The sequence below is a fragment of the Hibiscus syriacus genome, unplaced genomic scaffold (assembly GCF_006381635.1).
Source record: "Hibiscus syriacus cultivar Baekdansim isolate YM2019G1 unplaced genomic scaffold, ASM638163v2 tig00110330_pilon, whole genome shotgun sequence".
Classification (NCBI taxonomy): domain Eukaryota; kingdom Viridiplantae; phylum Streptophyta; class Magnoliopsida; order Malvales; family Malvaceae; genus Hibiscus; species Hibiscus syriacus.
In genome coordinates this window covers 1129877-1191710 of record NW_024062686.1, presented here as the reverse complement: position 1 = coordinate 1191710, position 61834 = coordinate 1129877, and the positions used below count along the sequence as shown (strand labels likewise).

The 61834-nt window shown below is 34.4% G+C and overlaps 7 protein-coding genes and 3 pseudogenes across 9 annotated transcripts; 6 read left to right on the top strand and 4 right to left on the bottom strand.

The window, feature by feature from the left end:
- Positions 1–3492: 3492 nt before the first annotated feature.
- Positions 3493–6357, bottom strand: LOC120118996. The gene is made up of 3 exons (XM_039138908.1): positions 5681–6357; positions 4850–5037; positions 3493–4333 (listed from the first exon to the last, which is right to left on the bottom strand). The coding sequence occupies exons 1-3, from the start codon at positions 6291–6293 to the stop codon at positions 3647–3649; spliced, it is 1488 nt and encodes a 495-aa protein (XP_038994839.1). The 5' UTR covers positions 6294–6357; the 3' UTR covers positions 3493–3646.
- Positions 6358–12167: 5810 nt separating this feature from the next.
- Positions 12168–12650, top strand: LOC120119083. The gene has a single exon (XM_039138973.1). It carries the CDS (start codon positions 12168–12170, stop codon positions 12648–12650), a length of 483 nt encoding a protein of 160 aa, XP_038994904.1.
- A 15079-nt stretch (positions 12651–27729) lies between these two features.
- LOC120118995 (telomere repeat-binding factor 2-like) lies at positions 27730–31455 on the top strand. 2 transcript variants are annotated; one of them, XM_039138907.1, is made up of 7 exons: positions 27730–27883; positions 28709–28868; positions 29082–29293; positions 29617–29701; positions 29953–30036; positions 30474–30823; positions 31287–31455. In XM_039138907.1, coding segments are annotated over exons 2-7 (882 nt in total). In that variant the 5' UTR covers positions 27730–27883; positions 28709–28718; the 3' UTR covers positions 31288–31455. The 2 variants fall into 2 exon arrangements, with proteins under 2 accessions (XP_038994838.1, XP_038994837.1); XM_039138906.1 differs by lacking the exon at positions 31287–31455 and having other exon boundaries at positions 30474–31272.
- Positions 31456–31889: 434 nt separating this feature from the next.
- Positions 31890–33222, bottom strand: LOC120118918 (ADP-ribosylation factor-like protein 8a). Its single transcript, XM_039138828.1, has 5 exons — positions 33186–33222; positions 33019–33051; positions 32785–32906; positions 32208–32369; positions 31890–32094 (listed from the first exon to the last, which is right to left on the bottom strand). Exons 2-5 carry the CDS (start codon positions 33028–33030, stop codon positions 31977–31979), a joined length of 414 nt encoding a protein of 137 aa, XP_038994759.1. The 5' UTR covers positions 33031–33051; positions 33186–33222; the 3' UTR covers positions 31890–31976.
- Positions 33223–34898: 1676 nt separating this feature from the next.
- On the top strand, positions 34899–37221 carry LOC120119082 (annotated as a pseudogene).
- Positions 37222–39592: 2371 nt separating this feature from the next.
- Positions 39593–41107, bottom strand: LOC120118909 (annotated as a pseudogene).
- A 4726-nt stretch (positions 41108–45833) lies between these two features.
- On the bottom strand, positions 45834–47555 carry LOC120118900 (adenylyl-sulfate kinase 3-like). 2 transcript variants are annotated; one of them, XM_039138813.1, is made up of 7 exons: positions 47316–47555; positions 47111–47251; positions 46874–47023; positions 46659–46777; positions 46501–46585; positions 46376–46422; positions 45834–46256 (listed from the first exon to the last, which is right to left on the bottom strand). In XM_039138813.1, exons 1-7 carry the CDS (start codon positions 47530–47532, stop codon positions 46158–46160), a joined length of 858 nt encoding a protein of 285 aa, XP_038994744.1. In that variant the 5' UTR covers positions 47533–47555; the 3' UTR covers positions 45834–46157. The 2 variants fall into 2 exon arrangements, with proteins under 2 accessions (XP_038994744.1, XP_038994745.1); XM_039138814.1 differs by having other exon boundaries at positions 47340–47555.
- A 2768-nt stretch (positions 47556–50323) lies between these two features.
- Positions 50324–50793, top strand: LOC120118899 (60S ribosomal protein L26-1-like). The gene has a single exon (XM_039138812.1). It carries the CDS (start codon positions 50353–50355, stop codon positions 50791–50793), a length of 441 nt encoding a protein of 146 aa, XP_038994743.1. The 5' UTR covers positions 50324–50352.
- Positions 50794–53808: 3015 nt separating this feature from the next.
- Positions 53809–54751, top strand: LOC120118994 (calcium-transporting ATPase 2, plasma membrane-type-like). Its single transcript, XM_039138905.1, has 3 exons — positions 53809–54010; positions 54239–54293; positions 54372–54751. The coding sequence occupies exons 1-3, from the start codon at positions 53837–53839 to the stop codon at positions 54734–54736; spliced, it is 594 nt and encodes a 197-aa protein (XP_038994836.1). The 5' UTR covers positions 53809–53836; the 3' UTR covers positions 54737–54751.
- Positions 54749–58931, top strand: LOC120118993 (annotated as a pseudogene).
- Positions 58932–61834: the final 2903 nt, after the last annotated feature.

Here is a 61834-nt window from a genome sequence, read left to right as displayed (position 1 = left end):
AAAGCATCCAATAATAACAAAATTGGTAGAAAAAATAATATTTCTGATAATTTTTTTATCGATTTTTTTATTTAAATAATAACAAAACCGGTAGCGCATATTTTAGCCGGATATTAAAGCTGCCGCACATCATTTCCCACTAAAAGAAGAACAAAATGGCTGAATAAATAGTGTGGGAACAAATTCTCAATATAATTCATCTTCGAGATTATTTCTCTATTTAGGATAAATTGTATAATATCAACTTAAATACGTCAGGTGCTCCACGCGTCTTTAAGCTAAATAAGAAGACTCTATTCAGGCAAATGAAGAAAATCCCATAATTACATGACGTCTTCAAACAAATAAATAAAACTACATGAGTACAGTGTGTCTTTAACTAATAAAAAACCCTAGTTCAAAAAATAATATAATAGATATCTTATATGGGAAAATCATTTTTCCAACGATCTTATACAAGCGAGGAAGCCCTAAAAAAGTCCTCAAACTACAACATCATATTTAAATAAGACTATTAAAAATATTTAAATAAGCCCTCATATTTATTTTTTTAGTTGAATAATCCCCTAATACATGGGTTGTACCCATTACAACCCTTAATCTAGTTGGCACTTTTCTATGCTCACGTCGAGCATGAGGTAACAAAATAATAAGGCAAGATAAATTAAATTTTATTTCTTTTATGGATTCACACGTCACAATTTTATTGAATACAAAGATGTAATTTAAGTCATAACTGAACACTAAAATTATGTGATTAAAATCATTACTTCAATCAAAATTATTTAAGAAATCAGTTTTCAGAAAGGATTAGTGAATTATATAGTCAGTTTAAATAAAACTTTCATATTATTAAATATAATACTAAAAAATTGACCAAAATATTTAATAATTAAAATTTAAGTGTACGAATAGAGATATTTGAGTTGTCAATGAATTGTTGTTTTCCTTTAAGATTTTGAATTTGAGCATTATGTAGGCAAAAGATTAAACGTTCATTGTCACGGATTTTAACACCATCTAAGGGTTTTTTTAGATTAAAAGGTGGTATTTATATTAACCATGATCTGTGAAAATTACTGGGTGTGACCCTAGACTTACTATGGTTCACAAAACAGTCTTCCATCTTTAATCTGCATTCAAAATAGTCCTAAATTCCTAATTTCAATACTAGACTTTGAATTCATTTAATTTAGTCCTTAATAATTCTGATTTCAATTCAGTTGAGCTCCCAAACTTTGGAATTTTGACAATTAAGTCTTCTAAAGTTAAAATTACCCTTAAATTAGCAAAATTAACTCCCGAAAATTTCTAACCTCGAAATTAGAGTGTGACAATAATCTTCTAAATTTATGAAAATACTCGTAAAAAGTTCAGCATACCCATATTCGAGCTCAGTCGTATTAAAGTAACATATAGGAGTATTATCCATTAAAATTTCCTTTAATATTTGTGCTGGGAGTGGTAGGGTTCTTGAGTCAATGCCTTTATATGACATATTAAATGATTTTCAAAAAGGACAGTCACATGGCTGTTGTTGTAAAGCAAAACAACAAAACAGTGCATACAATCGATGAACCCTCAAACAAAGAAGTGAAGGTGGACATCGATGGCGAAAAGCATCGACCACAATTATGCTCACCGAGCAAAAGATGATCAGCACTGAAGAAATGGAATATCTTGGATGGAAAATCACAGTGTCCTCCAAAAGCAAGAAATGGGCAAGGGAATTTGATTCGGAAATACTACAAATCAACGATGATTCACTCCCAATGACCACCTGAGAAGGGGAGGCAATCGACATAATAACACAGGAAGATGTCGTTGGAGAGCTTTGTAAGTAAGTTAACCATTTTTGCATCAATAAGATCTCAAAGAAGAAATGCAGGAGATATTTGATGACACAGATCATCGCCATGAACAACTAATGATATCTCCATACATAAAACACAAGCCTAAGGAGGATTTGATTATACATAAAGTACATTAAAATCTTAAGGTTTGACCATTGGAAGGAAGAACTTTGAACTCTATTATCAAGGTCTGTCAATAATAATGACTGCTAAAGTCGGGCAATGTAACTAGTGAATTCGATAACAAACACACTGCAATGCTGCATAGCAGAATACAAAGGATTTCCAAGGTATTGAAATTTCCTGTGGACGTTTATTTCATTATGTAAAAATAGTCAAGTTCAATCCAATAAACCAGGCTGTCTATTTAATAAAATACAATAAACATACCACATAGTTAAACACAATTAGCATCACACGAAGATACACCTTGCATACAAGGATTGCAAAGTCTAATCTAGAGTGTTGGTTGCCCCCGGAATGAACTTGATCGATTTTTGAATTTTATCTACCCAAGTGGATGAATAAAAGGAAATTCTTCATTCCATTATGAAAAGACCCAGGTATTAATATTATAGCCCATCTTTAGAACATTTCATTTATAACAAAAGTTATTTCCCACCATTTGTTGAGAGAATCAAAAGAAGAGACAGTACTGTTTGATCTTGAACTATGAGACTTACAGAAGGAAGTTTGCAAAGTCACAGTCTCCTTGTTGAGCTGTTTCACCAACAAAATTAATGGAGCTCAGCAAAATGGTCAAAGAGGAATTATCGTGTGGGGGAAATAGGACTGCAGGTTTCTGGAAGGAAAACAAAGTTAATGATTAGAAAGTTGACATTTTTCTAGAAGGAACATTCAAAATACACCACAATAATCTTCATGTACTAAACGAATTTGTTCATTATTATCATATTTAGTATGTCGGATTTCTAGTCATTCGTCTCGATAAATTATATATTTGATTTAAAGAAAATTTTAAAATGAATGTCATATATATTGATATGTATTATTAATGTCATATATTGATATATACTATTATTTTCTATATATAATTTAAAATATAATTAATCTTATTTCAAATAAAATTTTAATTATTATAAAATTTTAACTCTCACCCTTTTCATCTATTTTTACAGACAATTTTGGCCATTGGGATCCGTCTTTCTACTAAATTGACTGGTTACCAGCATTTGACATGGATGATAGTTTGAAGACAGATCGTCCGTTTCAAACATTGTAAGGATATTGATATTTTAATCCGTTTTCAAATGACTGATGTGTTACTTTGTTCTTGTTTCAATAAACCCTTCACTAGTAAACTGATAGCTTTAGAACATGTTCTTTAGTTTCACAACAAGGAATCCTTGTAATGTTTTCAGACTGTAGCATACATATGTACAAACTAAATATACATACGTATTCAAAGCCAATGTAACCATAGCTCATAATAATAGTTATGGTTTACATCATAAAACTCCAATCTCTACAGCTGAAAAAAAACAAAGTAATGAAATGGCCATGATCTCTACCCCTATTTAGATGATTGTTCCCAGAGGACCATCACTGTTGACAACATACACTAATGATATATAATTTGATATGATAGACTGTGAATTTACTGGACATGAATGTTATCGCATCAGCACGTATTATCCAATTTCGACATAGTTTTATGTACAAAACACGTAGTTTCCAGAGCTTTAGCTCAAACTGAAGAAATCATACACAATGTATTAACATGAACACAAGGAAGACGGGTCTAGAACACAGATATCGCAAAGCTTATTGGTTCACATGATTTCTTCGATATCAAGCCAATCATTTGATTCCTTGATTTCGGGGTTATGAGCATTTACCTGCTCAGACCCAGAGTGTTCATTACCAACACACTTAACATCTTTAACTGAGTCTGTAGAGCTCCTACCGAGCTGAACCCAATCTCTCGAGTCTTTTGTTGAAGAATCAGAACCAGATGTCATTTTTTTGTAACTTATAGGCACATCATCATCATCATCATCCTCAAGATCACTGAATGAAACTTCCTCATCATTTCCAAGAGGGACTGTGGCAGAACTTGTGCCAAATGCCTCCGAAGTTTCCTCTTTTAACCAGTCATCAGCGTCATCTTCATATTTCTCAATAGAAACTACAGAAGAACCAGATGTCGAATGTTGATGTTCGGCTTCTTTTATTGACACTTCCTCGATCACAGACTTGTCAACAACCTGCACCTCAGTACTCTGAACAAGGTGCTTTTCTGTTGGAATTTCAACAGCTACAGAAGTAGTGGCTACCTCAGTTTCAGATTCCTTGAATAGCATAGGCTTAGATTGAGCGGGAGAAGGCTCAAAAAGAGACTCTTCATGTGGTAAATCAGCCGCTATATTTGCAGTGCCACTTTCATGATGATCTTCTGCAGTCTTAGCCTTTTCTGGGTGCTGCATCCCTTGCATGAGCATTGCTCTTGCTTCAACTATCTGCATGAAGAACAGTTAACAGTTTGAAATGCAGAAAGGTAAAGTGGACGTGAGACGTGAAGGAAGGTGGATCACAGAGAAAAGCACAAACAATCATTCCTTCATTCCATATTAATATTTTCAGGACAAGGGTTAAAAATTGGGTTATATTTTAAGGAAATGACGTGCTTAATGGATAAGAATGTTGGTAGAAAGAGAAACAAGATATCTGAAAAGAAACTGAGATTAGACAAAGATAGCCACTCCGAGAAAATGTCAGGATGATTGTGAGAATTGATGAAAAATGACATTCAAGTCTGAAAAGGCATGCATAGAACTCGATGAGCTTCTATCTCCGGGTGCACTTAAGAATTTTGAGCATTAATTACTTTGTTAATATCAGTTTTATTCTCATTGTCATACCTGTGGCAGATGAAATTCCTTTAGTGAACCCTCAAGAACATAATACCCAACACCTTGGACAGCAATATATTACGGAATAAACAGATGAAAAGGAAAAAAGACCTTCGAACTTACCTGGGGAGTAGAGAGTAGTTCTGCATCATGTTTATTTAGTCGAGGAAGCAGAAGTAAAAAATAGATTTTCCAAAAGCAACCCTCACTCATAAATCCTGGGCAAAATTCAATCCTAAGAGCAGTCAATCTTGGTGCAAGATGTTCAACAGCTAAGGCATGTTCTTCTTGCTCGTCAGACATGTCAAAATCTGACATTTCAAAACAATAGAAGGATGCTAGAAGTTAGCCAGATTTATACTGTGCATATACACACAACATCCCTTTGGGAAAACCAAATGGCAAAGCAGGGATACTCAAATATTCCATTATATGCAGTTTTAGACAATACACCAAAATATTCAAACAGTTTCTCAACAGCCTCATTTTCACAATATGCCTTTTTTGCCATGTATGTCATCCATATGCAAGGAAAAAAAATGTGATTCAACCAATACTTAGATAACTAAAAACTTCACACCTATAAGTTTTTTTGCACTGAACAACAGAAATTTTCAACTTTGACCGAATGAGAAACCACAATGCAAAAAGCAATTGAAAGATCCTTCGAAGCAACCATAAAGGATTAAAACGTAACTTCATTTTATTGTCGACTGATTTCAAAAGATTGATACCATTCCATACTCAATGATCAATTATCAACTATGCATTCAAAATTCAGCAATCATAGTCAATTGAAAAAAATTAAAATTTCAAAAAAAAAATCCAAATAAAAACAAAAACAGAAGGTACCAATGAAGGAATAAGAAATGAGCTTGTTTGAAATGCGACTTGATCTAATTTAATATAATTAAAGCACGATAATTAATTAAAATTAGAAATGAAGTAAACTACCATCAAAATCACCATTATCGGGAATGGGAAAATCAAGCCAAGTTTCTGGATGCATCGCGATATCCCTAGCGAAAGCGATCACTTCATCGGTCACACCGACAGCGTTTACACTGGCGTATTTTCCAAGACCCTCTTCCTCGGATCCAAACTGAAGGAAATTTGAAGCGATCTTAGTGAACTCAGAGACGTTAATATTGCTAGACAGCTGCGATATTCCAGTCTTGAATTTCCCACCAATCTCCGACAAATCACTACGGATTCCAGCTATCAATGCCTCATCGGACAAATCGTCCGGATCATTAGACGGAGACCTGATAGATTTGGCTTCCTCCACCGGATGATCGGGCTGTTGGTCCGGTGAATCAGGAGGAGGCGGAGCGAGGAAGGAAGCGACGCCCCAGAATTGGCGGGATAGGGTTTTGGTGAGCTCGGATAGGTCATCTTTGACGCCACGTGGAGTGTTGGGATCCGATGGTGAATGGGAATTGGAAGGAGAGGCTTGGTTGGGATCTGGATCGAATTCGGATTTCGGATTCACAGCAGGATTGGTGTCATCGTCGACGTCTTCGTCAAGCTTGAGCGAGTTAGCAATCGATCTAGCTAACCACGACATTTGTTTTCTTCGACTTTTTTTTAATGATTTTCTCCTTAAATTTGTGCTGTAATTATATTTGTATACTTGGAATAGTTTATTAAAAGGATGATAATGGGTAGAGATGGGGGAGAGGTAAGCTCCAAACGACAGCGTTCTAGTCCTCTCGCGTATACTGGCAGTTTATCCTGTGCCATTTTTCTAGAAAAATAGTATAATTTGATCGATTTTTTATAATACAGAAAAAGAAATATTGTTTTCTAAATAGTTTTTTTTTGGCACTAAAAGATGAATTAAAATCATTATAATATTTTAAATCTGATATATTTAATCAAAAAAAAATCTGATATAAATTCTTTTTGAAAATTTAAGCATTACTTATTTCATAAATCAATATCTCCGATTGCAATAAATATATATATAAAAAATGTTAGGATCCACTTACACACCTAGTATAAAACTAAAAAAATTATATTCTTCTAGAATCGTTAAATGAGAGAAAATCAAAAGTTGAGATGTTGGATTAAAATCCATAATTATGGGTACGTATTTATAATATATATTCTTATCATAAAATATGACATTAATTAAGTGACCAATTATGTTATAAAGTCATAAAGTATTAGAAGTGTCATGGAAATAAAAGTATAGATACTATTTAAGTTGTATTTATAATTCGATGAGGGACAGAGTTATGAGTACATATAATAATTTATTATTAAATCAACTATATAAAAGGGTTATAGTCCCCAATAAATAGATATTATTGTATTTACTCGTATCCTCGTTAGACAGTTATATGTAAGAGAACTATATCTTCTTGAAAGATCACAACTAAAGAAAGACTCAATGATTTCAACCTATCAATTAATTCAGGTACGTTTCCGCTAATCTAGTAATTATTTTATTCTTGATGATTTAGCATGATTAGATCCTGGTTATGTTCATATTTAATATGATTTAATTCTAACACGAGATTAATTCTTTGTTTTTTTCACTGAATATCTTCTCATTTCTAATTGTTAATTTCATCCTTTGATTTTATCTCATCCAACGATTCCAAAAAGGTGTAAATTTTTTTTAATTTTATATTATATAATTGGATCCTAGCCTTTATATATTTTGACATTATTTTAAAGTAATATGCGGGCTATTACTTTTATTTTCATGCAACAACTACGAAATGGTTAGAGGTTGACGCTAGTGTCACGGACCGCGAGCCCATGACTGAGGTCACCACACAACAAGCAGCCCAAGACTACCTCACCAACGTCCTGGGCTTACCAATTCCATTCAGGCTAGCACGTTCCATGGAGATAAAGAACATCGCACGTTTATGACAAGTAAATCCTTTGTTTAATGCTTGATTCCTTTGGTTTCATTCCATAAACTTTGTAATCTTCTATCTAAGGCAACATTTGACTAGTTTGATATAGTTTTTTTAGATGATGAGATCTTGTAGTTATGATTCCCTTAGATTAGGGAATTGTAAATATTTGGATCATTGGTGTACTTTAATCTCAATCATTTAGTGAGGGGAGCCCCAACTATAAATAGAGGTCAATACTCTTTATTTGTAGTCACTTCTTCATTTAAGAAATATACATAGCATTATCTTATTTCTCTATTTGTCTTTGTGCTAACCATTATTTAAAAAATTCTTTGCTTTCTTTCGAATCCAAGCATTTTTGCTTGGGTTGTTTTTAGGCTTACTTACTTGTGATCACTAAAAAAGCGTCTAAGGTCGCATGTTCGAAACTATAAGATTCTCCAAGAACGTGACAAGAGGTATCAGAGTTAGTTTTTGAAAAATATGGCACCACAAAACCATGTTGAGGTCCTAGTTATTTCTAAGGGTATCGAAACCTATGTTTTTTCTATAAAGAAGCAAGCAAGTTTGAGCAACACCATTGCCTCACATGAGAGGATGATCTCCAGATTTGAAAAGGTTTGACAACTTGATAAGAACAATGTGCAAGAGATCACTAACGAGTTAGGTGAAAAGATAACCCAAGAATATGAATCAGTTAGGGTCAAGGTGTTGGCTCTAAGAAAGGAGTTTGAGAAACTCAAGGATGAGCATATGTTGGTCTTGATGGCCAAGGTGGAAGAGCTCGAGGGCGAGCATTTTCTATACAGGTCCACTATGACTGCATTGAAGGATTGGAAGATTGTGAAGAAGTCCAAACACCATGGAGATATCACGAAGCCAGAGAAGTTCAAGGGGACGAGGTCCGCACAGGATGTGCATAACTTCATTTGGGGCTTGGAGTAGTACTTTTGAGCCATGGGTGTCAAGGATGATATTGTTGGGAAATAAACCAAGTACAAGTAATTTTCCTATTACCAGATTAGTGAGAATACGAAATAAAAGCGGAAAAATTTATGTGTTTGACTAGTCATGGCTTTTAAAGGTTTAAAAATTTTAAGTAAAATGATGTGTTTTATGAAAATTGTTGGTGCATGAACTATAATACTTGTGTAAAACTTTAAAAGATCATAACCTCGTGGTTGAATGTAATATATATCCTATAATCGTTTTTATCTCGAAAAATATTAATTTTTCTTTTAATTTTAATTTTAAAATCTTTTAGGTTTTATCGATAATTTTAAATCTTTAACGTCATTCGTTTAAACATGTCGAGTTTAAAAATTTTATCTTTTATATAACAATACATCATTATGTATAAGAATTTGGTAGTATAATTTACTACAAAATTCCTACTTTTCTTTTTATTTTTAGTGATATAATTTTAAATTTATTTCAATTTAGACACTAGGATAGAAAAGGAAATTGCAATCAAACTAAAATGATTGACAACTGCCACCATGGTTTTCAGAATCGGACCGGTTAGCGAACCGGCCATGTTATCGGTTCAACCGGTTGAACCGGTCTGACCGGTCGGAAGAACCGGACGACGTCATAATTATTTAAAAAATTAAATAAAAATACTAAAAATATTTAATAAAAAATAATTTTTTATATCACAAGTTATATTCAAAGCAAGTCATAACATATATAAATTAAAAACCATAAAATCAAGTGAAACAAAATGATTCAAATTAACTACAACATAATATTTAAGGTAAAACATATTAAATAATAAATATAATTATATAACTATAATTAAAAAATAAATTTGAGGCTAAAAAAATCATAACAAAATGATATTGTTTGGTTTAATTTTTTTTTTAAAAACAATCCCACATGGCTAAGAAACATAGAAGAGCATCTCAAAAGTCTAAAGAGTAAAAATATGAGAACAAAACAATCTCACATTGCTAAGAAACATAGAAGAGCATCACAACTAACTTCTATAAATAATAGAGGTAATTTGGCATTCAAAATCATGGAGCCTTTTGGTGAGCATTGAGTGAACTATTCTTTCACTTCAATCAAGCTCGAAATTTAGGCTTCAATTGAGCTTCTAAATTATTTTTTTTTATTTCAAGTCTTTTTGAGTTCAAGTTTCAATATTATATTTCGAGTTCGAGTTGAACTTGATAATTTTTAACTTGTAAGTTTGAGTGGAGTTGAGTTTACTTTTAAAGTTTTCAAGTTCGAGTCGAGCTTAGCAATACTCGAGTTCGACTTGGCTCGTTTAACAAATGACGTTTGGTTTAATTTTTTTTTTAAAAACAAAATTTCTGGTTTTTCTGGTTTTTTCCGGTTTTCAGCCGGTCCGGTTCGAATGATTCAACGGTTATGACCGGTTCACTAATAACGATTCAACCGATTTAGATTAAACTGGACTAGGCAACGATTTTCGGTTGAACCGATCGGTCCGGTTTTCAAAACAGAGACTGTCACACGACGACTCTCTCTCCCAATTACTGTAGATTTCACCCAAATCCTTAAATGATTTTATACCGTACACATCTCCCTACATTTGTCACAAAGGCACATTAGGTATAATTTTTTACCCCGATATAAAATATTAAAAATAAAAATATTTTAAAAAATAAAAATAATAATTATTTAATTAAATATTAAAAATATTTTTAATATTTTATTTTAATTTTATTCCACAACCTTTGAGTCAACTAAATAAATAGACTTCGTGACAGACTCTTTGGGTCAAGTCAAGAGCCGACGACTTTAAATCATATGTACATATATTAAGCGTAGAGCCATTCAAAATTTCATATCCTCTCTAGGAAAATAGAATAGAGGGTAAATTATATCATTCATTAATGAATTATACTCTCTCTCCTATTTTTATTCATTATATTTTTAATTATTTTAATTTACTTATTGAAATTTTTTAATTATTCTTGTTTTAATTACTCTGAATTATTTTATTATTATTTTTGTATGATATGTCATTTTATTATTATTATTATTTAACATAAAATAAAAATAAAAATAAAAAACAAAAGGTGACCAGACATCAATATCGATCGCCATATATGGTGGTCGTTCGGTCTCAAATTTCATCGGTCGGTTTGCCTCAACAACATGAGTTCGAATTTGACATCCATTTTGTCGAAACTTGCTTCAAAGTCCACAAATTGAGGAAGCCGAAAAAGTTTCAGTCAAGGTTCACGAGTCTTGAGACATTTTCTAGGGAAACAATCACCAAATTCGGACTCAAGGGGTCTACACGAACTAACCCATGAAATTTGAGACTGAACGACCACCATCTAAGATTGTCGACGGTGGCATCCAACCACATTTTATTTTTATTTCATATTTTTAATTATTTTATATTAAATAATAATTAAAAATGTCATGTCATACTAAAATAATAATAAAATAATTTAAAGTGATCAAAACAAGAACAATATCAAAGTTTAATGAGTTCAAACATCGGCAGTTATAGCAGAGTGATTAAGCGTTTACTGTCAAATAATTACAATTATTTAAAACAGATACTAATCACCTTAGCTTAATCAATTTTTTTACATATTTGAGCAGTCGTGGTCGGACGATCTGTATATTTTACAAATACGTTCAAATTAAAATTTTAATAAAAATTGAATTTTTTTCATCAATTTTTTACCGAGAGAATTTTTTATATGAAGACAACTTTTAAAAACATAACAATATTTGAATTTATGCAATTAGCTGACTGGATTTTTTTTGAAATCCATTCTATAATAAAAATGTATATTTATGAGACACTAGATCTCTTAAACAAGATTAAGAGTTTGAATTTTGACAATTACGAATGGAATAAACTGGGTAGGAAGGGTTACATTTGCTTCTATAATACTTAATCCGGATTATTCGATTAATAGATTTGATATCGATAATTATAAAAAAATAATGTATAATTTTGTGCTAATCTTAACGTGTTTGTTTGGGGTAGAAATTAGAATGCAACATTAATTTCTTCCTAGCTTTGAAATCTCACTCAACCTAATTATAATGGACAAAATTTGAGTACGAGTCAAGCATAGAGTGATCATCTTTCAACGTCGACTTAGATCCTTGTTTCGTGGGTTTTAACTTTCAACCAGAAGACCATTTCAATCTTTTCAGATGTACTATTACCTTAGTTCAAAATAATAATAATAATAATAATAATAATAATAATAATAATAATAAGCGTTTATGTAGAAAAAAATGACGTTAATTAGAATAGTTAATTAGATCATTATTTTTTTAATAGCGTAGTATTTAATATTTCAAGTTTTGATTAAAATAATTCTTATTCACATATCACACCACTTAAAATAATATTATGATAATAATTAAATATATGTAAAAATATCATATCAATAATAATTCATGTCAACTGTTGTTCTTCTGATGATAGTGCTCAATCCCCTTGTTTATATATCCTCCTAAACCCACCCTGTTTTTCTTCTACTTTACATTCTCCATCCATCAAATAATCTTTGATTCCATTGTTTCTCAAGTTTTCTTTTTCTGTCCGTGGAAACTGCAACATGAGCAAGAAGGTCACCAGAGAAAGCAAACTAAGCAGATACCTAAAGGCGCCCATCAGGATCCTGATGAAGGCCGGGGATTTATACATAACAAGCATGACAGAATACTCCGAAAGGATTGGATTCGGCACCGTCATGGGCTGCCCCACGGACCAAGTTAATGGCTTGTCGAGGACCTATAGCATCGCCTCGACAAAATCGAGAAACGGCGACGACGACTTGAGGGAACTTATTCGAGCTGCCTCCTCGAGGAGTTTACGCGACAAGGCTCCGATGGACCTTCTTGGAAAACAACCGGGAAGGCGGTCTCCGACGACCGGAGCAAATCGTATGGCTAGAAATCACGGTGTTGGGTTTGGGAGGATTGATGAAGATAAGCCTTGTGACTTCGACGATATTGAAGATCGTATCAATGTTAAGACTGACGTTTTCCCAAGGAGCAGGAGTTATGCTGTTACAAAGAAAAAACCAATTTTCTTCTAAGCTGTTCTATCTCCAAGTGAAATTTGTAAGGGAATTGGAAAAAAAATGGGACCTTTGGTTATTTTATGTATTGAGAAACATAGTGTCGGAAAACAGAAATCCTATATGTATTGTATGTTTCAAATCTTAATGTTGTAATAATCTTAAATGGGTAAACCAGGAGATTGAAATCTAATTGTGCTTGGAAATATGGAATTTTAACCTTTCCATTGGAATTTGGAGTTGGAAGGTGTTAAGGTAATTATATCAACTGCGCATATTATAGATACTATAATGTGTATCATTAGTAATTATATAATTTAGGGGTTGCTAACGCAAATTTTTAACAGAGGGTATTAAAATGAAATGTAAACTAAATGTTAGGTATGATTTAAAAAAATTGAAAGTTTAGATACCAAAACAGATCAAAACTGATAATTTAGGTACTAAATACGTAATTTACCCTCTATTTTATTATAGAATTGATATCAATATTCGATGATCTGTTTGAAAGCCATTAAGAGTTGAGAGTACAAAAACTACTAAAATTTCTTCTCTATCTGATAACGAACTGGAGACTCTCGAGTGTCTCTCTTGGGTAAGAAAACACCCTATTTTGTCTGGTTAAGGAGAACAAGGTTGTTAGACACTTAAACTCTCCCCAGAGATTTTCTTCTATGGTAACTTGACTGTTAAGCTTTCAAGTTCCATGACACACCTTGGAGAAGAAATACCAGAGGATGTAGAAATCAAACTGTCAATAACTGAGTGAAGCAATAGTGTAGTAAGAGTGTCCATCATTCATCATCAACTTACAACCCATTCTCCACTAGTTTCCAGCACCAAGCCCTTAAGAAAGAATAAACCAGCAGTGCAACACATCCACAACAAAGCAGCACGAACAAAATTTGTTTCCAATGGCAGCAAAAACTTGAACTCTCGGTAAACTCTAAACGTAAATAAACCATTCAAAAAGCTCTAGAAAACTAACCCATATTATAATGACAAGATGAACCAAGCCAGCTTGAACTTTTTCCTTCCCAAAGCTATCTGCAGTCCCTTGCACAAAATATTGGCTTTAGCTACAAGATCCCTGTTTTAACCGAACAATCTCTCGCAAACTACCAGAGCCAATAGCCACTATTACCAACAACAATATCCACACATTTGCGGCATTCAGAGAACCTTAAAATGAAAAAAAAGCAACAAAATTGGATTTTTCCTAGTAGAAATTGCATTCTTGGTGAGCTTTGAGATAAGGGATGTATTACAGTAATTTTCCAGCCTATCAAGCTTTAATAAGCAAGTGAATGCAGAACAGGCTCACGATGTAAACTATTTTCAACACCAAATGTCACGACTCAAGAACTCGAGCAAGATTACTTTCTCATGAAATGTTGAAAAGCTGCAGCAGCATCTACGAAGGGTGGAAAGATACAAGTTAAACAAGAACTTCTTATCATAACCACCTAATTAGCTGACACATGGCTTCACCCCAACAGAAAGAAAGTCCCAATAAGTGAAGAGGAAGAACAGTGAAGATGAAAAACAACTCTTGAAAAAAAAAGTAAAGGAAAGTTGAAGAAAGAAGATGTTTTTAGGCGGAAGAGAATTTATCCGGTAAAATTGTTCAACAAGACGGTTGAATTTCAGCTCATTAAGTTTGCGTTCCTTGTTTGTTGAAAATTAAAAGGTTGAAGAAGTAGGTTGAATATTAGAGTGTTAATAGAGTTGGTTACCTTTTGTTATTTTCTAAGTAGTTATAATTCAGTTACTTTGTTAGAGTGTTGTTTATGGGCTATATAAGCCTATCAATGTAATGGACTAAAGTGCGACGTCTTTGTAATTTATTTCTACTCGTTTAGTGAAATATGCCATTTTCTCCATATTTGTTATCTTCACTAAAATAATCACTGGTTCTACTTTCACCGTTCATAGCTGTCGTTCGGTAGCCGCCAGCCACCGTGCTGGAGTTTAAGATTTTCACATGGTATCATTCGCTAAAGATCCAGACGCCTTTGTTTTCTTTCGTTGTTGCGCCATCGATTGACTATTGGGTTCCCTCATCCATTACTACAATTTTTATTTGTTGTAGATCTAAATCAGTTCAACTGTTGTTGCTTCCGCCATCGGATTGTCACTTTCCTCTGTTGCCTGCACCGTCAATTGGAGATTCAGTTCTTTTTTAACGCCTTTGTTACAACAATTGTTTTTCTTTGAATGTTTTCTGATCTGATAGGTACTGTGTTGAATGTTGATCACCATTGCTACAGATTTGGGTTGTAAGATAGTGTTGCTGATCACCGTTTTCTTTTTTAGATTAGAATTTCTGGGGATGCTATTAATCTAAATAGTTGACTTGGAAGTAGGTAAAAAATTGATGGTAGCATGAATTAGCTTTTCAATTGAAACGTTATGGGAGCAAGATTTTAGAGTTGGTGTGGATTTGAGCAGTTAGTTTTATGTGCACTTAGCAATCGATTGTGATAAAGATTTGCATAAAAGATTGCTGCTGGTTTAGATTGATGTTGAAATTCACTGCATATGTTTTTGTCATGGTTGATTTGAGATCCATTGTTCATCACTAGTGTTTATTGTTGATTGTTGACATGGGCTCCTATTCGTATTGCTATAACAAGCTGTTACTGATTTGGTTCTAAATTGATATTGTTGAATGTTGTCCACAAGCACTACATGGTTTTGGTTGGTTGTTCGGTTAAAATTCATTTTGCAATTCTGTTATTTGTTTTCTTCTTCCACAAGATAAACCTGACATTTAGTGAATCAACATTCAGGTGTTCATGGTAGAAAATACCTGGGGAGGGTTAAGAGTTCAACTCCGGCCACCATGCCAGAGTTGCAATATTTCTCACAATTTGCCCGTTGCACATCAAATTATTCCGCTGCTTCCATAATCTCAAACCCGAGATACCGAAAAACCGTCTCTAGTGGAAATCCACCTAATCCCATCCTGCATTATCAAAAAGATTAGAATGAAGCCAATCAAATAGGTTTAAGGAAAATAAATTTATCTTGGATTGGCCGGGAATCATATGTTCCTATACTATGCGCACCGAATGGAAGTCGCGAAGCACATGGGTTATAGTTTCCTCTCCATTGCTATAAATAGGGAAGTTGTGGCCCTTAGTGAGACATCTCCTAGCCCTTTCAGAGTTAGTCATGAGCATCTAGTGAAGAAAGAGCCACAAGAAATATTTCACCCATTGGGGACCATCATACTTCCAGGCGAGATTCCAAATTTATTGTAAATATTCCAATTATCCTATTGTAAATGAATGTAAGATGACTTACAGTACATTCCCCAATTTACTCCCATCTCCACATCGATGATCCTATCTCACCTCATCATTAGGGGGAGGTGCGGCAATTACCCACTGATGGGTCTCCTCATCAAGGGAGTTCATGAGGCGTTGAACGTTCCAATGGGCATTGTTAGTAGCGTAGTCCCAGACGGTGCCTTAGGGGTCAAAGATTTGAGCCGAGTTAGTAGTGTTCATGAACAGGTTCCAACTAGGAATCCATGCGTCGTGTCAAAAGTTAGTATCCCTCCCGTCACCAATGGACATACTACCATGAGCTTTGTATTTAGATAGAAGTACCTTCACCAATAAATCGTCAGATCGCGTGAGAAAGTTGTAGCCCGATTCGATAAGAAACGCTTCATTTTAGGGCCGAAGAGATCGAATACCGAGGCTACCATGAATGAGAGGCTGACAATAATTCTTCCAATTAACAAGGGCAGGTTTTGGAGCGTTGCTAGACCCACCCCATATAAATCGAGGAACAAATATGTTTAATTTGATCACACCAACCTAACGGTTGGGCACAGTCAGTATGAAGTAATTCGATATAGCCAAAAGAGTAGCTTTAGCAAGGATCTCTCGACCAACCGAGGATAGTTTGGTTGCCACCCAATTGTTCAGCTTATTGCGAACTTTGTTCATAATAAATTGGAAAGTGCTCTTGGTGACTTTGTTTTGGAAAAGAGGCATGCCCAAGTAGTTACCGAGGTTGTTCGAACATTGAAACCCAAAAAAAGCACAAATACTGTCAGCCGTACTATCTATCATCAGTATTGGAAGAGAAAAAGGTTCTGGTTTTGTTCGAGTTGAATTTATGGCCATAAAACATGTTGAATTGGTCGAGAATGTCCCTAAGAAAATTAGCTTGGCTTTTCGAAGCCTTGCACAGAAGAATTAAATCATCAAGAAAGAAAGATGGGACAAACTAAGCCCACCCCGTGATAGAATCATTAGTTCCTATAAGTCGAAATCCATAGCATAAAGTATGATATGAGCTAATATCTCCATACAGAGAATAACAAGTAGGGCAATAATGAACAACCTTTACAGATTGCCCGAGATGGCTTGAATTCCTCCGATAGAGAACCGTTCCAAAGGATTTGGGTAGTGGATGAAGAGACGACCTCCATGATGATATGATGGATATTATCCGAACAACTCATTCCCTTAATAGAATCAAAGAGGAAACCATATTTGATCTGATCATAGGCTTTCTCTAAATCAACTTTCACCTTCATTCATTGGGTCTTCCCTTTTTCCTTTGCATCTAGTGAACAATTTCTTGAGCAATGATGATTTTTCCGTGATATTCCGCCCTGCTATAAATCTGGCTTGGTTAGGAGCAATGATTTTAGGAAAAATGCACTTGAACCTATTGGCAATGATTTTCATCACAAGCTTATATAAAACGGTGCACAGACTGATTAGCCGAAATTCTGTAAAGGTTTCGGGGTTGGCCATTTTAGGTATGAGGACCAAGAGAGTTTTGTTGAGTTTCGGCTCAATGGAATTACCTTCGAAGATACCTCTAACCAAAGAACAAACAGAACTACCCACGATATACCATTGGCTCCAGAAAAAAGAGAGCATGCAAGCCATCCTTTTAGGGCGACTTGAGTGTATTCACGTCAAACATCATGCTTTTGATCTCCTCGTCCGAGACACTCGAGTTGAGGTGATCAATGCTCTTGAATTCGGGATGCTTAACTCAACCCGCGAGGAATCAAAAGGGTCTTTGAATCTTAGAATGGGGAATCTTGGCAGTTTGAATCATGATCGACCAATGATCAGACTTGACTCAGAAGAGGTGATAAATGGTCGAATTTGAGGCAAGGGCGAGCCATTTCATCATTAGCCACCACGCGGTCGAGACGCTCAAAGAAACCAACTTGCGTTCAAGTAAACAGACCTTTGAAACCCATATCAGTGAGATTATGACTATCCAAAAAATCATGGAAATAGTTACATCCGATTTCTTTCCATATTCCACCCATTTTTCATCACTAGCGAGGATCGTGTTAAAGTCTTCCGTAATAATCCAAGGGTTCTTGCTATTAAACTGAATATTGCTAAGGTTCCTCCATAACGCCTAGCGTTTGCTCCTCTTCTGATTTCCATAAACAGTAGTAACAAGAAACGGTGGACAAGAACCTTTAATCACTTTCTAGAGGACAAACTGCGGATGCACTGCAAGGATCTCGACCGTAGTAGAGTCACTAGAATGATTTTAACAATTCCAACCTTTCAGAACCGGAGATGGTCGCTAGCCAACCTCAACTGCAAGGGGTTAAGGTAAATTGAACTGAATTAATACTAGTGACCAATATCCATTTCCAAGCTCTGAGATCAGAGATTAAGAATCCAGTTCAACACTCGAATTCACCAGTGTATCATGTATGTAATACCCCAAAAATTTCAACAAGTGATTAAAATATAAATTTTAAAAGTTGGTGGCTAAAGTATAAAATTAGAAAAGTTCAGGACTTAAAGTGTAATTTTAAAAAAAGTTATATATTTTGGTCCATAAATGGATAGTTTACCTTAAAAGAAGGATTTTTATGTCCGTCAGATTTTTTATCAGAAATTTGTAGAAAACGCTATTAATCGTAAAGTGGTAAAAATAATCGGATATCAGAATATAATAAAAAAATTATAAAAATTTGAAGGATGGTAGTATGAGTTTAAAAATGTTGTTTTAGTATTTTTTTAGTGTGAAGAATTTGAAGTGGATAAGTCAAACTAAAAGAATTTACCCTGTTTTAGTGAAACAGTGAATTTAATGACTACATTGGATTTTTGGAAAATTGAAAGGGCAAAGAGAAAAATTAGGAGATGAGATTTTTATAGTTATTTATTAACATTAAAATGGAGATGAAGGACAAGGAGTGGCATGGAAGTAAATACTCGAATTCATTAATGGCAATTTAGGTTTTAGGCCCAAAATGAATAAAAAATTCATTTTTAATTTATTTTAAACTTGAATTTGGGAGATTTTTTTCAAGGAAAACTCACGAAAACTCTCTCTTCTTCTCCAGCTGCCGGACATCCTCCATAGCTAAGGTAAGCAAAGCTTTGTTTTCAATTTTGGAGCCATTTTAATTAGAATTAGGACTTAAGTGTGAAATAAGAAATCGTTCACTGAATTCTCTACAAATGGTATAAGTATTGCCTTGTTTCATGTTGAAATGTGAAAATGGTTTTTTACGGTGGATGAAGGGGAAGTGAGAAATCAATGAAATAAGATTGGATTTTGATGTTGGGAGTGTTATGGAAGCATAAACAAGCATAAAAGTTGATTAAAAATCATTAACGGACTAAGTTGAAAGCATTCGGTCATGGTGGGTTTGAAGGAAGAAATGTTGATTTTGATTTGTTTTTGTTATGTGAATGATTAGAATGAATGGAAATGAGTTGTACGTGATGAAACCAAGCAATCAAAGTTGGAAACCATCACGGAAAGTATCCAAAACTTTCAGCCATTGAGAAAAAATTAGGAAAATTTGTATAAAAAATTCTTTTGGGTTTAAATTAGATAGAAGGATGATTTCTTAAAGTTTGAATTAAGTTTTGGATCAATTTGGATCAATGTTAAGCTTAGAGGATCTTTTTGCAAGTTTTGAGAAATTGGAGGATTGTAAAGTAAAAGTTGAAAATTTAAGGTACTATGCTGGAAATTATAGTTGGAATGATGAAATGTTGAATTTGGTTGATTTGGAAGTTGAGTAATTCCTAGGGATTAAATTACAAGTTTTGGAAAGTTAGTGGTGAAATTGCAAAAGTGCAAGATTAATGTACTAATTTGGAAATATAATGAAATTATTTGAGTGTGATGGTTGTTAGGGATTAAAGTGAATAGTAAGGACCAATTTGACAAGTTTCGAAATATGGGGGTTTGATTTGAAGAAATGTGTAATTGTGGGTTAAATGTTAAATTGTGAAAAGTTAAGTGATTTAAGGTCGAGAATTATTATTTTCAAGGACTACGAAGGTTATTTTTGCAAGAGTTGAGTAGAATTGATTTAGTTATAGAAATTAGCATTGAATATTTATTTATCGTATTTTATCAGATTGCATACTGATACATGTTTAACAAGTTGGTTAGATACTAACATATGTTCGAAATTGCTTATGCAAAATAATTAATTTTTAGGTAGATCGTGACTAGAATCGAGAACAAAACGAGCAAAAAGAAAAAGGAACAGAGTTCAAGAGTGAATTTGGTTAAGGTTGATTCCGATTTCGGGGTAGAAATTAGTATCGAATGTTCCTTAGTCGAATTTTTAGAATTACGATTCAAATTTAAATTTATTATAATAGTACGAGTATTAATGTATGTGAATCGTTTATATGTTGAAAATCGATGATCGAGTAGTTCGTGATTATAATAGAGATCAAAATGAAATGGATACGAGGGTTATAAAGGTGATCATAGGATAAGCTGGTGAGGCACCAGGTGAGTGCAACTTACTTATTTTATATTCGATATGAGGACGGCTTGCGATAAGCTAACCTAGAAGGTTTTTGATTGAAACAATTTAATTATTTTATGAAATATCTTTATATTGTTTACTAAATGGTTTTTATATGATTTTGGGTTTGAATAACCTCAATTGTTTTATTCAGTATTTTATTTCATAGCATATGAATATTTTTGGTTATGAACCACTCATATCTGATTTTATATGCAAATTAGTAATTGATTTAGAACAAAACCTATTGTATGAAAATGAGGGTTAGTGGTACAATGACATGCCATAAGGTGGAGTGAATATGAATATGTTTTTGATATAGCACCAATGTTGATCATTCGTGGTTTGACTCGATGTACCTTACTGGTGCACGAGGTAGAGTGACTTGGTGCAATATGTTCTGACAATAAATTTGGTATATAGCGCACTCACTAATTATCTAACTCGCGTACCACGTATTATCATGATAATACAGTGGACAAATGTATAATATGAATAAGAAAAGTATGGATTTAAAATGATCTGATTTCGAAAAAAGTACAGTTTTACAATAATATGAACTGAAATAGAAAAATACAGATATAAAATGGTATAGTATAGTATGAATTACAAATTTTTATAATAAATTCTTATTACGAGTTAACATCTTATTTTATACATATTTTATTTTATTAATGTTTTTATACGATACATATATTATTTGTTTTATACGTTAAATATTTTATTTTATTTTACTTGATTGTCTCAATAAGTGAAAATTTAGTGTGTGAGTGTGTCAGACGTAAGTGCAAGCTAGAAGGAGAAAATAGGGAGCGCATCAGTATCATTTTCGAGAAATCATTTCTGTCACCATAATCAGTATGTAAGGACATCATGTCTATTAATTTATTTGGTAGTGGTATGAAAGTTTCTAGCTGCTCTGATTCGAGTTACTTTAAGATATTTTTGTTTAAGTTATGAAGGTTTGGTTTTACAAATGACATTATTAATTATGAATATTGGTTTATTAAATCATTATTAAATTGTAATTTTTTTACTGATTTTTAAATAGTAAGTGTTTTCTATTATTGATGTGACATATTTAACTCTACGGGTATGTATATGGGTTAAGAGTGTTACAGTATCATTTTAGATTCAATGAAGATTTCCAATGGCCACCGCCCTTGCAATCCACCGAAGAACAATGACATGGTTATACCCGACTCCGATTTAAGGAATCCTCCACCCCCTGCTAAGTTGATCTCCTTTGCAACACCGGATACAATAAATTTAAGGCAGCCATAAGACAGAGTGCTGCAATTAGACAAGGCGAAGTCGAGCTTTGTATACACGCTATTCCTGGGATGATCCCACCACATAGCATCCATTATCCGGGGGTCATCGTTATATGCTTCAAATCCATGTCAAAGCTCGAAGCTTCGGCTAAAAAAGAAGGTCCTCCATGCTAGTAGATTTGTCGTTGAATATCTTGTCCTTCCTACCCAACCAAATGGCACCAGCCATCGAAATTAACCGAAGGCAACGGATTTAACCTTTTAAAGAAACATTAAAAAAAAAGTTAAAAGAGCTCACAGGGAACTTTCCAATCCACACCCCACCATTAGCATAATTTGGACCAAGAACAGCACATGAAACTGCAGAAGTTAAAAGTTAAGCAGCCTGTTGTTCTCCTTATTGCTTGGTAATGTAATGTCTTGGTTGATTTTCCATGAATGTCGATTTGATTGAATTTTAACAAATATTCAATACTATTCTCGACCTAATACCCTTTGGCGTTTACATATTACGTCCATAAATAATTATGTTAATTTAATAGGGAAATAATATGTATATATATTTCCTTAAATATGTATAATTGAATTAAATTTAAAATTTCATGCATAAATTAGAATAAATTAGAACCACAAATAAAGTTTCAGGTATATAGTTGTACCAAATCAAAATTTATGTATTAAATTATACATCGGAACAAAAATCATTTGTAAATTTAATATTTTATAACTACAAATAATAAAATTTAATAATAATAAGTAGAACCATCCAAGCAATCCTACTATAACTCAATTTAATAATAAAACTTAAAGATACAATTAGAATAGGATTAGTGTGTTTGCTTTTGTGATGGACAGTGACTTATACGTACACCACTGTATAAATAAGCCACTCAAGTTCGTCTTGTTTAGTAGCTATTCTCCTCCTCCAAGTCAAAACAAAAGCACGGCAAGTTTGGTTTCCTCGTCTCTTCTACTCCTCTTCTTCCTTCCCATCGTCATGTCCATGCCTCTGTCGACGAATTCACGTTGGATTGTTGGCAAGGGAGGGCGACGCGTCAAACTGGCGTGCGTTAACTGGTCGTCTCACTCAGAACTGGTGCTTGCCGAAGGGCTTAGCAAGCAGCCTATGGATACGATCGTCAAACAGATTGTGTCAATGGGGTTCAACTGCGTTAGGTACACTTGGCCAGTGTATCTGATCACCAATGACACATTGGCATCCCGCACCGTTAGACAATAGTTTCAGCAACTCGGCTTCGTTAAATCCATCGCCGGAATCCAAGCCAACAACCCTTCCATCATCGATATCCCCTCATCAAAGCTTACCAGGTATGACAGATATTTCATGTCCTTGTTTTCTCCGATTAGATCTGAACAAACAGAACGTCTCAAACTTAACTTTAATGCATTGATTTATTGATTTGTATTAACATTTCAGGCAGTGGTGTCAAGCTTAGGGGAAAACAATTTGATGGTCATACTTGACAATCACATAAGCAAACCCGGTTGGTGCTGCAATATTTAGACGACAATGGTTTCTTTGGCGACAAGTACTTCAACCCGGATCAATGGATCACCGGGCTGACTCGGATGGCTACCTTATTCAGCGGTGTCACCAACTTGGTCGGCAATCGGCATGAGCTTGAGGAACGAGCTAAGAGGCCCAAAACAGAACGTAAACGACTAGTACAAGTACATGCAGAAAGGAGCCGAAGCAGTGCACTCGGCAAACCCGGATGTTCTCGTTATACTCTCATAAATATGCGGAGCTTCACGCAACTCTTACAATAAGTCAAAATTTATAAATTTATATTTGAAAACTACACGATTTCTATTAGTTTGCATAAACAATTTACAATATTTTCTGTAATATTTTTACAGGCTTCATTGACGCCAAGAGAGTCCAAAACAAAAGTATGTCCCTCCAGAACATCAACAAATAATAAAAACCAATGATAATCAACTTCATCATACGAAGACACATATACTTACAAAATCATGTGAGGTAAAAAACACAGTCAACCACATACAAGAAAATAATAAATTTTAAATATAAATATACATGTTCAACATGACTATTATCATTAGGCATAAAGTCCTCTATCCAGCGGGTATGAAATTTGAAAAAGGTTAATATTTCTTCTCGTCTTCTGAGTATGTGTGACATATTCGGTAAGGATACTTCGAGACAAGCATTAAATATAAGTGTCAAGAAATCATAAAATTTAAATTATTTGATCTTTATCCCATAAATTAATTTTTACCTAAAAGGACAGAGGCAAATATAACTTCTTTCGCGTAGGCGCTTCTCTCAAGTGCAAATCGTACACCTAAATATCGATAAACTATTAAATATTTGAAAACAATATAAACAATTTGTTGAATACATTTTTGTGTTTCGATATAACAAATTAAGTTTAAATGAATTTTAAGATTTTACAAATGATTTTCTAAGTATATTCGATTTAATTAATCGAATATCAAATTATTACTCCAAGTCTTTCAAGTTCAAATTCAAACCTTACTAAATGTGTAAAATTGTGTTTTATACTTAAACTATTTTTGAAACAATTTTCATAAAGTATTTTGAACCAAAATCAAGCCTAAAATCAATTTATCAAAGTGATGCACCGATGCACCAATCCATGCATCGATGCACCATGAATTAAATTGAACATCAAATGCATTTCATGCATCGATGCACATACCATGCATCGATGCACTGAGGATTTTATGAAAACATCGAATGCACTTGATGCATCGGTGCACTAAAAGTGCACCGATGCACTAAGGGTCCAACAGTCAAAATATTTGAATTTTACACTGATGCACCGATGCACCATGGGTATGCATCGATACACTGACGCTCCCAACTGAATTTATTAATTGTTTTCACACTTGAACGGCTCTATTGACTCCACTAAGCATCTCCAACGTTCAGAATCATTTGAAGGTGTATTTAAACAAGCTTAGAAGTCATTGATCAAAAACAAGAAACAACAATCAACAAGAATCAAAGAGAAAGCGTCGAACCTCAACTTTGAACATTTCAAGCCTATTTTTTCATTCAATATTCATTTTGCTTTCAAGAACACTACTTGTACTCAATTGTCTTAATTTTTGAGTGTTCTTTTCTTTGTTCTAGAATTGTGCAAACAATCTACCTTGTGAGGATTTCCTTATAAGTTTGCAAATTTGTAATCTTCTCTTTGAGAAAGAGTGTTCTCAAGAATTGGGGTATATTCTTGAGGGAGTTGTAAGGTTATCTCTTTGGCCTCAAAAGAAAGAACAAATTAGTGAATTTGTTGGAAAATCCTTAGTGTGGATAGCTAAGGTAGTAGACGTAGACTTTGATTGAGAAAGTCGAATCACTCTAAATCGCTGTGCAATTACTTTCAATTTTCTTCAAAAGCTTCCACCAAAATTTTAATTGCCAATTCACCCCCTCTTGGCCGATTCCGTCGATCGATTAACTCAACACAATTGAATTAAAATCAGACAAAATAATGAATATTGATCATGTATAGTAACAATAAAAATTTTAAATTGTAATATCCAATCATATAACCATTTTTTTGGAAAAATAGTACGAGCATTGCTGACGTCCAAATGATTACTCTTGGCCATGTAAACAGTGTTGGATGTATGCTTCCAAGTAGAAACATTCGTACAAATTTTGCGTTCTTCAAGCGTTAAAAACTCCAAATATTGCATATATGCATCACTTATCGTCGCGGTTTTTTTAGAACGTTCTGCTGACAAATCACATGGCTTATATATATTTATACTGCATGAAAGACATATCTCTTACAAACATTTTTACAACATTAAACTCAAACTTTAACATGAAATATATACAAAAAGAATGATTACACACCTTGGTATTCGCTTTAGATGTTCTAGCTCTTTTTTTCGATGCCACATCTTTCGATTTTGGATCATCAGTAAAATCTAATCGTGCGATCGAACACCTTATATTTTTTCTCTGTTGAGACCCATTCATCTTTGTAAAAGTCGTATGACCGTTAGACATTTTAGGACTAACTTTTTTAACCACTGGAGTTTCCTTCAACGTAAATAATTGACTAGGAAATCGATTGAGACTAAATTGAAAGTTAAAAATCTCCACTGAAATTTTTGGAAAACATTCACTATCAGTCTTGTTGTTGTCTTCAGAGTTAACATCAAGTTTCCTTTTGCCACTACAATCTAATGAGGGAGAAGGATAATTACAATCACAATTAATAAATGGAGACAAACTCTATTTTTTAAAACCACTATCTATTTGATCCTTCAATGGTGCGACACTTAATCCTTCTTCCATGTCTAATTTATTTTTAAAACTCTTATATTTCAATGGAATGTAATGCAAATTCGTCACTTCTGATCTATTATTTAAAGCATCCTCCTTTAATGATTGACTACACATACGTTCTCCATTTACTGAATCACCATAATATATTGAACTTTTAAAATTACTAGGTGTTAATATGCTTATTAATTTCCCAAATTGGTCATTTAATATTTCAAATTGTCTTTTTAAATTTTCAAACTGGCCATGCATTATAGCAAATTCCTTTTCAATTTTTTGCACCAAATGAATGAGTCTCGAACTTATGATCACTCAGACAAGAAATTCTAATTTTTTTCTCATGAACAACTTTAGGGTTTCCTATTTGTATATAAAACATATAAAAAATAAAACAATGATCTTAAAAAAAATACACCGAAAAAACAAATGCAATGTAATATTAAAAATTCAGTTACTTATAATGAATGTACCTCGTTATTGGTCTTCTTTGAACTCATGTCGATACGACGCTTATACTTCATCATCTTAACTTGTTTTGAGGGTGTTAAGTTTAGATCCATCATCTACGGTTACAAAATAAATTATAAGTCAAATCATTTGAATCATATGTACTGTACCGTACCGATACACAGCCTGAGTGTATTGGTACACGACGTTTAATTTAAAAATAGCTCATAATTAAGGTACCGATACATACAAGGTACCGATACTCTGTCGCCCGAGTACCGTTATACATTGTCGGTGTACAGTACGCGCTACACAAATTTCAAATTGGGAATTGGATTGAAATAAATCGGTTTCAACGAGAAAATGAAGGATTAATTGTTCAAATTGGGGTTTTATAAAGGGAAGTTTGGAAATCAATTAAGGAATTTAGGTTATATAATGGGAGGAATTTTAAAATTAGGGTTAGGGTTAGGGTTTAGGAAATATGGGATTGGGGGAAAATAATTAGAGAGGGAAGTCTTACACCGACAACTACGACCACTGTCGGTGAAGGCGTCGACAGCCGGTCAGCCACCACCCTCCGGTAACGGCTTGGGCGAAAAAATTTAAATCAAAATAAAAGTAATCTAGCTTACCTTAACGGGTTGTTTGCGCAAACAACGGTGACGACAACGATTCAATCGAAGGAGGAAGATGAAACCGATGGCGGCGATGATGACAACGCTGTGGGCGGCTGCGATGAGAGAATCAAAGCTTATTTTTAAAAAAATAAGATTTTCTAAATTGGGGTTACTATCTGAACTAATTATAAAAAAATATTTTAAAAAATAATTAAATTAAAATTATGATTTATTTAAAATTACGATTACCTTTTAAAATAAAATATAATTATACGTTGAGTAACTTATATTTTTAACGTTTTACAATTTAATTTATTGATGTTCGTCGTTATTGATGCTCATCACCGCTTGTTGAGTGCACAAGAATCATCCGATATGAATATATATATATATATTAAACTTCATACAAAATAAATGACTAGTTTTTAAAAGTTAATAACTTAATATAAATATATAGTACTTTAATAAAATTAATAAAAAAATATGAGAAAAGTAAACACTATATAAAAGCAGGAGTTGTAAAGTCAAAACTAGAATAATAAAGCTGCAGTAGATTTCAGAAAGCCAAATTTGCAAATAAAATAAAATAAATACTCCCCATAAAATAGAAATAATAAATAGCATTAAGTAGAAGTGAAAAAAAAAACATTTCCATTTAAATATTCTTGCGGACATAAAATTAAAGCAATCTCTCTTACATTTTTTTCTTCTTCTTATTCACTCCCTTGTTTTGTAAGAAATAATTTCGTAACAAAAATCCGATACTCCGCGCGTGATCTCTTCCTCCCTTCCTGCGTTTCTCCGATCAGGTACTCCATTTTTAATCTTCAATTTCCTCGTAAATTATTCGCTTTAACTTTGTAGAATTCAGTGCTTGATGTAAAAAGTTTTTTTTTTTTTTATCTTTTTCGGAATTCTCAAGAAAAATCGATCCTTGATGAATTTCATCAAATTATGAGCTCGTGATGAAAATGCTCAATCTGATTTCTTTCTGCTTCGTTTTTGTTGACGTTGTTCTCGTAGAGACGAAACAAAAGGAATGCAATCTATGGGAATTTTAAACATTCACAATTTGTATATTTCAGGATATGCTTTTTATTGGAGGTTGCCGGGAAGTTAAAGATTTTGAGTGTGCTATCGTTTATTAGCTGTGATTACATGCTGTGATGGGTTGAGTCTAAATTCATGTATAATTTGAGTTAAGAGAAATGGAAACTTGGAACTTTTGTTTTATGCTTAAGAACGAGTTTAATTTTGTAAATTTTTGTCTAGATTTTTCAAACTTGATTGTATTTAGGATATTTTCTGTTTTTGCTTCTGATTTTCTGTATTTTACCTCTCTTTTTGGTAAAATTCTGAAATTTGCAACATATGAATTTCAGAATGGTTGAGAATTGCAGTCTGAGATCAATTTATAGCAAAATGTCAGCAAAAATATCTTTCTAGGAATGTCTAGGTGTCGTGTTAATGAGAGATTGCGGCCTCAAACGGTTACATACATTTTTTAGCACCTATCTTTTGTTCGATTCAAAAACTTTATGAATAGGCACGAAAGCATATACAATTGATTTGTATTGGTGATTGATCTTTTCAGTTTGAAATGTTTATATATTTTCATATATTGGGGGTTTCAGGAATTTGTTGATGGGTGCCCCTAAGCAGAAATGGACAGCAGAAGAGGAAGCCGCCCTCAAGGCAGGAGTTCTCAAACATGGAACTGGAAAATGGCGCAATATACTTTCAGATCCTGAGTTTAGTTCGGTCCTGCGTTCGCGCTCAAATGTGGATCTCAAGGTATGTAGCTGAGATTCGAGTAGGATTCATCAATCATCATCACAATAAAAGTTTTGATGTTTTCTGGTTTAATGACCTAAATTTGCTGTGTTTGGACAGTGCCTTTATTAATTGCATCTGAAACTTCCGAACATGAGTTGAATGCACATTTTATTTGCCATTGTTCTGTAACGAATAGAGGTGAAATAATGTGTAAAGTGTTAATATGACCAGGACAAATGGAGAAATATAAATGCCACGGCCGTATGGGGGTCAAGGCAGAAGGCCAAGCTTGCTCTTAAAAGAAATCAGATGGCTGCTAAACATGATGATAACCACATGGCGCTTATTACTGTACCTCCGAGTGAAGAAATTGTTGATCCTAAGCCCCTTGCCATTTCTAGTGGAACACCAAGGGCAACTGGCTCCAGAAAATCAATTTCAAGGTTATTTTTATGTATTCTCTTATATCAATATAAACATACTTCTACTTAAACGCCAGTATTTGAGTTCCTGTCTGCCAGATATTAGAACATGAAAAGAAGCAGAAGGTAAGACATTTCCAAGGTTGATTCAGTTCAAAATGGCTCTAAATGCAAATATTTGATTAGTTCCTTATATTAGGATTTAGATCAGTTATTTTTAGCTGTTGAAAACTAAAATTATACGACCTTTGGTCATTGATGGTCAAAACAATCTTGTGTTGAGAGCCTTACTTTTCTGATTTGTACATACATAACGAATCCTGCTGTCCTCTCAATGCTTGTAGGTTGGAAAACATTTTATTAGAGGCTATCACTAGTTTGAGGGAGCCTGGTGGTTCTGACAGAGCTTCAATTGCTTCATACATCGAGGTACTTCTCTTTCTTGGATCGGTGTAAATCCTAAATACTTGAACAAGGCCTTTTCTATTTTTAATGGCTTTATGTGACAACAATTTTCTTTATGCCTTGTTCTCAAGTGAGTGTGGAACTTGGGGTTTCTGTTTCTCCTTATTTATTGGACATTCTATTTTCAATCATTTAAACATGAATCTCAGCTCAGAAATTGTTGCAAAAGACTTCACTAAAACGAAATTGAGTTTGTTTTTTTTTTGACATTTTAGGAGAAATATGCTGCACAGTCAAACCTCAAGAAGCTTTTGGTTACAAAACTAAAGCTGCTGGTAGCAAATGGGACATTGACAAAGGTAGTTACACTGTTAATTGTTTGTGTGACTATTTTATAATAGTATTATCTTCCATATATATATAATATTTAGCCTATGATGTAGCTTGATGCCAGAAAAGTTAAATTCCACATTAGTGTTCTAGGGTCTATAAAAGTCTTTATATTAGGTAATAATTTAAAGCCGTTAATGTTTCCGAAAATGATATTGAGTCTACTTGTGTCACACGGAACTCTTGCAATATTGGATTTAAAGAAAGAAACGTAGAAAGGTTGCATACTAGTTGCATAATGGATACAATGGCATCAATACTTTTCTTCTTTATGAATTGTGTGAAATATTATGTTGGTTTTCCTGATGTACTTTTGGAGAGTTATTAGCATGTTTGTAAAGAAGGTTTAAGTTGAATGTTCATAAGTTGGGAGTGATTCATCTTTATGATGTGCATATATTGATAGGTAAAGCATAAGTATAGGATTGCACCACATTCAACTATTTCTGAAGCAAGAAGAACTCCTCTGCTTGCTTTGGAAGGAAGGCAGAAGGATTCTACAAAAGCAGAGAAGAAAGGCATCAACAACATTCTTACTAAAACCCAAGTTGATGCAGAGTTATCAAAAATGAAGAGCATGACTGCAGAAGAGGCTGCTGCAGCTGCCGCAAGAGCAGTTGCAGAGGCAGAAGTTGCTATTGCCGAGGCTGAAAAGGCAGCAAGAGAGGCAGAGGCCGCAGAAGCTGAAGCTGAAGCAGCAAAAATCTTTGCTAAAGCGGCAGCTAAAGCATTGAAGTCTAGGATGCTGGTTACCTGGTAAATCCTTGTTCTTATATATTCTTTCATTGAACAATGTACATAGATCTGGTAACACAGGGTTTCTCAGAGGATGCTCGTGTTGGTTGTTTTAGAGGGCTGGATCTTAACCAAGAGTACAGCTAGTCATACTCGTGATATTTACGCCCTGAAACTGCAGATCTGTCAATCAACAAAGCTTTACCACAGCAACTTGACATCAGCTAAACAAATTTTATTTTACTTATATTTATGAGACTACTTTAATCTTTTCTTCTCCTCCATGGTTGAAAAGTTTCTGAAACAACAATTTAGGAAAGATAGCTATTCACAACTACAATGCATTACTTTTTTTGGGTGAGTTTTGTCTTTGGTCTCAAATAATACAGCTCTATTGTGACATGTAATTGTTTAGGATTTATGCCCCTCTAGTGGTTTTTTTTTGCTTTTTTATCTTATTGATATCAGTCGCAAACTTGTGCAGATGGTGTAGAAGGACACCATTTCGTCTTAGCTCGTTGCTGGAACCTTGCATCAGACTTGACATCTTACTGGCCTGGTATATCAACTATGAATCATGTCTATTACTGTAAATATATTAGGCTTGTAAAGAAGAAAATGTGAGATCAATCCATGAAGTTGTGCTTCTTTTTGGACGAACATTTTCTGAGAAGCTTAGCGGTTTTTGTGATTCTATAGCTTTATCTTGAAGTAGAGGGTATATAGATATGGCAAAAGAAATAGAGATGGCATTGTGATGGCACTTTTGAGATATTATCTGTTATTTTATTGAAAGTCCATCTGAATAAATTGAACTACAGTTTTGCACGTTTGTGTTTCTGGCAATGTTGTGTTATTGTTGGCTAATGGCCACCTCAATGAACTTCTCACACTGCCTCTTACTTGTTCAAAGAATGGAGTTGGAATCAATTTGATAAACTTTTGTTCAACTCGTTCAATCGCTATGAATTACGAGAGAGATAATCTTACTTGAATTACACATGTGATGATCGAATGTACAGTACACGTTGAGAAGACAATAATTCAACAGCCGGAAGATCAAGTTAGGGGAAACCCAAAAGCCAAAATTCTCAAACATGAATTTTATCCCTTTCGGAAACACAAATTATAAAACACAGGTTCATCACAAGATAAATCAAAGAGAACCCTCTTTTCAGTTCTTAGATTTTGAATGCTTTACAAGCCAATCAATAACCGAGTCAATGTTGGTTGAATTCTTGCAAGATATCATGAAGCAGCAAACTTCTCTATTGGTAATTGACTTGAGGCCCCTGCAATAGAAATGTCACATGTTAGGAGAAAGTTTTTTTTACTTTTTAAGCAAAGCAGAAATACTTGCAATTCTGTAATGTCTAGTTAATCAAGCAAATTGAATGACACTTACATTTCTTCAGTTAAAGCCGGTCTTGATAGAGCTCCTGGCTTGTCAATTTTGTTGCCTAGCACCAGAAGAGGTATGCCACTAAGCGAGGGTTTGCTTAACAAATCATGAAGCTCACTTCTTGAGATGCTCAGGTTATCGGGATCAGCAGCATCCACTACATAACTGCGACAAAATCAGGTTTATTCTAGTAGATATACAAAACAGTGGATGCAATTCTATGACTAAGGGCGGTATTCGGTTTCACGATTTGAGAAGCAGAAAGTACAATGGTAAGCGGCTGAAGGCCAATCAAATACTGCAAAAACTATATATGATAATTCTTGCACATATCTCTAGGCTATATAACCTTTTTGCATCAAGTATAAACCTTTCTAATACCAAGTAGAATAGATGCCTTCAGTTCGTTAGCTACGGTTTTCAAAGACATTGCCCTAAACAGACATGGACTAGTCTTTTTGGATAAAATTAACAAGACAGCTTTGAAATACTCACTACCAATGCAGATATGGCCCGGAATTATCAAAAAGAAAGTTATTGCATAGGACGAGTCTATGAAAATGAAGTAGTCGTTTCTTACACAATTGCAGATACTGCACGGCAGTATCGTTCCCACATGCTACGAAACCTAGGTTGGCCTCCAAGATCCCATAACTTTATGGTAACATTTCCTTTTGTCACTTTCCTCATGTTGAATCCAACCTGAAAAGAAGCCATTCGGATGACGGAGAGAAAAGGACTACAAAAGCATTGGAATGTAACAGCATTGCAGTTCACAAAATTAACAAAAATCCACTTAGATTATACGACTCACCGTAGGGATCATGTCTTCACTATATCCACCAGTCTGGGGAAAAAGGGCAAGCAACCAACTTAAAGTCAATTCAGAGAATACGATAAAGAAACATGTGCTTAGATAGCTAGTAATGGACCCTGCATACGTTGCGACCGCATTTACAAGTGAGATTTTAATTTACTTACCGCGACAACATTTACTAATGAGGTTTTTCCAGCATTCTGAAGTAGAGTTATTATAAAAAAAAACTACCAAACAATCGATAAAAAAAAAACATGACAAAAGATAGTGAGAAGCATGCCATAGAGACAAAGAAAAAAATATATTATAAAAGTAGAGTTATTAAAAAATAAAAATAAATAAAAAGCATAAATACGATATAAAAATAAAAAAAGTAAATAAAACTGATAATCAACAACCACCACTAAATTAATATCGTTGTCTACCAATAAAACCAAAAATGACAAGAAGGAAAACATCGTTAAAGGGGAAAATGAGAAAGAGAGAACGACATCAGACATCCATTTTCTCTTATGTAGTATTATTTAATTTTTTTTATAAATCTGGAGTGAATACAATTTTACAATATAATAATTATTCAAAATTTGGACAATAAATGTCTTATCTTTGTATATGATACTTAATTCCAAATCGTCAAGAGAAAATAACAAAATTTTCAACCATTAAATTTTTTAATTTATACAATATTATTTGAATTTTATTTTAGTAAAAATATTTAAAATAATAACATTTCATAAATAAAGCAAAATTAAACAGCTTCTAGATCTTAGCCTCTAAAATCTTCAAAGTTTTCAATTTTTGTTGTGTCATTTGAGGTGTTATGGGGTGCGGTACCCTAATATAAGATTAAGGAAAGACGTGATCTAAAATATTATAAAAACGTGATCTAAAATATTATAAACAATATAATATTTTAAATTGCTCGAATCTAAAAGATCATATTTTTTTTATATTTTAGATTACAACTTAAAATATGTTTACAACCGAAAAAAAGTAAGAAAAAAATAATATTTTATAATATTTTAAGTCATATGTTATATTAGCCTTATAATAAATAAGTGGTTGTACCGTAAAATTCTTCGTGTCATTGAATGCATAGAGATCTTAACAATTATAAAATAGTAAAGGTTCTAATTGCATGCAAGAGTCTAAAGAATGACAACTTAAGAAACGATAGATTATAAGTGTAACAAAAAAATGTTATAAAAATATGATTTTTTTTTGTTGGACTTAATTTAAAATGTTGATCTTTTTCTTACATTTTCAGTTATATAAAAAAATAGTACATTCTTTATAATAATTTCGGTTTAAAAAAATTAAAAAAATTAATATTTTAGATTGTAATCAACTAAAAATAATTTTATTTTTTTAATATTTTTAATTACGTTTATTTTCTGTATCTTGTTCTTAAACCAGGTTGCGATACAACAAAACTACCGCTCATTACATATAAAAAAAAGCATGTCTCATTCTTATTATTACTTGAAAGGTAGATATGAAAACATATAATCAAATCCACACAACCAATAAAATAGAGATGCCATATCTGGGACTGGGAATCTTCCAAGACTTTTTTCAGGTCAGTTTTCTTCTTTGTCTGGGTATTAAAATTTCTCTGCTAAGTTCATTTTTTTTGCGTGTTCTGTGGATCTGCTTTGGGTTTTGGAGCTTATATTTGAAGTTGATTATTTGAAAGTTTAATAATTTCTGAGCTGATAACGATGTAATAGTCTTGTGTTGTGTGCATTGATATTTGATACCAAACTTAAATATGTTGCTTGTCTATTTTGTCAAACAGTATCAATGGTGTTTTAAGATTAGTGTATGGTGCATGTTGAAAGGATGGTAAACGTGATGCTAATGTACACATGTTATTTCAAGTTGATGCCGTTTCTTTTCGGATTAGGAGTTGATAATTGTCTATTCCAATCCTAAAGGATTGCGTTTTGACAATGTTCTGCACTCGGCTGCTGTTGATTCTCAATCTATTCTAGCCAATCGATAGTATTGTTTTGGAGTTTGTTGTACTTTTTGATGGATTAAAGAGATAAGGGAAGATGAGTATGGTTGTAATTCATATTTGGTCCAAATGTTTTGGATCTCTGTGTGTTGCATTTTTCGTAATTGCTGCATTATCTGGGAGATGAAAGAAAGGGAATATGGGGGGTGAGGAACAAAACAAATACAGGAAACCAATTGCTTTCCTTTGCGATGCTGGGTACAGATGCTCGAAGTCTGCTGTGGTGTTGAGCTTGGTGGGGTTCCTTTTTATGCTCCAACTCTACTCTCTTGCTACTCACAGAGGTGCAGTGAAAGGGGATATTCAATTGCGTGTGAGTCGTCATCCACTAGTCCGGGAACTTGAACAGGTGGAAGAGGAGAATATTCAAGTCCCCCCTCCTAGGAAGAAACGATCTCCACCTGCGTCTAAATGGAGACACAAGCGAAATACTGCCCTGGTTAATGAATTCCTTGATGAGAATTCCCAGCTTCGGCATGTATTCTTTCCGGATATGAAAACTGCTATAGATCCTGTGAAGGCAGCAGGAAATGAAAGCCACTACTACCATCCAGGGAAATTTTGGTTGGATACCGAAGGCAATCCTTTTCAAGCTCATGGAGGTGGTATACTATATGATGAAAGATCCGCTACATACTATTGGTATGGAGAATATAAAGATGGACCCACCTACCGTGCACATAAGAAGGGTGCAGCACGAGTAAGTTTATTGTTTAGATTAAATAATCCAAATCTATTATATTGTCTCTCTCAGTAAAGAATATATTATTGCTTGTATTCATAAAACAAAGAGAAAAAAGATGTAAGATTTGTTTTGTGAGAATAAGTACTTTGAGGATTTTAGTGATTATGAAAGGGCGAGACAGATCCAGTAGAAGAAAACTCTGAGAAAAAGATGGTGAATTACATAAATGATTTATAATTTCACTTATAAAGGCCACCTAAAATGTGAAGGGTATATTGGCCTTGGTTGGCTTGTATAAATTCTGTTTTAGAAATTAGAGGTACTAAACTCCTAGGGACAGCCTAAATGCAAGTTGTAAAACTATGAAGTGCTTTGTATTTAGAATGATAGGCATCCGATTCAATTGCTTTTCGTGGGCGTTTGATCAGTTTCTTGGTTGATGATGCCACTCCATTGTCTCTAACTGAACTTAAAGCATGAATTGTGAGGCAGCATAGCTGTCGTCTTTATCAATCTCTTTGTAAGTTGAAGTGATGCTTGAGATACATGACATTTGATTGCATATCTAACTCATTTTTAGCACCTATCTCATCCTTCAGGCTTGAAATTTGACTGCATGCCTAAATCTTTAGTTATAAGAAGTGCCCTTTGAATTTTTTTTAATCAGGTTGACGTTATAGGAGTTGGTTGCTGTTCTTCCAAGGATTTGTGGAAGTGGAAAAACCAAGGTATTGTGTTGGCTGCAGAACAGACAAATGAAGCCCATGATCTCCACAAATCCAATGTGTTGGAGCGGCCGAAAGTTGTTTGCAATGAGAGGACAGGTAAGTATGTAATGTGGATGCATATTGACGATGCCAACTACACTAAAGCTGCTGTCGGCATTGCTTTCAGCGATCACCCAACAGGTCCTTTTGAGTATCTCCGCAGCCAAAGGCCCCATGGATTTGACAGCAGGGACATGACCTTATTCAAGGACGACGATGGTGTAGCATATCTAATTTATTCATCTCAGAACAGTAGTGAACTTCACATTGGACCTGATTATCTAGATGTGCAACCTAAAATGTAGAGGATTATGGTTGGACAACGCCGGGAAGCCCCAGCTCTTTTTAAGTACCAAGGGACTTACTATATGTTCACATCGGGTTGCTCTGGATGGGCACCGAATGAAGCACTGGCGCATGCAGCTGAGTCGATCATGGGGACATGGGAGACAATAGGAAACCCGTGCATTGGAGGGAACAAAATGTTTCGACTCGCAACTTTTTTGGCACAGAGTACATTTGTGATTCCTCTGCCGGGCATCCCAGGTTCGTATATTTTTATGGCGGATCGGTGGAATCCAGCTGAGTTGAGGGACTCGAGGTACGTGTGGCTACCTTTAATAGTTGGCGGCCTTCCTGATCGGCCCCTTGAGTTCAACTTAGGATTTCCATCATGGCCAAGGGTATCGATTTACTGGCATCGGAAGTGGAGGCTTCCCTTGACTTGAGCTGGAGGGTATCGAAATGAGTTGCTTATTTTTCGTCCATTCTAATGCATGATTCTAGTGTATTGTATGTCAAAGCTCTTCACCTATTCTTTCACTGGTTCGAATCCTTGTGTCGTGAATTTTTAGCTTAGGCACCTCAATAATTCAGTGTACATTGTCAATCTCTTGCACTTTTCAGTTCAATTACAAATTTTCGAAATATGTTCATATTAGCTATGTCCATATTACTATTCTTAAAAGAAAACCCTAAACTACTACGTTGAAATATTTATATGATGAATTTAAAAAATATAAGTTATTTTAAATGTATTTTAGAAAGGGGTCTGTTGATTTTTTTTTATTTAAAATAAGACTTTTTTTAAGCCTATTATTTATAATAATCAAAGGGCCGAAGACAACTAAAGTTCCAAAGAAATTTGTTAGAATAATATTTTTGAACATTAATTAATTGCCTTTCAACTTCAACTTAGCCTCCCAACCAATCAATACATATTGAGGCCCAATATAGATTAGTTAGCTGATCATTTGTCAATGACATAAAACAAACTTTCAAATCATAAATTAAGCTTAATGAACAAACATATATGGACCGACTTTAAAAGAAAAATAAAGTATGGGAAAAAGATATTTAACCGACTGAAATTTGTTGAAGTGGTAAGTAGCTTAATATCGCTTAGGCAATGCTTCGAGTTCGAGTCTTTGTGTATTCAGAAAATACTTGCCGGGAGAATCACTCACCAAAATCAGGTGTGTGACGCGAGTCGTTCCGGATTAGTCAAGATAAAAACTTGGAACCGAATGAAAAAAAAGAGGAAATTTAGGATAAGATGAATTGTAAAAAGAAATACGAGAGGGACTCGTAAGCTCTACCACTATACAAGCTTATTTTCGTTTGCTTCTTTTTGGGGGGCCTTTAGCAAAACATTTTAACGTTACCACACCACCATGAATGCATTTTTTGTGTGTGTAGATTATATGTTAAAAAACAAACAAAGCTTTCCCATTGTTAGGGTTGAGAGTGAAAAGGAGAGATATAATTGGTTTAATTGGTTTTTATAATTGTATTAAATAAATTTAGTTCAATTAATACCACAACACGTTTTTATAAAATATCCCATAATTGGAATCCAAAATGACCGTCCTATGACTCTTAGGTCCCCCTCAAAATGACCGTCCTATGACTCTTAGGTCCCCCTCAAAAAAACTAACCAGATGAAGTCATTCTTTTAGATGGATCATTTATAGAGTGAACTATATAGACAGACGGTCACTCAACTTTTATAAAATGATAATAAAGTCTCCATATAAGACTCCCATCATACCCAATTTAGCGAGTGACTAGATTGACAATAAAGTATATGGTGAGTGATTAAAATGATAATAAAAACTAAGGTGTGTGACTAAAAAAAATTAAAAGGAGTGACTAAAATGAAAATAAAGTGTAAGATGGTGACTAATTTATAATTTGTTGTTTTTAGTGACCAAAATAAAAGTTCATGAAAACTAAGTGACTACCTGTGAAATTATTCTAGTTTATAATTTTAAACACTTTTTTTGTTATTAAAATAGTTAATTTCCGCTTTTACACCAAATACCAACCCCATTTCAAATGTGGACCTATTTGCTAACTATTGTTTATAAAAAAAGATTGCTTATCTAATGTTATTTATTTATTTAGTCCAACACCAACCTTATTTTTAGACTAAGATTTTTTTATTCTCTTTTTTTTTTTAAAAAAAAAAGAAAATTGCTTCGTCTTAGGGACAATTTCAGCAGGCCAAAAAGGGTTAAATTGAGGTTTTTTAACCACTTTATTCGATTAATTGATCGATTAATCCGAATCGGGTACTGCAAAGGTAAGGACGATTGTCCTAACCCAGTTTGTTTTATTCGCAATCGTCAGAATTCGAATCTCTAACATTACTTAAAGGATCTAGTGTCTCATCCATTAAATCAACCGATTTCTGGTAAATTAAGTTTTGTTTGTTAATAGAAAAATTCATTATCAACTATCCTAAGCATGCACCATTATGTATTCAAGTCAATTAAACGAAAATATTAAATGATTATAAGAACCCAATAACCTTAATTTTATATATAATAAAAATAATCACAAATTAAGAGAAAAAAACATGATTAATTATAATTTGTGAAATCAATTTAATTACTCCCAATCCTATTGAAAATCAAACGCAAATTCTTAGTAACTCTCCCACGGCCCCACCCTCTTATCTCCTCCCTTTTTTTCTCATCCAAAAAAAAACACACAAATTAATATGTATCCGACAACACCGTATAAAATATGCCATTGCACGTACACACGTGTGAGCCACCATCCCATGCACTAAAAAGAAAACGCCTAGGGCCGTCGTCAAGGCCGCCATGCACTGGCCCAACCACCACCTGATCCTTCCAAGACAAGAATATTCCGGCGTCGGGGCATTGTGCCATTGACCAACCTTCTTTGTACCTTCTCAACAAGGCGAGTACGTCGCCGCACACTTCATCAGTCAAAACCATGGGGCTGAACCCACTTGCATGGAACCGTCTTGACCAGTGCGTGGCGGGTTCGCGTCTCTCGATGGACTCGGACGGCGGACATGCCACCAAGTCAACGATAGCTCTCCCGGCCGCTCGTTCAAGCATCAACTTTTCGTTGGACGTTCTATTGAAACTCTCACCCAAGGCTTCAAAGTAAACTCTAAACCATCTTAAACACTCTTGGAAACCCTTAACGAAATCAACCCCAACATCAAGGTCAACTTCTTCTTCAACCACCGTGATTATCCTCGGCTGCAATCTCCAGAAATTCGATATCACGATATCTCTACGATTATCGACGGCTGTGATTGAATGTAACGTGCCAACACAGTTGATAGCCAAGGCTTCATCTTCCTTGATACCAAGCTCTAATAAATCTAAGTCATATAAATCGCCAGTATGATGTTTGGCATTGAATTCAAAGGGAACTCCCATAAGCCTAGCGAATTTTTCCATTCTTTTCCCAATTGCTTTCATTACCTTTTGGACGGCGGCTAAGCCCTGTGATGAGCCTGAAATGCCACCGTTTTTGCTAGTGACGATCGTGGTTAGCCTCAGATTCGGGGTTTCATCGCTACGGGTGGCTATGGCTTCAAGCAAAGTAGGCCATTGAGTGCAATAAGTGTTGCTAATATCAATTATATGCAATTTGTTTTCACCTTCCAAAGCTTCCATGATTGCACCATTACAAGCAACGTGACCAAAAGTAGTCCAAGGGCTTACCTCTTGGAACTTCAATACCATCTTCCTCGTCGACTCGAAAGAACATGTTTTCTCAGAGACGGAGGCTAACGTCCGACAGCAATGCCCTCCGGAGTCAGTCATGCGGCTGAACAAAGCTTGAAGAAAATAAGAAGCCAATTTTTGATCAGTGTCCCCGTAAGGTGATCCAAGCTCGTTAAGCATCCATATCAGCTGTTGAACCCGTCCGCTGTTCCGATCGGCAATAGCGGCCGCCGTCTCAAGGAGAACATCGGACGCCCACTTTCCGGAGAAATCGAAGTTGTTCATGTCACGAGCGGGGGGAAAAGTAGTGGTGGAGTAATCAGACGAGTCAATAGCATGGTGAGTGGTGGTGGTGGCGGCGGGGGTGGAGGTGTTTGTGGAAGTGGCGACGGTCGTGGTGGGAGGGTGGGAGTGATGTTGTTGATGATAATGATAATAAGGGTAGTAGTTTTTGGTAGAAGACGAAGAGAAGTTCTTCATCCATGAAAACGTTGAAGCATTCTTCGTCTTCTTGTTGGTAGTGATTATTGTTTTGTTTGGATGATCTAGAGCTGCTCGATGTTCTACTGGAGTTGAAGGATTGGTCCGATGATTGAAGACTCACAAGTCTTGTATCCATCTAAATCCAACAACAAACAGACCCACATTAATGAACTTTTGATGTCTGAAGAGATGGGGTGAGCAACACTATACTACGACATGATTGAAGGGATGGAGACCTCAAAAATATGTTTTTCTTTTTGTGTAATCGATGAAAAGAAAATGGAGATGGCCGGTTAGTGGCCGACGCTTCTTTTCTAGCATAGCTTATTCTCTTTAGGGTATTCTTTCTATTTTCATTTTCATTTTCATTTTCATTTTTTTATAAAAAAATCAATGATGAATTGACTAATATAGGCTTTTTCTATTAACACTTGGTTAGTTGAATAGGTATATAATCATATATAATATATATATAAGTTACTATAGAACTATCAGGTTATATATTTTATTGAGAGAGAAAGCGAATGAAAAATGGAATAGAGGGTAGGCGTGCGAAATGGGTTAGAAAGGAGGAGAGATGCCGGCGTGCATGGGCAGCACCAAGCCCACTATAATCAACCCAATACGTTCGCATCCTTTGCCTCCTAATCCCTCGCAAAACCCTGCCAAAATTCCTACTTCCCCCCCTTTTCTATACTATATACACTATATCCCATACTATCAATTTGTCATTATAATATTCCATTACCATAATCTGACCTTCCCTAGGGCAATGACATGCACCTTACCTTTCCTTCCCTCCGGTGGCGGAGCCGCAGCTTGGTGATTTGAGCATGTGTCTTTCTTTAAATTTGAATCTTCTTCAATTAGTTACTTATTTTATTATTGGTGTCTATCATAAAATTTTTCGTACATACCTTAAAATATGAGTTTTATTTGATTAGTTATTTATTTTATTGAATGTGTCCACCCTAAAATTTTATTTGTACTCACCCCATTTAAAAATTTTATTCCGTTAGCATACGTGTATCAACCCTAAAAAAATATTTCTAGATCATTGCTGGTTGCATTCAAACACTCTTATATCATCCAATAGTTCATACATATTGAATTATGTTCCCATAGAATTCAAGTGGTAAATATTTTAATATCATTTAAATAAGGTCTCAGGTTTGAATATTTGTGTACATAAAAAATCTCTACTAAGAGATTTATCCACCAAAATCATATATGCAATCCGAGTCGATATAAATTAATAAGGACAAAACCCTAAAACTTGAGGACAACAATAAAAAAAAACCCACCAACGAAACGCATCTCGTGTTATGAAAACGAAGCCACCAACATAAAGATTGACAACTCTTATAGGAGTTATATTTGATACAGACCAGATAGAGCTGAAAAAGGTCAAATACGGAAAATTAGGGCTTCAATTTTAAAGTAAAAATAATATTGAAAAAAAATTAATGACCTAAATTATAGTAAAAAGTAGGATTGAACATGAACTAAGCGATCTCGATGATAAATAAATTGTTGTTATTCTTTGAGGTAATGAGTTTGAGCACCAAGAATGCCAGAGATGTGAGCTTTAAATGTAAATGGTGGAGAGGTATTTATAAACATATATTGTCTTGTACTTACCCCAAATTAATAAATAAAAAGTGCGACTCAAAAAATTTAGGGCTTCAATTATAAAAGTAAAAAGTTAGATTAAAAATTTAGGAGATTAATTATAAAGGTACAAAGTGAGATTGAAAAGCTTAGGGTCATTAATTATAAATGTAAAAAAGTGAGATTAAAAAATAAAAGGCCTCCAATATAAAGATAAAAAAATAAGATCATAAAAATTAGAGATCTCAATTATAAAGATAGAAAATAAAATTAAAAAAATTAACAGCTTTGATTATAAAAATAAAATATATAATAAAAAATTAAAGACTCTATAAAAGGTAAGGGTCTAAATACTATTTTACATATAACCCATTATTATAATAGATAAGTTACATGAAAAAGATTAAAAAATAAGATTTTTTAACATGAATTTTTCACTTTATTTTTTAGCGATAAACCAATAAATGAGTAATCCTTTTCGCATAACTTAGAAAAGGATTATTAGAAAATATTTTTTTGACATTGATTTTAAAATTTGTTTCCTCTATTTGAGTAAAATGAAATTCATGTTAGAAATGTTTTTTATATAATTTTTTATCATTTTTCAATCTATTTGTCAATTAATCCGGATGGAATATTACAGTGACGAGAACGATTCTCTCAATTTAGTTTGTGAATGCTAAGAGTTTATCTCCTGACCATGTTTAAAGAATTTAATGTATCATCTCACTAAACCAATTAATTATTGGTAGATTTTATATATTTTTAAAATTATATATCACATTATTGGTGTAATTTTTATTATTATTTTTAAATTATATGTCACTCATTTATTGATTCATCTGATCAAATCACTCATCCATAACGACCATAAATGATATATAAAACAATCAAATAATTGAGAAGTTAAATTGACAAAATAAATATCACATTATTAAATAAAGAATATTTAAAGTATTAAATTGATAAAAAAAATTCGTAAAATGCCATATTATTTTATAAAGGTACAGTTGAGTAGCCAACTTAATAAAAAAATTATTGAAATGTTGAGTAAGATATAACTGAGTGATCAAGTCACTATCCAATCCTTTTATTTATGCCATTCGATTATTGTAATATTGTAAGCATGGATCATGCTTTTGAATAAATCGGACATGAATGATTAATATTGTGTTTGTTTGTTTATAAATGTGCTTATTTTTGTCTCAAGTTTGTTAAATTTTTAATATCGTGTTTGTGTTCAGTTTATTGAGCGTTTACGAATATTTTTGTTTAGAGTTTGCCCAAAAAAGTAAAATTCCTTAAACTTCACAACTTGAACTCTTAAGTTCATCCTTTGTTGAATTTATTTTCTACTATCACCATTATTTAAAATGTAATAAATTAAGTAATAGGAAAAGGAGAACCGGATTAATAAGCTTATAAACGAGTTGAGGAACGAAATTATTTGTGAACATAATCAGACCGAACACACCTATGTTTGTGTTTGTTTGTATATTAAATGAACATAATTTCTTTTGTTCACACTCCTTTATTTATCTTAATAAACGAATATAAACAAACGGTTTACGAGCAATTCATAGAACCATTTATTCATTTACACTCCTACTGCTATATGATAAAAAACTGACCTGTTTTCGTTGAAAACTCTGGTGCCGGTGGTCCACCAATTGTGTGTTGTCTTCCATCTAGCTGCCATATAATCGTATTGTCTTCTCCCGTTCTTGATGCAGATCAATTAGCAACTATTTTAGAGAGGACAGCGAAATGGAGAAAACACAAGTCTTTGAAAATGCACAAACCTCAAGCTCTGATAGATTTTAGAATGATCTGATCCCGCTGTGTTTTTATGTCAGTTTGGGGTTCAACAAAGGTCTGAACTCGTTCCACGTGTTCAGATACATGGTGTTAATGAAAGCTGCAGCAGTATGAGATTCAATCATATTCTCAAGGACAATCCATAGATGTGCAGATACACTGACATATATACAACCTTATACTTGAACAGTCACGCTTGCCTGACATCTGAACCAGTTAAGAAGCAGTCAAAACCGATGAGTAGCAAGCATGCATGCCGGTTACCAAAAGTTGTCACTTCTCTATCAATGAACTGAGAATGAGCATTCATGGACGACCACTTTGCTTCTCACTTGATTGCTCAGGTAATTGTATGAATGAAGGATTCCAGTTTTTTACTTCCTCTTATTTTTACCATCTTATTTCACAATGCTGGTTTACACCATCTCTACCAGCATATCCATTGTCTCCAAGGATGGTTATTACAGAGATTGAATGAAAGTGTTTGGGCAGTTGGGCTTACTACTTACTAGTTCATATATGCATAACATATATTATGCATTATGTTAAATTCCGTAGGTATCTTTCATACTCATATTTAAAATAAATAACTTGATATTTTATACGAATAACTTGACGTCTTTACAAAGGCATGTAATAAAAGACCTTGAACCTTTGATTATTTAATCAAGTTTTACCAATCTCATACATGTTTGTTTTAGTTCACATCAGGGTTTTAAATAACGGTGCGCTAGTGGTAGCGTTGCCTTCCAATATTCTCGTTATACCTGCAATAGCGCCCGCTATGATCGCAATTGCGGTAAACGAGACATGACCGAAAACGTGACTGCGATTTGAATCTCTGATTCACATTAATTAAGTCACTCGAGAATACGTGATTCTGATACATGCTTAAGGTGCTAAAGGTATTAGTTATGCTACACAAAATGAAGCATATAACATTGTCTCTCACACAATAAATGACCTTCACCTCATACACGTACAAGAAGTCTATAGGAGATACAAGTATCTCTCTTGAGCATGTAAGTTTTATTTAGATTTCGGATTCGAGCATCACATATATATTGGTGTATGAACGTTCAATTTAAGCTTAAAGATCAATTTCTCGTTTCTAAATACTCAGTTAACTTATTCGGAAAAGTTGTAACAAGTATAATTCTCCTAATATAATTGATTGAAACCAAGCATTTAAATCAAAATTTACCATCATATAAGTAATTGAGAAAAAATAATTTAAATCGTAATATTATTTCATTTCAAATATGATTAAATATATTTGATTCAATTTAATTTTTATTGATAGGTTAAATGATTATAATTATCAGATCAAAACTGAAAATACTTGACTATTAAATTGATATAAAATATTTTATTTTCTAATTAACTAAAAAAATATTTAAAATGTTATTGAAAAATATACAAACTTAAACCATTACAACACCATATGATACAAATCGAAGCACCAATAGCTTGCAACTCAATCCATGGCCAATTACTCCCCATCGCAAGGCTTTAAGGAGGCCTAACAAAGGACACGCATTCTAATCGTCTAATCCATAACATAAACTACATATACAGGAAACAAGAAGTTTCCTTGATGCCAGAAACAGGATTACATGGATATATGAAACCATAAGTTCTTCTAAATGCAGGAAACGAGAAATTTCCATGATTTAGAAAAGAATCGATTTTCATCGGTCCAATCGACTATGTTACAGTCGATTACGGAAACCGGGAATCACTCGGTTCGTACCTTCTTAGGCCTGCAGGTACCCCTTCTCCTCTAGGTAAGATATCACAGTTTCGGCCATTTCAGATGGGGAAGCACAGCTGTTTCCCTTTGGTGGCAATGCTAACTGTAAATGGAAATGGCCATTTCAAGACACATGTGAGCTGAAAATTTTCATGTTCAGAGCATGAAAGATACTTGTAAGTTGCAACCATTTAAACAAGAATGTTACTCCAATATACATACCTCACAGTTCAGAGGTGGTTCATAGGGGTCATCGACACCGGTAAAACCTACAGAGAACATAGGTAAGCAACTCTTTTAATGTGAGTTTATACCAATCTTCGAGATGCAAAATTCAGGGCGGACACCTTTAATTTTTCCAGCTCTTGCGAGTTTATACAGGCCCTTTGGGTCCCTTGCCTCGCATATTTCGATCGGCACATCGAGGAACACCTGTGATAGCAGGTTTATAAAGCAGTAAAGAAGCTCTTTCTCTGATTTAAAAGCTATTTCGCCTATGGATTACCTCAATGAAATCTCCTTGTGGCAACAGTGCACGACATGCATCCCTGTCTTTTCGGTAGGGAGATATCACACTGACAATGCAGATGATTCCGGCGTCGACAAAGATCTTGGCTACCTCTCCTGTTTGTGAATCATAATAAGTCGCAACTTTAAACCACGAGAGAGTGAATGGACAAAGGAAAGGACTACGACGAGAAATCGATCAGCGGCATTTACCGATCCTTCGAATGTTTTCCGCACGATCTTCGGCTTTAAAAGTAAGGTCGCGGTTTAACCCGTGACGAACGTTGTCACCGTCAAGGATGTAAGTCAACTTTCCAGTGGAATACAAGGCTTGGCACAGAGCACATGCCAAAGTGCTCTTTCCTAGGTTCATATGGCACAAGAACTAAAGCTCATAGCAACAAAAGATGAGCACTAATGTGGAAGCTCATGTAAAATACTTGAACTAACCTGAGCCACTGAGACCCGTAATCCATATGACACAGCCCTTTTGCTGAAGCAACTCTTGCCGATGAACTTTACCGACTGACCTTGGGTGCCATACGATGTTTCCCGCCTTTCCATTAGTAACCATCTGGGGTGGATCTTCACCTGGTTACACGTTTGAAATTAAGCATTTGCCACCAATTAAAATTAAGAAAAACAAAAAAATGAACGAAAACAACAGCAGCGGCACGACCATTCGTCACGGCGACTGTAGATTCCTCCGTCGCCTGAATCAAGCTCAACCCACCATGGTTACCACCATTCAACCCGAAAGAAAGCGACGGCAACTTCACGAAACCGATCATTGGAACCGGAACTGACGGTCCACTCTTGGAACCGGAAGAAGAACAAGAAATCGGTGGATGAACCGGCTTGAGTGCAATCATCTTTGTTTAAAATTTCGTTTTTATTCCCAAAGAAAAGATTGATGGAAGTTGAAGCAGAACGAGCCAGTCACTATAAATAAATGCCATGGTTGTATGTTTCTCCATTATTGTGTTTCAATAATTAAAATATTATATAAATCAATCGGTTAACAGTTAAGTTAGTGGCATTAATTTGATAAAATAAAATAAAAAATGTAAAATTATAAAATATATATTTACATCTTTTATCACTTTTAATTAAAAAAAATATTCTAAAAACTATTCAAATCATTTTCAATTACTATCTTCTAATTACATAATAGATTATCTCTCATTTTGAGTATTTTTTTCTCATAGAGAAGTTGTGTTAACTCCAATATGTTACAAATAATTTGATAAAATGGGTTATTTAGATTGAAATGTTTTTATTATTTTTTTTGAAATTTAATTATTTTTTATTTTCGAATCTAATTCTTTCTGAAAAAAATATTTGATTCCATCTGTATTCCAATGTATAATTATTTTAAACAGAGAAAGAGAGACGAATATGGGCAATGGATGGGGAATGGGATCCCACTTTCCCGCAACTTAATTTGGTATGGTTTTGTTTTATATCTTCAAATTACTTGTGTCATAAATTAAAAGAATTCTAAGAAGAAACATAAAAGAAATAAACCAAAGAAAGACAAGTAAATATGGTTGTTAACGTAAATAAATGAGTTACGACAGTTATAATCGGTTTATTCTTTTTTATTTGGAAGAAAAATTTTACTCGGTGATTAGATGATCATTGATCGATATCGAAGTATTTTATCTTTATTGGATGGTAGAAAAGAGAGGAATAAGGGTGAAATAATTCCATCTCTTTTCTGTCTTGTTCAAAAAAATTTATAATAATTTTTAGTGCAAGTATCAGTGTAAGGCTACTATAACTACTCGTAGAGTAGCAAACTAGATTTTAATACCCTTAAACCATTTGCACTATGAGAAAGGCCTAAGCTTCTTGATGTTGTAGAAGTATATTACAGAATATCTAATAGAAGGATTACGGGTGACAATATATCCATTTTTGTAGAACGTCGCAAGTTTAATTTCTAATACCTTCAAAAATATATTAATTTTTCAATCGATAGAATTTACGACATGTTAACAAAATAATTACAATAAAATAATAGAGATAATTTGAAAATTGATATAAAATATTTTACAATTTAAAGATAAATTTAAAATAAAATCATTATTTGAATATTGATATATAATATTTTAAACTCTACAGCTAATTTAATAATTGAGTCATTTGCACGAACCAAGTGACCTCTATAGTAAAGGAATTGTTGTTATTTCTGAAGACCCGGGTTCGAGCATCATATATGTTAGGGGTGTTAGCGATCAATGTAAAAAAATTAAAAATTTATCTTTGAACAGATAATGTCTTGTACTTACCCTTATTAATTAAAATAATAATAATAATCGAGTCATTTGGGAATGGGGCCTTTTACAGCTAATTTAGTGGATTATGGCGTGGGTTGGTAAAATGCGTGGTACGTTGGCTTGTCGATCATTAGCCTACTCAACCTACCCATTTTATTTGGTGTGTTTAGCCTTTTTCAGCCACATGGACATTCCGTTAGGGATGGGCACTAAATTCGAACCCGACGGGTTTTAACCCGACTCGATTAGGTCAGATTTTTTTTAGAAAATTTGGGTTCGGGTTGGGATTTTTAAAATGAGATATTCGAGTCGGGTCGGTTCGTGTTTAGGGTGAAAAATACCCGATCCGACCCAAAAAATATATAATTTTACCTTATATATTTAGAAATAATTACAATAATATCCCTCTATATATACTTTTTTTTCAATTAAGTCACTATTTTTATTGAATAAAAATATTTTTCTATTATTTCGGATCGGATCAGATGAAACTTTATTTTGATCGGGTCGGATTGGGTCTCGGATAGAGGCTTCCTTTTTCTCGGGTCGGGTTGGGTGAACCAAAAACCCGACCCGACCAACCCATGCCCATCCCTACATTCCATACATCTTTTTCCACTTTTGAGTTTATAAAATATTAAAAAAATGCAGGTTTTAGGTGTATTTTGGTTTATCAAAATTTTTATTTGAATTTTACTAAATATTTTTTTTAAAAGAAGCTCTAATCTCATTTTAATTGATGTGTATGATCTTATTATAAAATAAAAAAATTGAAAATATCATATTATTTATTTTTAACATATATTTATATTTTATAATGTTAAAATCATTTACATAATTTTATATATTTAGTAATATTCACCCTTTCAATGATTAGTATAAGATGGAAAGAACTTGTAGTGCCTTTAGAAAATAATGCAGAAAAAATTGCCAACCTATTCAAAAAGATAAATATGAGCCAAAGTATAATGGTAATTTTGGCCCAAAACCATAGGCACTAGATTTTTTTTTGGTTTTGGGAACTATTGCATTTGCTATAGTGATTTGACATGATGAGTTTGAATAAAATATATTATTTGGACAAACTCGTCATGGGCGTGACGAGTTTTTCATGCACTGTAACACTTGTCGTACCCCAAATTAATTTTAGAGATGACATAATAAGATAATTTTTTTTACCCACCTCACTTATTGGGCTAATTTTACCAAGTATAATATGTAACTTTTATCTTATTTAAACACTAATAATAAAGTTGGGTCACAAAGACTGAAGCCCACTTAAAATAAACTATCTAGATCCATATAAAGCCCAAATGACAACAATATCAAATTAACCCTAATTCTCCAGGCCACTCTTTAACACCATATATATTTTCCTCCATTGGTCGTCGAAGAGGAACCACCAAGAAAATGAAGTACAACCCACGAGTCTCCTCGTCTCGCCGTAAGAGCCGCAAGGCCCATTTCACGGCGCCGTCTTCCGTCCGCCGCGTTTTGATGAGCGCGCCGCTCTCGTCCGATCTGAGGTCCAAGTACAACGTCAGGTCTATGCCGGTCCGCAAGGACGACGAGGTCCAAGTGGTTCGCGGTACCTATAAAGGCCGCGAAGGGAAAGTTGTACAAGTGTACCGTCGCAAATGGGTGATTCACGTCGAGCGCATCACGCGTGAGAAAGTGAACGGTTCCACCGTTAACGTCGGGATCAACCCGTCGAAGTGTGTTATCACCAAGCTGAGGCTGGACAAGGATCGGAAGTCGTTGCTGGATCGTAAGGCTAAGGGGCGTGCCGCTGCTGACAAGGATAAGGGTGAAAAGTTTTCTGCTGAGTATATCATGCAGAGTGTCGATTAAGGTTATCCTTTTTTCTTCTTTCTTCATGTTTTGTTATGTTATCATTTAGGGAATTTGCAGCTCACGAACTTCAATTTTATGCCTCTTTTTATTGATACTAGAATGCAATGATGAATCTGGGAATTTTTTGACTTAGTGAGATATGTTGCTATTCTTGCTTATGTTTCCTTTTTTCTCATGGGTTTTTTTTCAGCATATTTGTGATTTCCCTCTGCAGTAGTCTGGATCTTTTAATGCATTATTTACTGATCACTTGTTAACAAACTATGACTAATTAAGATTATCATTTGGTCATTTACAATTGAAAATACATAATTAGCACAAACAGATTATAAAGTTGTTGCTGAGTTCAGCCTAGTAAATAGGGTACTGTAGAAAATCTTTACATAATTATGGAAGCACATGAATCTTGTAATAATGGTTGTGCCAATGTTTATTCTGACATCAACCCTGGTGTCTGATTCAAGCCAACTTCTGTTGTAAATGTTCCATGGTCAAGGAAATGCCGAATCTCCAAGTGTTAACAAAACTAGGTCAATAATTGTTATAAACAGTATGCCACAAAGGCGTTACTTCATTTTATTTTATGGCTGGCATCTTCGACAGAGAATTTTCTTAACCTGGATTCATCGCTTTCGACGATACAAAAGGAAACGTCTCTAATGGCTGTCTTACCTGAATTCCATTGCTCAAGTTTGAAGCTCGTTCATCGAAACAATGAACAAAAACTTCCAGACTTCTTGAACCATGATTCTCCATCATATGTTCTTCCTCTTACTAACAATTGCCTCTCTATCATTCGGACCGGTGAATGGAGTCCCCAATTTGAGAAATCTAAAACTAAAAAATGAGTATTCTTTTTTTATTAATCGAGAGATTGTTATGTGACAGATGTATTAGGGGGGGGGGGAAGAACCACTGCCTTTACCAAATATGATGCCGGGTGTTGTTTTCGACGTAAAGTCATTCTTGCGAAAATCTATCACCGCGTAAGAATATCAAAAGGGTAAATTATGTGTTTACTGGCTAAATTATCAAATTTGATCTGTTAGTACTTAAACTTTCAATTCTTTTAAAATCATACCTAATTTAATTTTTGTTTCATTTTAGTACCCACCGTTAGAAATTTTAGTTTTTGTTTCATTTTAGTACTCAGTTCAAAATTTAACGTTAAGTTTTAGAAAAAATTAAAAGTTTAGGTATTAAAATATGTCAAAATTGATAGTTTAGATATTAAACACGATAAGTGTTTAACGGAGAGATACTAAAATGGAATGAAAACAATATATTAAATATGATTTTGAAAAAAAATTAAAGTTTAGATAAAAAATGGACTAAGATTGATAGTTTAAATATCAAATTGCATAGTTTACCCATTTCAAAATAAAGCAATGGAGGTCCTATTTTCCTGCATTTAAACAAAAGCTGCACTGTAGGTAAAAAAGAAAAGCCACTTTCAAATCAGTTTCATCTTACTTCAGTCAAAAAGTAAATTGAACCCCACATTTCGCCGATTGACACAGATTAACTGTTTGAGGCGTGTAGTGTAAACTGTAAATTAAAAGGAAACAAAGTCAAATGAAATTCCTTTTACTATTTATTTCCAAAATATTAGAACCAAAATCATTCAAAGCTCTATATCTATAGCAAGTACTTGCGTGCTCGTAAGCTAACTACAGTTCTGATAAAAAAAATTAATTTAATCAGTATTAAAATAATTTAAATTAATAAAAATAGAGTTCTCTAATCTACGGTCTTAATAACTCATTTTTATTAGATTAAATAATTTTATTTTTAATTTAAATCTATTTTAGTGTTTAGATATAAACTTCAACACGAGTTAAGTGACCTTCGTAGTAAATGAATATTTACTTTTTCTTGAGTATTAAGGTTTAAACACCGAGAATGTAACGGTGTGAGCATATAATGTGGAGAGTTTAAGAGATATCTTTAAACATATAATGTTTTGTATTTATCTAATAAATATAAAATTCAGGTGATTGAGACTAGGGGTGAGCGTTCGATTGAAGTCAAAAAAATTTGATTTTTCGAATGGATGAGTCATATTTTACAACTCGGAGTTGACTTGAATTTTTTTTGAGTCAAATTGAATTTTCGAATTTGTGTTTAAATTTAATTATCAATATTTATAATATTATGATATTATTTGATTTCAATTTAAATGATTTTTATGAGCATATACAATATATATATATATATATATATCTTTCATATGTGATATACATATATCATATATAATTGAGTGACTTGACTCAAACTTGAAAATTCAACCACTAATTACTAAAAATCTTGAGTTATTCGAGTTATATTTTACAACTAAGATTGAAATTGACATTTTTTCGAGTCGAGTTTATGAAATTATAACTTGAAGTTATTTCGAATCTATTTTTTTAATTGAGTCAAGTAGAAAAAATTAATTTTTCAAACCGAATTTTGCTCACTCGTGATTGAGATAGCTAAACACGGGTAAATCAAAACCTTTTTTATTTTTCTCTTCATATTTTTATTGTGCTTCTTATACCCTCTTTGATTATTTTATTTGAGGAAAACTACCTAAACGATCACTAACCTTTTAGAAATTGAACATTTTGGTTAAAAATATATTTTCAATTTAATCACTCAACTTTTAGAATCTAACATTTTCATCATAAAAATGTTTTTTAATTTAGTCAGTCGACTTTTAGATGCTAACATTTTGGTCACCAAAAAACCCTTTCAGTTTAGCCAGTCAAGTTTTAGGCACTAATATTTTGGCAATTATTCAGTTACTCAAAAGAAACCCTGAATGATTTGAAAAATAAATTACAGCTGAAATAGATGAGATATAAATACGAGTAAGTTAGTGTCTACAAGAGCTCAGTGACTAAATTGAAATAATTGTTTTAGTTGGGTACCATGTGTCGGAAACTTCCACGTTATTGGTGAAAGTATTTCCGGAGACGCTTTCTATATATTTGAATGAAGCAGACGGTCAACTTTAGGAACGAAAGCGATTTGAAATGCATTGAAAAGAAAAAAGGGAATGGTGAATTTTTTGAACGAGAGCTTCGATTTGAAGCCCAAGCACTCGTCGGAGGAAGCTTTGGAAAGATGGAGGAAAGTTTGTGGTTTCGTCAAGAATCCGAAACGCCGGTTTCGATTCACTGCCAACCTCTCCAAACGCTACGAAGCTGCTGCTATGCGCCGATCCTATAAGGTGCGTTGGATTTTTAATTCTACTTTCTGATCTAAGATTAAACTGCTAAATATATCATGGTTTGATTTTATTTTTATTTTCTATACTTACGAGATTATGTTTCTTTTTCTGCGGTTGAAAATTGAACAAAAATTGCCCCCTATATGCTAAGCTCCTTTTATGAATAGGATCGTGAGTGTGAAATTTAGCATTGTATAGCTTATTTATTTTTGATCTGAAAAATTGCAGGAAAAACTGAGAATCTCTGTACTGGTTTCGAAAACTGCCTTCCAGTTTATCTCGGGTGAGATTTTTGGAGCAAAACTGCATTTTATTTTGAAGGAAAGCTGGCTTTCAACTTAACTGAATTTTATTTTTTCAGGTGTCGAAACAAGTGAAAGTGATTATGTTGTGCCTGAAGAAGTCAAAGCTGCTGGTTTTCAACTTTGTGCGGATGAGTTAGGATCCATTGTGGAAGGCCATGATTTGAAGAAACTAAAGATTCATGGTGGAGTGGATAGTATCGCTGAAAAACTCTCCACATCAACCACCAATGGGCTAACTTCTGACACCGATCTGTTGAATAAAAGACAACAGGTCTATGGAATCAATAAGTTTGCTGAGGCTGAAGCTAAAGGGTTCTTGATATTTGTTTGGGAAGCTCTTCAGGACATGACCCTTATGATCCTTGGGGTGTGTGCTTTTGTGTCATTGATAGTCGGGATAGAAGCAGACGGTCAACTTTAGGAACGAAAGCGATTTGAAATGCATTGAAAAGAAAAAAGGGAATGGTGAATTTTTTGAACGAGAGCTTCGATTTGAAGCCCAAGCACTCGTCGGAGGAAGCTTTGGAAAGATGGAGGAAAGTTTGTGGTTTCGTCAAGAATCCGAAACGCCGGTTTCGATTCACTGCCAACCTCTCCAAACGCTACGAAGCTGCTGCTATGCGCCGATCCTATAAGGTGCGTTGGATTTTTAATTCTACTTTCTGATCTAAGATTAAACTGCTAAATATATCATGGTTTGATTTTATTTTTATTTTCTATACTTACGAGATTATGTTTCTTTTTCTGCGGTTGAAAATTGAACAAAAATTGCCCCCTATATGCTAAGCTCCTTTTATGAATAGGATCGTGAGTGTGAAATTTAGCATTGTATAGCTTATTTATTTTTGATCTGAAAAATTGCAGGAAAAACTGAGAATCTCTGTACTGGTTTCGAAAACTGCCTTCCAGTTTATCTCGGGTGAGATTTTTGGAGCAAAACTGCATTTTATTTTGAAGGAAAGCTGGCTTTCAACTTAACTGAATTTTATTTTTTCAGGTGTCGAAACAAGTGAAAGTGATTATGTTGTGCCTGAAGAAGTCAAAGCTGCTGGTTTTCAACTTTGTGCGGATGAGTTAGGATCCATTGTGGAAGGCCATGATTTGAAGAAACTAAAGATTCATGGTGGAGTGGATAGTATCGCTGAAAAACTCTCCACATCAACCACCAATGGGCTAACTTCTGACACCGATCTGTTGAATAAAAGACAACAGGTCTATGGAATCAATAAGTTTGCTGAGGCTGAAGCTAAAGGGTTCTTGATATTTGTTTGGGAAGCTCTTCAGGACATGACCCTTATGATCCTTGGGGTGTGTGCTTTTGTGTCATTGATAGTCGGGATAGCGATGTAAGGATGGCCAAAGGGAGCTCATGATGGACTTGGGATAGTTGCAAGTATCTTATTGGTGGTGTTTGTCACAGCTACAAGTGACTATCGCCAATCTTTACAGTTCAAGGATTTGGACAAGGAGAAAAAGAAAATAATAGTTCAGGTAACAAGAAATGCATGTAGGCAGAGAATGTCTATATACGATTTGCTTCCCGGTGATATTGTACCCCTCAATATTGGTGACTAAGTCCCTGCTGACGGCCTTTTTGTCTCGGGATTCTGTGATAATTGATGAATCGAGCTTAACAGGGGAAAGCGAGCCTGTAATGGTGAATGCTGACAACCCTTTTATGCTTTCTGGTACTAAGCTTCAAGATGGATCATGCAAGATGCTGGTTACTTCTGTTGGGATGAGAACACAATGGGGTAAATTGATGGCAACCCTGAGTGAAGTGGGTGATTATGAGACCCCACTGCAAGTGAAATTGAATGGAGTAGCAACCATTATTGGGAAGGTAGGCCTGTTTTTTGCTGTCATAACTTTTACTGTATTGGTGCAAGGACTGTTCATGAATAAACTGCAAGGAGGGACAATCTGGAGTTGGTATGGCGATGAGGCATTGAAAATGCTGGAATTCTTTGCTGTTGCTGTTACAATTGTTGTTGTTGCAGTTCCCGAGGGTCTACCATTGGCTGTGACTCTGAGCCTTGCTTTTGCCATGAAGAAGATGATGAATGATAAAGCACTAGTTCGACAACTTGCAGCTTGTGAGACTATGGGGTCAGCAACAAGTATTTGTAGCGATAAAACTGGGACACTAACCACTAATCACATGACGGTTGTGAAATCATGCATTGGCATGGGTGTCAGGGAAGTAGATAACAACAGTAAAGCTTCTCTCTACTCTGAGATTCCAGAATCTGCCGTGAAACTCCTGCTACAATCCATTTTCACCAACACTGGGGGTGAAATTGTTTTTAACAAAGATGGAAAACGTGAGATATTGGGAACACCCACTGAGACTGCTTTGTTAGAATTTGGCTTGTCTCTGGGTGGAGATTTCCAAGCAGAACGACTGACATCAAAACTTGTTAAGGTCGAGCCATTTAACTCTACAAAGAAACGAATGAGAGTAGTCCTGGAGCTTCCTGAAGGAGGCCTACGAGCACAAATTAAAGGTGCTTCAGAGATAGTTTTGGCTGGATGTGACAAGGTGATTAATTCAAATGGGGAAGTTGTTCCTCTGGATGAAGAATCCATTAATCACCTCAATGCTACAATTAACCAGTTCGCTAATGAGGCTCTTCGAACCCTGTGTCTTGCATATATGGAACTGGAAAATTGTTTCTCCCCTGACAATGCCATTCTACTTTCTGGGTATACTTGTATAGGAATTGTGGGTATTAAAGATCCAGTTCGCCCTGGTGTCAGAATCTGTTGCTATTTGCCGTTCTGCTGGGATTACTGTACGAATGGTCACAGGAGACAACATAAACACTGCAAAGGCTATAGCCAGGGAATGTGGAATTCTTACAGATGATGGTATAGCCATTGAAGGACCAGATTTCAGAGAAAAGAGCCAAAAGGAAATGCTTACTTTAATTCCAAAGATTCAGGTACCCTCCGCATTTTTATTCCTTGCTTCAAAACCTTACCCAATCAGGTACTTTTAAGAAGGATGAATCATGTAGTCACACCTTGATTTTCCTTTCTATTGCAGGTGATGGCTCGATCCTCTCCAATGGACAAACATACTCTTGTAAGGCAATTGCGAAGTACATTTGATGAAGTTGTTGCTGTGACAGGTGATGGAACAAATGATGCTCCAGCTCTGCATGAAGCAGATATCGGACTAGCAATGGGCATTGCTGGAACTGAGGTATTCAACGCATTAATATTTTCGTACTCTGCATGCATCTTGTAGCAATCAAATGATTTTGTAAGCAAAATTAAAATTATGCTCGAATAAGTACTGATTCAATACCATGAGATTGAGTCAGATAGCGATGCATGTTCTCGATGGAGTGCTATATGTAGTAAGCTATATAAAATAAAGGACATAGCCTTGAGTTCTTTTGAGAAGAAGGGATCTAGACAAGGCCCCATCAGTACAGTAGGGAAGCCATTATGATAGTTTTGATGCAATATACGCTGCTTAATTTTGGATTACAACCACCTTTCATGCTAGTCAAATATTTTACTTAAATATATGAAGAAATGCCAGATGCTAACAGTACTGAAATTCAACTAATCTCAATTCTCAATTTCAGGTGGCCAAGGAGAGTGCTGATGTCATAATTCTGGATGACAATTTCTCAACAATTGTGACAGTAGCCAAATGGGGTCGTTCAGTATACATTCAAAAATTTGTACAGTTTCAACTGACAGTCAACATCGTTGCACTGATTGTTAACTTCTCCTCTGCATGTTTGACTGGTAAGAAAGGGATATGTTTTGTCTACATCTATTTTAAAGTCATATTCTAGCTTTCGTTGCAAAATGAATACGATGTTATCATATTTGCTTATGCTTTTTGCACCAAACCATTATGCAGGGAGAGCTCCTCTCACAGCTGTTCAGCTATTGTGGGTCAATATGATTATGGATACTCTAGGAGCACTTGCGCTTGCAACCGAGCCTCCAACTGATGAACTAATGAAGCGTTCACCGGTTGGAAAGAAAGGGAATTTTATCAGTAATGTGATGTGGAGGAATATCTTAGGGCAATCCTTTTACCAGTTTATGGTTATATGGTACCTTCAGGTGAAAGGAAAAGCAATGTTTAGTCTCGACGGCCCTGATTCTGACCTGACATTGAACACGGTTATTTTCAATTCACTCGTCTTCTGCCAGGTAACCTTTTATTATGAGCTGCTCCATATTTTTCCATAAACACACATTTTTGAGTCCATGATTTACCTTACAAAGTCTGCTGGGTGATTTCCACAGGTTTTCAATGAGATCAGCTCACGTAACATGGAGGAAATAAACGTTTTCAAGGGTATATTGGATAACTACGATTTTGTGGCTGTCCTTGGTTGCACTGCTGTCTTCCAAGTCATCATCATTGAATTCTTGGGCACATTTGCCAGTACAATTCCACTCACTTGCTCACAATGGTTCGTAAGCGTGTTCATTGGATTCTTAGGCATGCCGATCGCTGCTGCCTTAAAGACGATACCGTTATGAACTACAATAAGCTCAGATGCTGTTTTCCGAATGAACAGCATTCGTGCCATTATGTTACTCTTTCCGGCGTAGATTCATTAGTGACAACAAAGATTTGCCTGCTTTATTGACACGTTTGATTGCAATTAGAGAAGGTAAATAGAGATTTCATTTTGGAACATTTTGTGGATTAATTTTTTTTTTTTTATAGTTGAAGCTCTAGGTTGCTCAATTCTCTTGGTTCTTAATTTCGTTCTCTAATTGACATGTAAGGCATGTAAGCTCTTTTCTACTAATTGAAATATATACTCTTTTTCATCAAAATAATCAAATCAATAAACCCAAATCTTATCACTAAAAGACCCATCAAACTCCAATGCATTATGGCCGGCGTATTTTCTTTGCCAGGCTATTTTGATCAGACATATTGAACGCAAGTTTCCACTTGGTGCCATCTCCATGACTGATATCTGAAACACTCTCAACTACTACATTATGTAATGAACAATAATTTGAGGTTATTACAAACTTTGGTGTCTTAGATTCCCTCGTCTATATTTCAACCATCTTACTATAGCACCAATATATATCTTCCTGTTTCATCCAATGTAACATTCATATCACTAATCTGGGACGGACCCATGAATTTATGTTAGAAGAATACACGAGTATTTAAAATTTTCAGGATTAACTGTCTCTTCCGCCCCCATTGGTCCATCCCTGTTAGATAACACTTCAAGTATATTAATACACTGTTAGAATAAGAAAGCTCACACTCTGTAAAGATCCCCGCAATGAAATGAAATCAATCTTGACCTCCATTGCTTTTATTGTTATCCCACTGTTTGAAGAAGCAAACACTGCAGCTGCAGCGATGATCGACGGTCGACGATCCACCAAATCGGTTTCTTTATCGAAAACATGCTATGTATCAGATGGATCCGGCTGCAACTAACTGAAGTGGAATATTGATGTTTCAACGTTGAAATGCATCATTTCTTTAGATTCTATAAACTTAAAACTTGAATCAACTAATCATGCTTTGTTTTGGTGATGAAATGAAGGTCCTACAGTGCCAACAAATACATTTATAGTTTGATAACAGCACTCAAAGTGGACCACAGGCACTGCCAAAGCCTGGATCACTAGATCTCTGCTTATTTATATATTCATCAAACAACGTCTTTCATTTGTATATAGTTTATGTGGGTGGTGATGCTCAAACCGATCTCTTTTCTTTCATTCATTAAATTTCAACTCATTACTTTACACGGTTGTTTCTTCTATATGCTACTACCACTCATTAGCCGATAAAGCAAGATGCGTGCTTTTACAACACCCACTACGGTATAAGTTTAAACCGTACTAAGCTTCAGCAGAGAACGTGTCGTGGTGTAGTTGGTTATCACGTCAGTCTAACACGCTGAAGGTCTCCGCTTCGAGTCCGTGCGACGGCATTTTTCTATAGTTTTTTCCCAACATTTTCGTATGAAACCTAAAGAATTGTTGTTATAATTCTAAAAAGCATTCCCATAATCCTATCCCATATAGCAAAGTAATAGTTAATAGTAGTTTGGAAAAACTATGATCCATATGGTCCCTGTTTCTGGTAATCATATGGTCACTTGCTCACAATGGTTTGTAAGCGTGTTCATCGGATTCTTAGGGATGCCAATGGCTGCCGCCTTAAAGACGATAGCGGTATGAGCTACAATAAACCAAAATCTTATCACTTTGTTAAAGATGAAATCAATCTTGACCTCCATTGCTTTTCTTGTTAATCCACTGTCTGAATCAGCTGGCACTGCAGCCGCAGCAATACTCGACGGTGGACAATCCTCCGAATTGATTTCCGCAATGAAAACAGAGAGTTTAAGTTCATAGTTTCACTGGAAATTGCAAACTTTTCCGATGAAGCACCGTTGATGATAGCTGTGATTAGTTCAAAAGCTCTGGAGATCAATCCTCTGGGGTTGGATTCACCATGAAATCTTCTGATGAAGTAATGCAGATAAGAGAAAGGTGCAACGGGATTCATCTTCCATTCCAACGTGCTGAGTGAGTTCCAATAACTCTATTCTTTGAATCACTTTCTTCTCAAATTATCTTTTGTATGGAACTCTGATAAAACAGGTACTGTGCATTCTTCCATTTTTGCTGCCAATGATAAGCAAGCTATCCACAACAATTGAAAACCCTTATTTCAAACAAAAACAACAAACCACGTTGTTCGTTGTTTAGATGATTATGAGTTAACCATTTATATGATCTCATTAAATCAAATTCGAAATCCTTTAACCGAGTTAACGCAGTCCTTGTTCTTGGGTACACCATGGCCCATGCAATAAGAGTACGTATCAACTTTCTATGCAAAAATGGATCTTTTTAGGACCTTTTAAATACAAAATGTCAAATTTACATAAATATTCCTTATTTTTCATTTAACTGAATTAATAATGACATCAAAACCAAAGCAAAAGCTTTAGTGTCATTATAGATACAAATGCCGCTGGTATTACTCAAAAGCAAATATAATGTCTTCTTCAAAAGGCTTCGTTCTCCTTCCCATTCATAGAACCAATATGCCTGTTTTTCATATGAAGCATAGATATTTGTTGTTATAGTTTTAAAACAACATTCCCAGAATCCCATCCCATATAGCAAAATAGTGCTTAATAGCATAGAAAAAATATGATCCATTTTTTAAAGAGAAAATCGCCTCAGTGACCAAAAATGTCTTATAATATACGATTTTAACCAACTTTTTTTGGATTTGCCAAAATGACCAACAAAATCGCAACTCGATTTAGAAAATCGCAACGCTGAAAAGAAAATCGCAACGCGATTCCAAGAATCGCAACGCGATCTTCCAAGAATCGCAATGCGATAGTCTACAGTGTCGTTGCGATTTTCCAATTCGCGTTGCGAGAGTGTACAGTGTCGTTGTGATAGTTAAAAAAAATAGTTAAAAGATTTTGTTTCTTAAGAATTTTCTCTAAAAAGATAGTATCCGCGCGGACGT

Coding starts and splice junctions, on each gene's coding strand:
- LOC120118900 (XM_039138813.1), bottom strand. CDS start 47,532: ATGATTGCACTCAAGCCGGTTCATCCACCGATTTCTTGTTCTTCTTCC. Junction 47,252..47,315: donor TGCCGCTGCTGTTGTTTTCG/TTCATTTTTTTG, acceptor ACGTGTAACCAG/GTGAAGATCCACCCCAGATG. Junction 46,257..46,375: donor AACCACCTCTGAACTGTGAG/GTATGTATATTG, acceptor TTCCATTTACAG/TTAGCATTGCCACCAAAGGG.
- LOC120118994 (XM_039138905.1), top strand. CDS start 53,837: ATGGTGAATTTTTTGAACGAGAGCTTCGATTTGAAGCCCAAGCACTCG. Junction 54,011..54,238: donor CTATGCGCCGATCCTATAAG/GTGCGTTGGATT, acceptor GAAAAATTGCAG/GAAAAACTGAGAATCTCTGT. Junction 54,294..54,371: donor TGCCTTCCAGTTTATCTCGG/GTGAGATTTTTG, acceptor TTATTTTTTCAG/GTGTCGAAACAAGTGAAAGT.
- LOC120118899 (XM_039138812.1), top strand. CDS start 50,353: ATGAAGTACAACCCACGAGTCTCCTCGTCTCGCCGTAAGAGCCGCAAG.
- LOC120118918 (XM_039138828.1), bottom strand. Junction 32,370..32,784: donor CGTGCAGTATCTGCAATTGT/GTAAGAAACGAC, acceptor ATTTTGTCGCAG/TTATGTAGTGGATGCTGCTG. Junction 32,095..32,207: donor CCGGCTTTAACTGAAGAAAT/GTAAGTGTCATT, acceptor TTTCTATTGCAG/GGGCCTCAAGTCAATTACCA.
- LOC120118995 (XM_039138906.1), top strand. CDS start 28,719: ATGGGTGCCCCTAAGCAGAAATGGACAGCAGAAGAGGAAGCCGCCCTC. Junction 28,869..29,081: donor GCTCAAATGTGGATCTCAAG/GTATGTAGCTGA, acceptor TAATATGACCAG/GACAAATGGAGAAATATAAA. Junction 29,294..29,616: donor TCCAGAAAATCAATTTCAAG/GTTATTTTTATG, acceptor CAATGCTTGTAG/GTTGGAAAACATTTTATTAG.
- LOC120118996 (XM_039138908.1), bottom strand. CDS start 6,293: ATGTCGTGGTTAGCTAGATCGATTGCTAACTCGCTCAAGCTTGACGAA. Junction 5,038..5,680: donor CGATAATGGTGATTTTGATG/GTAGTTTACTTC, acceptor TTGAAATGTCAG/ATTTTGACATGTCTGACGAG. Junction 4,334..4,849: donor AACTACTCTCTACTCCCCAG/GTAAGTTCGAAG, acceptor TTCTTCATGCAG/ATAGTTGAAGCAAGAGCAAT.
- LOC120119083 (XM_039138973.1), top strand. CDS start 12,168: ATGAGCAAGAAGGTCACCAGAGAAAGCAAACTAAGCAGATACCTAAAG.